Below are 72,089 nucleotides of genomic sequence, written 5' to 3'. Positions count from 1 at the left end.
GCCAGTGCAGAGAAGCTAATACAGGAGAAATATGATCCATTTTCTTAGTTCTTGTCAGAACACATGCTGCAGCATTCTGGATCAACTGGAGAATCTTAATTAGCAATAGGCTGCTCCGGCATTTCTGAGGGCCTTCATATGTTTTCAGACCGTCTTGTCAGTCTAAATGAGATTCTTCCAGATTGGTGGAATGCCATTTACTTTCAAGTTTTCGCAAGGTTTGTTTTAATTTGCCGGTTTGGGAGTTATACCAAGGTGAAAATTTCCTTTGTTTCATCACCTTTTTATGGTCTGTAGCGAGGCCACAGCACCGTCTATAAAATGATCAATTTGGGAGGGACTAAAGTTAACACAGGAATCCTGTTATATTAAGGCATTGCATTGAATTGAATTAACTTGGAATTACTTCCATAAATTTAGCTTTAGCACTATCAGATAGAGATCTAGTGTAGAAACGTTTAATGGCGTATAGCTGGGTAAGAATTCTAAAGATACTAAAGAATGTTCTGATAATATAAGATTCTTTGGAAATACTATTAAATCTTCAATTTCGATGCCATATGCCAGCACAAGGTCGAGGGTATGAGTGAGTGGGTTTATGTACACTGACGGAAACCAATTGAATCTAGACGTGAGATGAAGGCAATATTTAGGCTGTCGTTGTCAACGTCCACGTGGATATTACAATCCCCTAAAATTACTTTGTCTGATTTAAGGCCTAAACTTGAGAAATTAAAACCGAATTCAGATTAAAATTCAGAATACGGCCCTAGAGGGCGGTACACAAAAAAAATAAAAAATTGGCTGTAATGGTTTCCAAGTTGGATGTGAAACATTAAGAACAAGGCTTTCAAATTGGTTATAATTTAGTTTAGGATTAATTAATAGGCTTGAGTCAAAGATGGCTGCAATTCCCCCTCAGCCAGCGTCTCAAGGAATATGAGTATTAAGACTGGGAGGAGTGGATTCATTTAGATTAACATTCTTCATAACACAAGTTTCGGTAAGACAGTAGATAAATAGGTTATCGGATATCAGATTGTTTACTAGTACTGCTTTAGAAGACAGATCTGATATTTAAAAGTCCACATTTAATTGACCTATTATGATCTATTGCAGTGGTGGTTTACATATTAGGTTTTTGAGTACAACTCCTCTTTTGTGTACTTTTGATTTAATTGATTTGAGTCGGGTGACCGACACCGTGGTTATGGAGCTATGAGTATGTAACTGCTCCAATGGAAGTGCAGAGAAGCGTGTAGCATTGCACCTCCGATTCCTGGTTTGAACTCTGGGTTGTCATGGTTTAGGACTGGTAATAGATTCGGTGATATGAGAGTGGCTCTGTCCAAAGTGGGATGAACGCCGTCTCTCCTAATCAGACCAGGTTTCCCCCAGAATTCCTGCCAGTTATCCATGTAGCCCACATCATTAGCTGGGCACCACCCTGACAACCAGCGGTGGATTGATGACATGTGGCTGTACATGTCATCACTGATCAAGTTTGGCAGGGGTCCAACATAGTCTTTGCATATGCACATATTGACTCAACATTAATTTTAGTAATCTCATTTGCGTAATGGGTATAATTACCGCTGGTGTGAAGAATAATCATACTGTATTTACAATTATCTTTAGCTAGCAGTTTTAGGTAGGCTCTGGCCCCAGGGACGCACAAGACTGTCCACTGTAGCCGCTAACTTCACGTTTCTCAGTATGGAGCTCCCAATAACCAGAGTTGGCTTCTCAGCGAGTGTGTCACTGAGTGGGGAGAAACTATTAGAAAGGTGAAGAGGTCAGTGGTTAGCCATAGGCTCCGGTTTAGAGTGGCCGCTGCCATATGCACTCCCTGGTGTAGAGCTACGCTTCCTTTGGACAGTCACCCACTTGCTCGGATGCTCGGGGACTGCTAGCAGAAGCTACAGTATGTTGGCCTGCACCAGTGACGGAGCACTGGCTATCTATGCAAGCATACAAGTTAGAATCCATGGTGTGGCGCTGTGCCTCAAACTCACTAAGCTTTGCTTCCAGAGCCACAAATGAACTACATTTATTGCATGTATCATTATCACTAAAGGAGGCAGAGAACATTTGACACACCGAGCAAAGAGAGCAGAAGGCAATTAGCCTCTAATTAAACAATAAGTGGAGTTGAATAAGTTTAGCTGGAGCAGCAAACTAGCATTCGTGACAGGGAAGCACTGGAAATAAAACAAAATGTTTATCGTAAACGCCAGCCCTTACGGTGTTAAATCATGACCATCATATCAGATATTAAGGAAACATGCTGTTATGTACTTGTTGGTAATTAATCGCCCCCTACTGGTGAACGGGGTATTACCTGGAAAAGTACCGTATGTGTAGTTCAGTGAGCGTTACATAAAATAACCTAACCTGCATACGGTCTCCATTTCTTCATTATTATAATGTCACGGATAAAACAGTGGCAGGATGGGATATATTGACAACCGAAAGAAAACGGCCCATGTCTAGCGATAGAGGAACATTCAGAAGAAAAAAAAGCCACGGACGAAAATAACCAGGTGAAGTGAAGTTAGCAGTGCTAGCATCATGGTGTTTTTCCAAATTGTAAGCATTGGGGAATATAAGGAATCAAATGAAGATTTTGAATCATATCTCGAACGCTTTGAACAGTGGATAATTGCAAATGCTGTGCTGCAGACAAAAAGGTCAGTGCATTTTTATCCATGATTGGGGCAGAAGCATATCGTTTATTGAAGAACCTAACGTCCGACCAAACCTAGCACGATGTCATACAAACTGCTCAGTAAAGCACTGACTGACCACTAAGCCACAAACCAAAGCCAATTTGATTGCGGAGCGATTCCGATTTCAACGGAGACACCAGCAAGACAGAGTGTGGCTGAATACATTGTTGCACTTAAACAGCTTTCTACATACTGCGAGTTTTCTGGATATTTGGATAAAGCTCTAAAGCCATTCAGAGAAGTCTTGACAGAGCATGATTTAACTTAAGGCTGCTTGTGACATTGCAAGCTCAATGGAAATGGCATCTAACAGTGGAATTCTCAGAAAAGCCAAACAAGGCATCAGAGGTGCATAAAGTGTACAGCCAGAAAACAAGGTGTGAGCAAACCAGACGTACCAATCCAAGCCAGCAGGATGGATCACTGGCGGACATGAGTACATGGCCATGTTATTGATGCGGGGGCAAACATGCTGCTAATGCCTTTAAATTTAAGATAGAAAAATGCCATCATTGTTCAAAACTGGGACCTATTGCACACATGTGCAGGAACAAGTAAAATGATGAGAACCCAATATGTTGAACAAGAACACAAACCGGAAGATGAGGCTAGTGATTGTGAGAATAAACTGTTTGGCATTTATTCAGTGTACACTGCTACAGATGGGAGTGATGGCATTGGAATAGTGTTGAACATTGAAGGCAGCTCAATTCAAATGCAGCTAGATACTGGAGCTACGGTGATACTAGTTTCAGAAAATGCATACAAAGAGGCCTTGACACATCTGCCACTGCGACAATGCAATTTGACATTAACCACTTTCACTGGAGATGCCATTCCTTTGATGGGCCTTAAAAGAGACGGTGGAAAGAGAACTGCACAGACTGAAGGAATGGGCATAATATCTAAGGTGGACCGCAGTGATTGGGCCTTGCCTTTAGTCGTAGTCCCAAAAGCAGACAAAAGTATTCAAATCTGCGGGGATTATAAAGTCACCATGAACCAGAGTGTGGAAGAGGAGTCCTACCCACTACTTAATACAGAAGACCTGTTCGCCACACTGGCAGGTGGTAGATGTTTTCAAAGCTGATCTTTTGCATGTGTGGCAAGGCAGGTGGCGCTAGGGGAGGAGTCACCACCCGAGTCTAATTAACTGACAATGCCATCTGGGGACTTCCACCCCAAGAAATATTTATTTCTACTTCAACAAGCTCCCCAGTTATACAAATGGCTACACAGGTTCACTAAATTAAGACAGATGTGGGTACAAAAGAAATATTAATTTATTAATGGATAATTTATGACTGAAGTGCCTGTAAAGAGGATGGTTTGAAATGAAGATGTTTAAATCAAATTGAATAGAAAATGTAGAAAAGGCTTTATTACAATATATATTTAGCAATCACGTTAATTCTTTTAAAACAGATACACTCCCAGTTACGGCTTAAATTATCAAAGAAAAGGGGGGAAGTGGGCAGAGGCCAGCTGTGGAGAGACCATCTACTAAGGGTGTGTTCTAGGGGTGCACCAACTTACCCACCGCATGTGCCCACTGCAATTGATAGTCACTGCAAACCGGTTCACTGCAAATCGTGTCACCGTGCTGTTATCACTACAATCTGTGAAGGGAACCACACCAATGTGCCTAGCCTCCACCACAAGCTGACTACTAGCGCCACTGGAAAGCAAAATAATTTAACAAAATCAAGAAAACAAACCTAAATAACCTAAACCTAACCTAATAACCTAAAATACATGCAAACCAAACCAAACAGGGAGTGTGTCCTGGGGAACTAACAAAGATGTACTAAAATGATTAAAATCCCCCCCAAAAAAAAACTAAACTAAAGCAAAACGCAGCTGACAACCTACAATTCAGACAGATTACAAGTTTAAAAGCAACGGTCAATGTGTGATAACAGGTAGTGACTTCGGGTCACATTGACCCATTTTAAATTTTTGTTTATCAGAAAACATTGGACGTAGAAATAAGCGCTGAAAATGTGTAGAGGAAAAACTTAAAATTTAAAACGTTGCAAAGCAAAAGCAAAAAACAATTGTGAAAAAAAAAAAAGGCATCACAAATGTCAGAAAAAAGTGTTTTTTTCAAGGTTGAAGGGAAGACAACACAAGGGTTAAGTTACTCATACCTTCACTCAAATGTACTCAGTAGGCTAATGGAGAGTTTATCACACCACCCCAGGTAGGCAGCAGACTGCTGCAAATTATACAACTCAGTATTTAAAAACACCTTGAAAGCATAAACAGACTTAACACAATTACGTACCTAAAAGTCAGAGAGATGGTCCAATGCAGCAACCAACAGGCAGAGACAAAGCCAGGAGGCAGGCATGATGATACAGGTGCTTTATATAAGCTCAGCTAACGAGGGGGTTTGGTCTGGGTGGAGCTAATTTGGTCTGGTTGAGGTGCGTTCAAGAACCAACAGGGTGCAAAGCTTACTGCACACACCACTACACATGCATACCAGCAATTGGAGCTGAGTCCAGAGTCAGAGAAGTATATGACAGTCAGTACTCACCAGGGATTGTATCGGTACCACTGCCTATCATATGGAGTCTCCAGTGCGCCTTCAATCTTCCAGGGGGTGATGGATCAGGTGCTACAGGGACTGGATGGAGTCACCTGTTTTTTGGATGACATCCTGATAACGGCAAGCTCAAAACAAACTCACTTGAAGAGGCTGGAAGAAGTATTGAGCAGGCTGGAGAAATTTGGAGTGAGAGCAAAGCGAACAAAGTGCCAGTTCATGACAAGCAAGGTTGAGTACCTAGGGCATCTCATTGATGGAGAGGGGCTGCATCCCACAGAAGAAAAAGTGGCAGCCAAAGTGAATTCTCCTATTGACTGAGCTGTCATCCTATTTAGGTCTCTTAAATTACTATGGATGCTTCCTAAAAGACTTAGCCACACTGCCCCAACGACTTCATGCTTTATTAAAGAAATATGTTCCGTGGGAGTGGACACCTGCCTGTGAGGCTGCTTTCAAACAGGGCAAGGAGCAGCTATTAGGGAGTACAGCATTAGAGCATTATGACACAAGAAAACGGGTAAGGCTGGCTTACGATGCATCCCCGTACAGAGTGGGGGCTGTGATTTCACATGTGAATGGGGAAGAAAGGCCAATTGTTTTCACCTCCTGCACCCTGACGGAGGCAGAAAAGAAATATGCTCAAATAGAGAAGGAAACACTAGTGATTCACTGATTCTTGAAACTTTGGCAAAAACATGTCCCACTAAGAAAAGTGCTAATTCTGTTGGCAATTAATAACGTTTTCATGAATAAAAAGAATCAAGGTTATAATCAGGGGGTCCTTTGCACATATGCAATGTTCTTCTATAGGTTTATTTTGAATTTGTATTAATTTAATGATTATATGCTGGCCCATTGCCTACAAAATCAGTTGTCCTCGGATAATAGATAATCATTTCATCTTGATTAAAAAAAACAAAAAGTAATAATTGAATTGAATAATATCTTTACCACATGAAAGAGTGTTCTAAAATCTACAAACAGTGAGTTTTTAACAATGTTTACTATTATTTTGTGGTTGCTCAAAATGTGTCCCACATCACCACCGTCAGATATTTATAAAAAGCAATAAAATCAGGAAACTACAAGGTCAACTACTCCTGAGGATCCCATTTTCAAACCTTAAGCTCTACTGCATGCTTCAAGATCACTCAAGCTCCCTTAAATTTGCTATTTACTCTTAAACTTGTTCATATTTTTGAACACTGCTACTGTCACCACCATAACATGTCAATACCGTCTCTTTTGTATAAAAAATATTAGATTAGATTATGACATAAATGTATACTTTTTAAGAAGAGGTCTGAAGTAGCTAGCAACAGAGGGGAAACAAGATGGCTAATGTGCACACCACCGTCAGGTTTTAGTGGATATCCTCACGGCTGTGGTTCGGCCTCGAGGCTGCAGCCAAACCACAGCCGTGAGCCCGTATTTATTGTGATCACCAATTATGTTCTAGCCTCCGTTGAGGACCGTTTGGAGGTTTTTGTCACCACCATCAGACTGTACGTCATCACCGTCAGACAGAAAACCTGACGGTGGTGACAAAAACCTACTCTTCACATGAGATGCATGTTCAGGATTGTTATTTTTTGGACCCAATACTTGTTAAAGCAAGAACCCATTGACTTGTGTGGTATACATTTTGGAATTGTATATTGTTATGAGGCCACTGTCACCAGATTAGTGTCACCACCCTCAGTTCTAAAGTCACCATTGTCAGAGGGAGTTTTATTTGTTTTAAATTAATATGCTTACAATATGTTTCTTCAGTGCTGTTGAGTTATTAAAGTAATAGTCTCTTTTAATACAAAAATATGTGTGTTAAATAAAAAAACATTACTTTTTCTATTTAGGCTTAAAGTAAACCCTCTCTTTAGGGAACCATCACCTTATCGTGGTGGAGAGGTTTGAACCTGAGGGCTGTGTTGTCTGGAGCTTTGTGCTCCTGGTAGGGTCTCCCAAGGCAAAGTGGTCTCAGGTGAGGGCCAGACAAAGAATGGTTCAAAAACCCTATGAGTGACCGAGGAAGAGATGGAGTGACCCTGCCCGGAGGAAGCCAGGCCCAGATGGAGGGCTCATCAGCGAGCGTCTGGTGGCCGGGTTTGCCACGGAGCCCGGCCGGGCACAGCCCGAAAAAGCTACGTGGCATCCATCTCTCCATCCCATGGGCCCACCACCTGTGGGAGGAACCGCTGGGATCGGGTGCGCTGCCACACGGGTGGCAGTGAAGGTCAGGGGCCTCAACGGACCAGACCCGGGCAGCAGACACTGGCTCTGAGGACATGGAATGTCACCTCTCTGTGGGGGAAGGACCCGGAACTTGCGCGGGAGGTGGAGCGCTACCGGTTAGATCTGGTGGGGCTTACCTCTATGCACAGTCTCGGTTCTGGAACCATACTCCTGGATAGGGGTTGGACTCTTTTCTTCTCCGGAATTGCCTAGGGTGTGAGGCGCTGGGCGGGTGTGGGGATACTCACAAGCCCCCGGCTGAGCGCCGCTACGTTGGAGTTTACCCCGGTGGACGAGAGGGTCACTTCCCTACGCCTGCGGGTTGTGGGGGGGAAAACTCTGACTGTTGTTTGTGCATATGCACCAAACAAGAATTCGGAGTATTTGGCCTTCTTGGAGACCTTGAGTGGAGTCCTGCATGGGGCTCCAGAGGGGGACTCCATAGTTCTGCTGGGGGACTTCAACGCGCACGTGGGCAATGATGGGGACACATGGAGAGGCGTGATTGGGAGGAACGGCATCCCTGATCTAAACCAGAGTGGTTGTTTGTTGTTGGACTTCTGTGCTAGTCATGGATTGTCTATGACGAACACCATGTTCGAACATAGGGATGCTCATAAGTGTACGTGGTACCAGAGTACCCTAGGCCAAAGGTCAGTGATCGATTTTATAATCGTTTCATCTGATCTGAGGCCGTATGTTTTGGACACTCGGGTGAAGAGAGAGGCGGAGCTGTCAACCAATCACCATCTGGTGGTGAGTTGGGTCAGGGGGTGGGGGAAGACTCTGGACAGACCTGGTAAGCCTAAACGGGTAGTGCGGGTAAATTGGGAATGTCTGGAGGAGGCCCCTGTCCGACAGACTTTCAACTCACACCTCCGTCGGAGCTTTTTGTGCATCCCTGTGGAGGCTGGGGGCATTGAACCCGAGTGGACAATGTTCAAAGTTTCCATTGCTGAAGCTGCGGCGAGGAGCTGTGGTCTTAGGGTCTTAGGTGCCTCAAGGGGCGGTAACCCACGAACACCGTGGTGGACACCGGTGGTCAGGGAAGCCGTCCGTACGTTTTTTGGTTGTCCGTAACTTCTGCATACGTTCAGCGATTACAACCATTCAACTTTTGAAATGTTCGGCTCTTTCAGCTAATGATGGGACTTCTTCAACTTTTTTTCTACTATTTATACTTTTTTAAATATTAAGCTTTTAAACATTTTATTTTAACATTAAACTCAATGAGAGCATGCTTCAAATCCTTCAAATCCTCTTCCACTCCCAAAGTTTTCAGCTCTTTCATATTTTCACCTACAGACGTGATTCAAACTTTAAACCATTCACAAAAACTTCCGGTATTAGGCTATATATTTTCAGTTTGATAGCTTTTACAGTTTTTGTGATAAAGCTGTTTAAGTTTAGTGATCATTTCAGGAAATTTTATCAATTAAACAGAGTGTGTATTGCGTGAGCTAGAGTGGATGATGTCATCGCCAGATCACAGAGCCTTAACATTTTTTTCTTTGTCCCTTCTCTATAAATTGCTCTCACATCCACAATATTTACTTGTCATGCATAATTTATACATTAGAACGTAGGTATTTTTGTCTAGTTTCAGCCGATTTGCTCAGTTATGTGATATTACTTATACTTTTGGATACTTATTCTTTTCAAGAGTTCCACATCTTCCTCCATTCGCTGCCCTGTTTAAAGGGGTGATTAAGTGATTATATAGGGTATTTTACACTGTTCCTTAAGGTCTCCTAATAGGGTATGTAACATTGGTTGGGCTGAAAATTGCCCATTAGGCCCTTAACTACCCTGTGAATATGGCTCATATATGGAATATTTGGAACAAGAGCTTTTCTTCCAAATATGGTATGCTCATGAATATTTAGATGAGCTGCGCGCTGATTCGTTTGAGCGAACCCCATAGAAATACATTGGAGACGAGACAGCAGGTCTCATATTTCAGACACTGTAAAGTTATACATTGTTTGTCGGGCTATTTCGTTATTAACTTCACTTCTGAGACGTTTTTAAGCGAGAAATCAACTATATAAAGCTCAAATATGGGCCGTTTTACGAAAATGTATGGCTAATTGTAAATTTGGTAAGACGTGTCGGACCTTAGCTAGGAGCTCCACACAGTCTGACGAGAAAGCGGCAACCTCCATACCCAGTGAAAGTCACCATTTCCCTGGGTACTGGACTACTGGAATACTCTGGGCTCCATGGAGCTCTGCGGCGCTAGCTGGCTGCCAGCTGCAGGCATAACTAGAGTAGCTATATTTAGCTATGTTTGAATTTCGTCACGTCACTTATATAACATGTACCCCAAGGTCTTATAAAGCTAACACTGGTGTCCGATTTCAATTTAATGCATTTTTGTGAATATTAGGGGTTTCGTTAGCTGCTACTGTCCCTTCAATCCTATGTGTACAGATCGCGGCTAGTTAGCTTCATTTTTGGCGTAGAGTATATTTACAGTTTGAATTTTGTCATGCCACTTATATAACATCTACCCCAAGGCCTTATAAATTTTTGTGAATTTCAGAGGAATTTTAATTTATTTCCCCGATTGTTTGTTAATATTAATGTTAATATTTCACCAGGTCCGAGGGCTTAGAGGGATGTGTTAAGTGGCAGAAGATTAGACTATACAATGTTCTAAGTTGGAGACCCAATGTAAGTTCTGGATGTAACAAAATTAAGCTAGCTCCATTAAAGCATACTTGATATTTTTCCCGTCACATGTTCACATCCATTCTTTACTGTAGTGCCCACATTTTATTTCAGAAAAAAACCCATGATAGAAACGTTTAGTTTCTTTAGTTTAGAGTTTACAGTTATGAAATTGAAACAGAGTTCTTAATTTGTGTTTCTTCAGATGGCATTGCAGTAGACCCCATAAAGTTATCCTACAACTGATTTTAAACCTGTATTATATGGATGGTAGCTACAGGACATGCTTTGAATTCATAAGATTTAACAATACAACGTTAGGGACAGATCAGATGGCCAGAGACTTGAGACTTGACTTGGACTCGTGGCAAAAGACTTGAGACTTGACTTGAACTTTCCCCTCAGAGACTTGAAACTTGACTTGGACTTGAGCTCAAAGACTTGAGACTCGACTTGGACTTCCAAAAAATGACTTGTGAACATCTCTGGTGGTCCCCTAATACTGTATCTGAAGTCTCTTACCTGAAATTCTGCCTTGGTGCAGAATTACAGCCACTATGAGCCAGTCCCACAATGAGGTGGGGCAAGATGGAGGGTGGGGGTGTGGCCTTGACCAGTTTGTGGCCATGGTTGTAGCTCTATTTCCTCATGGGCGGGCCAAATTCTCTGGGCAGCTGTATTCTCTTATTCTAAATGATTTTCTATCCAAGCAAAACATTTAACGCAACTATAGTACCTAATAGTAGTAATACTAACTCAGTAATACAGTTGGTATACAGCATCGTAAAGAAAAGCAGGTGTGGTAAAAACACTGTCCAACCGCTAGAATCAACACAAACTGAAAGTTACAAATAGCCACTTTAACCCAAATATAACAAGGTTTTTAAACTGCATGTAAACACTCTGACTACTGCCTTTGCCGTCTCCTAGTACCCGGCTGCTCTAATTAATGTGGCTGCCATCCTCCACCTAAATGGGAAACTTCTCAAAGCAGAGGCTTGAACCTTGAGCCTAGTCTCGCTTTGCCAGAACTTCCTCCACAGCGCTGTGGAGGAGGGTCTGTCTATTCCACACAGCATGGGAGAAAAACATGCTCACAGGATGGGAGATTTCCTTTGACACACTGATCCCCTCTCTCTTTCCATCCGCGTGCATTCATGTACCAGAAATGCTTGTTACTAACTTATCTCCGGGAATTTATTACCCGGAGTCCTTATGTTTTCTGGCCTCACAGTTTTCCTTGGATTGGGGTGGCACCCAAATTATGGTTGCAGCTGCCATGGTCTTGCTCGACACCCTTCTGTGCCCTACTACGCTTTGCAACGCCCCGCTACACCCTGCTATGCCCTACTATGCCCGCAACTCCCTGCTACACCCCTCAATGCCCTGCTACGCCCCCATCAGCCCGCTACACCCTAAACTGCTAGAACTACTATTTCTATTCATACTTCCACTAACTTGTTACTATAACTTCCACTGTTCACTTCATTCGAACTCATAGAATTATTATGAATCATATTTCTCTACATCTCTATATCCGTATCAGTGTCTGTGTCCATGAATTTAATTGAAAATTGACTCATCTTTGCTAAAACAATGGAATGAGCAAGACAATACTGGAGAGAGGTCCTCAAAAGGGCTGTGGCGGTGATCAAGTTTTTCAGGGAGAGAGGACTTGCCTTCAGAGGTGATAATGATTTGCTGGTGTCACCTCCAAATGGAAATTACCTCAGGATTTTAGAACTGATAGCTCAGTTCAACCCATTCTTAGCTGGATATATTGACAAGTTTGGCCAGAAGGGCCGCGGTGGCAATATTCTATTGTGTCGACAACTTGTGAGGAAATTATTGATGTAATGTGAAGTGATGGGAGAGAAAACTAGGCAGACTGTTGCAGAAGAAATTTGGGAAGCAAAATACTTCTGTGTAGTTGTCGACCAACCACAGACCCGTCCCATGTTGATCAACTTACTTTCTTTTTAAAATGTTCCAACAAGAAAGAGAAAACCTTTGGAGATAAAGGGAGTAGGCCTAAGATCTGAGCAACCTACATGATAGGTGGAAGAAATTTCAAATGGACACGCTTTATGTAATCATATTCAAACTGGTTAGCTGTCTTGATGGTCGCATGTTGGCCTACACAGAAATATTTTGGGTTTTATTCATGCCAGAAACAACGAGCAACAGTGAGATCACTAAACATGCCAATGCACTACTCATGCATAGCCATCAAACAGCAGCTTCACCAATGAGCTCATAAAGTTCAGATTATTCATGTGTGAACAAGACAATTCGCCATCAAAGATGTTGGAACTTGGCCTGCTACCCGTCTTCCCTAATGTGTATGTAGCCTTGAGGATGTTTATCATTTTGCTGGTGACAAACTCCGAAGGGGCATGTTCATTTTCCCATATGGCGAGAATTAAAAATGAACTGAGAACAAAGATGAGTCAACAACGCTTGAAATCAAAGTACAATGTCAAAGACATGTTTCCCAAAGATGGTTTCTGGTATTTTAGGTAGTTCTTATCAAGCTGTTTGTTCAGTGTTCATTTTCCTGATAAGTTTGGTTTTTATTAGTTATTTGATGCTATTAAAACGAACTGAAACCTCATGATTGACAGCTCGGATGGACTCACGATTGGCTAGGTTGTATGGGCGGGCCTTTGATACTGCGGCTCCACTGCCGATCACTATTGTGCAGACTCTGGCTCCAAAATTATAAGATGGCAGCGCCCATTTTCAGGAGATTTTGGCTTCACTTTTGACATTGGGAGGAAGTGGAGACATCGTCCATCTATTTTTACAGACTTTGGTATTCACCCTGCGTCTGAAAAGCTCAGTTTTAGCTCCTGTCTCTTTAGGCTCCCCTCCTGAAAAAGCGTAATCTGCTCTGATTGGTCAGTGTTTCCGGGTCTTCTGCATCTTTGCTCCCAGCTTCATTGCAGCTGGGAATGACTTTAACAGCACTGTAGGGGCACTTTTTACCTATAAATAATTGTGACAGCCCCTGCTTCATCTGCGTCTGCTTTGTCTCATTCTCAGCCATAATTGTTTTTAGTGTGCCAGTGGAGCTGATGCAACCTGATTTGGAGCACCTGGGTGTATGCTCCACAGTAGAGCTGTAATCGGGCCTTAAAAGTACGGCCCGAAAAGGCCCGAGCCCGACAAGTACATTTTGATTGACAGCTTTTTAAAAGCCCGAACCTGTTTACAGCCCGACTGTACAAAAGGCCGTCTATCAGCAGTGATCAGAGTGTCGGAGAGTAGCGCGAACACGCGCTTCACACCGCGAGCGGGCACAAGCACCACTCGGCGGAAAAGGGAGAGAAAGAAAAAAGAGGCTGCACCGCACGCCCACAGCTCCTTTGTCTTTCGTAAAAAATTAGTCATTTATACATTTTTTAACATCATTTATTCATGACTAACGGAGGCTATAGGCCACTTGGAAGTTGGAACAAAGAAATTAATTAAGTCCTTCAGAGACCAGACTCTGTTTCACCTCCTCAGGATCCATTTTCACGCTAATCGAAACGCATCACCTGACCGCTCATTTACCATGTAACCCGAAGCGCAAGCCCGAGCCCGGCCCGAGCCCGGCCCGAGCCCGGCCCGAACCCGTGTAAAATAATAGAAATTAAGACCAAACCCGACCGACAGGATATAAAAGTCCTGGCATCCTGGACTTTTGGGTCTGTCTCCTCCCTGCCGACACCAGAAGCCCTGTTGCTGGGCTGTTTGTTTAGTTGCAACTTTTTAACACCTTACACCCATTTCACACACATTCACATGAACACTTTTGATGTTATGGATGTTCACACCTCATACCTGTATTTAGTTCAAATTTATATTGCTTTTAATTTATTGGCATTTTATGTCTCTTTCCAATTTTTGTCATGACCTAGAGCCAGGTTTATGACAAAATATATAGTTGTATGCTGTATGCATTTCTCTGTGGATTGAGCGTACTTTCACAGTATTTAGACCTGCTGTTTAATAAAAAGACATGAAAATCTCACTTTTTACAATATGGAAACTTTAGTGAAGTATCCAAATACCCTTTCGGAAAGAATATGTAATGGAGCAAAGATAGTCTCTTCACTCAGAGAACCAAGGTTACAATGTAACCAGATGATCTCACCTCTTGTGTCACCCTCACAGCATAATGTCAAAGTGACCGTCTGTTATGCATCTATTGTATGTGGGAAGTTAATCAATAAACTACTGTGAATGTGATAAATACACACATTAGTCAAATACAATCCCAAGGTGTTTATTTGAAATCATATTTACAAGCAGCACCCCTCCCATCCCTCCTTCACATCTTTATTCAATCACAATTTTGAAAAGGCCCAAAGGCTACATTATCCAGTGCATTCAGCCAAGCCATATGAAACACATTCAGTGACTGGGCACCCAGACATGGTGAGATGACTTTATGGCTCTTCAATGAATACTAAAGACATTAAGAAAACATCCAGACATCATTTGACGGCTTCGAAAGCATTTCCAACTTGGACTAGTGGACTAGTACAGACTGAAGCAGCTGTGTGAAGCTCATAATTTCTGAGTGAAAAACATCGGGCTTTACATCCAGGTTTAGACCAATTTTGTTTTGAAACGATAATTTAGCACTGTAGCTGACAGCAAACCCAGACATTTAAGATTTGATTTATAAAGTATTAAAATGATTGTAGGGCCAGATGTGGATGACGCTGACCAGACCAGAGCTGAGATTTGTCGGCCCCAATATCAGCACACTAGTATATTGGTCTTAACCAAATTTAAATTTTTAGTTTAATTTTAAAGTTTGTACTAACAAAGATCATGTAAGCAATAATAATAATGACAGCTAATAGCATACAAAGTGAAATTCAGGGTGTAAATTTTTTGACATTTGTGATATTTTGCTTTCCAGTGTTCATAGAAAATGTTTCCTTCCAAATTAACATAAAGTAAATGACATGAGAAGAGAAAGAACTATGAAGCAAGTTACATTTACCTGAGAAAATAAAGCACATGAATCAAGAATTGTATCATTCAACCACTTGCAAAATATAACATGTAATACGGAAGTAACACAAACAGGTTTTGGTTGTCCAGACCCTTAAAATATTGAAGCTTGTGAGTTTCTTTGGATCTCCTACCCAGAGTTACTGGGTGACAGAGAACCTTCCAATTAAACTTGCAACCTGGTTCGCGCAATGATTTTGGCATTTTTAAAACATTTATTTAGTCTCCTTTTGTTTTTTGCACGAGTGTATGAAAAACACATCCCTGCTGATCAGAAAACAACCTGTTGATACCCAAAGCATCAGTCAACCTTTTGAGTATTAAACTGTTGACAGCAAACAGCTCAGAGCAAATCAACCAAAAAATAAAGGTAAAAACAAAAGACAGAAATCATAAGCACTTGATGTCCATCTTTGACATGTTGAACAGACCTGTCCCAGTCCTGTAAACTGCAGTAAACCAGACAGGTTTCATCAGAGCTGATAGATGCTGACAGGATTACACTAAGAAGGATATATGACACTGTTATCTGTACTCTGATACCTTTGGTGACTAACTCTTTAATCTCTTGCAGCCACAGGCAATTCATATCAACCTACCAGCCTAAAAGTAGCTGCAATAAACCCAATAAACACTGGACAAAAGCATTTTTGTTGTTATTTACAGAAATATAACAATGCAGGCACAACAAATGTAAACAAAGAATGAAATAATCCCTTCATCTATCCAATTTTACTTCCCTCAAAATGAGACATAAAAAACAGAAAACGTAAACATTCATTTGGACCGCTGACATAATTCAATAGCTTGCTATAATTACAGCTGAGACAAAAACACAAACAAGCAAACAGACATTAGCAGGAGCTTGAAATCAACAATAAAAGGTTCTTCAGTGCTTCAGTGACTCTTATTCTGTGTTCACACTGTGAGCAACAAGACCGCTTGATTTAATATGGGGATTTGTACACACTACTTTGTGGCTACAGTAAGTTTATGTAGCCATCCAATTTTCATTTCAAAACCGTTCCAAGACATATCATGGTTCTCTAGGACAATTGCCAGTGTCGAAGAGCTTTTCCAAGACTGAAACGCTGCATTATGAAATTTACCGTTTTTTCAGGATGTTGGAAACAGTGACAATACAATAACGACGGTACATACATACCAAACAGTAAAAAATGCATGAGGAGCTGTTTAAATATTTTCGATGCAGACCTTCACAACGCTTCACACCGGTCAGAATACAGAGACTTATCAGTCAAGTTGCTCTCAGAGTGAACAGGCAGACACCTATCACATGTAAGACTGTACTGTATGTACACCAGTTATACACTTCATTGTTTCTATGAATAATTTACACCTGTTTGTGATGCGTCAGCCACAGAAGTGATGGTCCCCATAAGGCATGGTTTGACTGACCAGTACACAAATACACAACCACCTTCAACACATCCAGACTTTTTAAAGACCCTCTTTTTTTTTCTAATTATTAAAAAAAAAAAAAAATTAACCCCCACCTTTCTCTAACACCCATCCAATCCCTGCGGTGCTACAACCCTCCCAGAATACTGGAACCCACCCGACCCAAAACACAGGCTGAGACACAGGACAGCTTTATTTTCAAGCTGTTCAAATCAAAAGGTCCACAGATGGCTGAGATCACAGGCCCGACAACGACACAAGAGTTAGAAGAACCAAGCCAGTGAGGAGGTGGAAAGGGGGCGTGGACAGTGTGGAGGAAGCCTCGTTCTGCACCATCATACCCGTTCCTGTATGAGAGACACCAAGTAACAAGTCAATTTAACAAGATGTAGAGTTCCTGGATTTAACAAATATTCCCAGCCACACTTTGAATCTGTCAGATTTGGTTCAAGGTTAAAGTTCTTGTAGAGCTGCTTGTGTTTGGATAAAATTTGAAAACTTGATAACACTTTATTTGAAGGGGTGTGCATAAGACTGACATGACACCGTCATTATTATGACATGACACCTGTCATGAAAATGAAGGAGTCATTATGAGTAGTCATTATGTGTTATTCGGTAAATTATGACACTTAAAGCAAAGTCAGCATTGACCGAGATGTCTTTGTCATGACAACTTGACTTTAACGAAGACAACAATCTCTGTGTTATGAAAACTTGACATTAAACTAGACAATACAACCTGTCGATGTATTTGTAATGACAACTTGACATTAACCTAGACAACATAACCTTCATAAATATGTCATGACAGCCCCAATTATCATACTTTAATAAACTATTTAGCTTTACGTGTTAACATTACATTAAACTATCATTAAGAGGTTGGTTTTTAAATTGGCTGTCATGAGAGCATTATAATTGTGTCATGAATATTTAGCTTGACCAGTGGCAGATGCAGAACGTGACAGATGGGTGGGCCTGGATTAAGTTGAGGTGGGCCTGAAAAACTGTTCACAGGGCTTAAAGGAGAAAAAGGGAATTCATTATAGATGGGTTATCATTTTCGTTGTTCAAGATACTGCTCGTTCAACTTCCAATTACAATTAACTATCTCATATTTTTGACTAGGCTAAATAAGCCAACATTTCAACAAACTATCTTCTATTTTCATCATACTAGGTCATAGTTTTGAGCTTAAGCAAAACATTTTATCTCATGTATTGTTTTCTTGTCCCTGTAGAAATGTGTTTATGTTGAACATTGGATGCATCTGAGCAGAAGAGGACCGTAAAGTGCTCTGATATTGGCGTATTTGCATTTCTAGGATGGCGAAGGAATGTCCCGCCCTTATCCACCTCTGAATGGCTAGTACCCACTGCCTTCGTTTGTTGGATTGGTTAGGTTTAGCATGAGGAAGGAGATTGGTTAATGTTAGAGTGAGAATACCAGAGTAAGCCAATCAGAAGCAGGGTAGGGTGGGACATAGCTTTGCCCTCCTAGGAAACATAAATTCGCCTCTGTTTGTGCGTCTTCTTCTGGACTGGTTTAAACCGACAGAAAGCTGCCGGATCTTCTGCTTCTGACCTGCGGGGAGAAACACAGATTTCACCCTGCACACAGTGAGAGTTTACACACACCCAGCTGCAGACATTCACTTCCAGTACTATGTCCAGTTTCTGTGTGCTGAGCCTCAGCAAAAATGAGTGAGTGCAACTTGTTTAGCCATACTAAAGCAAAATCAAGATACCATGGACTGACAGCGAACGTTACCATTGTTTGTAAAGTGAAAATATTTGAACCTGTTATGAAGTTTGATTTCATCATCAAATGCTTATATGACGGTGTCATGAATAATATCCTTGAAGTGAAAGTGTAGTGAAACAATTTTTCAGTCATTAAGATGTCTTAAAATTTCTAAGACCAGTTTGACGACAGTGAATGCAGTACCGAGGTGATTTAATGAATTTTGAACAGATAACGTTAGCTTTAAAAAAAAAATTCATGACACGTGAATTATAATGCTCTCATGACAGCCAATGTAAAAAAAACAACCTCTTAATGACAGTGCCCCCCACTGTCATTAAGAGGTTGTTTTAATGACAGTGGCAAGATGGCGTCGTCGTGGCTGAACGTGTATATGTCAGCTTACCCTTTTTTTTCTTTTCTTTTTTTACTTTCTTAAAAAGTATCGGTTCAGGCACCGTTAATTATGTATGTGATTAATTTCGATTAATTAATCACAGAGTATGTAATTAATTAGATTACATTTTTTAATCGATTGATAGCCCTAGTAAATATACATTTAGTTGAGTGAAAGAGTGGAACATTTATGAGAAAGGGAAAAATAAATCAAAGAAGCAGAAGATGCAGCAGATGCAACAGGATTCACAAGTCGAGCTAACAGCTAGTGCTAGCTCCAGTGCATATCACTGTCCTGTGGAATCTGGTGAAGAAGACGGTAAAACTTGGATGGATTCAAGCCCATCGTTTGAAGTAGGTAACATTACTGTAGTTACCGAGCCAGACACACCTACCATGCCCTTGAGTAAGAAAACTAAACGTGAAACCGCAATGAGTGCTATGGCTAGTGACAGTGAAAGTAATGTGGACATCCTAGCTGCTATCTGCGAGTTCTTTGTCATGCGTGATGCAACGTTCCAAAAGATTTCCACAATTGAGAAGACAACACAGGCTACTTCCAAAGAGATAGAAAACCTTTTGGCTACTGTTAAACAACTTGTGGTTGATGTCGGTGAAAACAAGAAAGAACAAACCGAATGCAAAGCAAGGTTCAAGCCTTGAAAATGGAAAACAACACTCTAAAATCTACTGTAGATGAGTCCTGCCATTATAGCTGGAAATGGTTTTTGAAACTTCATGGCTTGAAAGAAGTTGATGGAGAAGACCTGAGAAAACGTGTCATAGACGTCCTTCAACATGTTGCACCCGACGTCAGTGACAATATGAATGCAGGAGTCGACATTGCACATCGCCTTGGACCTAAACAAGCGGAGAAGAATAGATCTATCATCATACTCTTCACAGCACGACGAGTACGAAATGCGTTTTGGCATTTTACCAGGAAGAGCAAGTATCTTCGGGATAAGCATCTGACCATCACGGAGCCTCTGCCTGCCGAGGACAGAGCTGCGAGGGACAGACTCTGGCCCTTAGTTAAGAAGGCACAAGAGGAGGTTAAGAAAGCGTTCTTTAAGAACTGCTATGCCCTCATTGACGGGAAGAAAGACCTCTTCTAAGAAGTCAGATGACGGGAAAAAATGCTTGCTAAAATTCATTCTTAAGCTATTTGATTAGGGGTTAATGTGGATTTTCTTTTTTAACAACAAGCCCATAGGTGTTAATGTTGACTTCTCCACCTATTGCAATTTCTAGGATCTCTTTATAAGGATTCAATTTAGGTTAATTTTAATGGTCTATATGCCTAAATTACAATACAATACTTTGTTTTCCCATATTCTTTTATACATGCTCTAAGTAGGCTACTACTTAAGGAAAGTTATGAGTAAAGTAGTCAAAATCTATACTAGGGACATAGCTTCCAAAATTATTGTATTTTATATTAGCATTTTCAGAGTTTTTTGTTTTTTTGTCTCACACATGTTTTGATGAATGATGGTTGTTATCCACCTCTCCTTTGTAGCTAGGCGTGTTAGAAAGCTTTCAATGTTCTGATTAAGTGTTAACTGTAGTTGTTCATTGTTATGGATTTTTCTTTCAAGTCTTTGTTTATTTTGTCTTTAAATGTAAGAGGAAAGCCTTATTTTTATTTTGTAAAAGAAGAGAAGCAGATGTAATGCTCCAAGAGACTCACTCAACTGAACTGGATGCCAAATTTTGGAGATCACAGTGGGGGAGTACTCTACAGCCATGGAAGTAATAATTCAGCAGGGGTTGCTATACTTTTTCACAAATTCAAAGGAGAAGTTTTAGAAACCATGAAGTCCTCTGAAGGAAGATGAGTGATGATTGTCATAAAGCAGGAAAATGTCATTTTTATTATATGCAATGTTTATGGTTATAACTCACATTCTTCCAACAAAAGTTTATTTGCCCAGATATCAAACAATGCCAAACTATTTCTGGACAAATATATTGACTCCTATATTATCTTTGGGGGTGACTTCAATGAATTGATGATTCCATTGTTAGATTGATAGATAGATAGATTTCCCCCCAAATTGAGTCAGGGTCCTATTGCCAATAATTTGGTTCTATCCTTGTGTTCTGATCTTTCCTTGGTAGACACTTGGCGATTTTTTAACCCTGACCAAATGGACTTCACCTGGTCAAACAAAAACTCACTTAAATCTAGGATCAACCTTTTTTTTGATATCTCAATCTGCTATTAATTTTGTTAAGAATATATTACATTCAGTTGCTCCGTTCTCTGATCATAAGCTAATAACAATTAAACTGTGCGACCAGCAGGTTACTACATCGCTAAAAGGTTATTGGAAGATGAATAATGCCTTATATAAAGATGAAAGTTTCAACAACAGTATTAAATACCTTATAACTGAATTCATTTCCAACTTCACTGAGGGATGTAAACAAAAACGGGAGTTCAAGACCAGATGTATTGCCATTAAGAGATGTAAAGTGCTAAAAGCTAATCAAAATCACATGGAAACTAAATTACTTGATAGATTAAATGAGTTATCTAAAGATAAAATGAATGAAAAAGAAAAAATAGAAATGAAAAGGCTTAGCTGCAACTTGATGAGTTCTATTTTGATTTGGCCAGAGGGGCCTTTATAAGATCAAGGGCCAAATGGCTAGAAGAAGGTGAGAAGTTATTTTTTTGAGAAAAGAAATGGTCAAAGAAAAGCTTTAACTTCTCCTAATATAATATATATATGGTACCAAATCTACTGACCCTTTTTCAATTTCAGAATTTGTCACAGCCGTTTATAAAGATTTGTACTCTTCCAAGTTTAATTGTCAGTAACTGCAACATGTTTATTGAAGAAATAAGAAAATACATCCCGAACATTAATACTTACAAAGCACTTTGTGATTCTAATATAACAGCTGCTGAAATAATGAAAGCTATCCATTCCATGAAAAAAGGAAAGGCTCCCGGTATAGACGGGCTTTCTGTAGAATTTTTTGTGCATTTTTGGGAATATATTCACGAGCCGCTGCTTTGTATGTATAAAGAATGTTTGGAGCAGAAAGAGATGACCACCACTATGAAACAAGGAATTATTTCACTCATCCCTAAACCGGGTAAGGACGCACAGTTTGTTGACAATTGGCGTCCAATTTCACTATTAACTACTGATTATAAAATAATAGCCTTAGTTTATGCCAATTGACTTAAAATTGCCTTGGTGATATCGTACCTGAAACACAGTCTGGCTTTATGAAAAATCGTCACATAACAAATAATTTAAGGCTGGTGCATGATTTACTGGACTACGCTGATGCAGTCACAGGCTCTTGTTCTTTTTTTAGATTTCTACAAGGCCTATGATACTATTGAGCATACATTTATTTTGAAAACTCTTAAGTTATTTGGATTTGGTGATGCTTTTATTAATGTTATTGAGATGCTTTATAAAGACATAGTTCTGTGATAATTAACCACAATACAACTAATAGATTTGAGATAAAACGTGGAATTTGGCAGGGATGTCCAGTTTCCCCCTTCTTATTTCTGCTGTTTACAGAACTGCTAGCGTTAAGTGTAATTAATAATCTTAAAAGGTATAACTTGGTTGAACAATTGTCCAGGGCCTCAGGTCTAAAGCTGAATGTTTCCAAGTGTGAGATATTACCCTAACAGTGTGATGTCATTGTTCTGAATGATATTCCAGTAAAGCACACTTTAAATATTTAGGAATTCACATAACCAAGAACATTACAACTTTACATCAAAAATGGCCAAAACAAAAGGTATTCTTAACTCTTGGTTGCAAAAACATTTAAGTATGTTTGGTAGAAGTTGGTTGTATTGTCTTGTTTAATGTCAAGTTGTCATGACAAAGACATCTCGGACAATGCTAACTTTGCATTAAAAGTATCATAATTTACCAAATGACACTTAATGACAACATTCATGAACTCTCAAAATGATTCCTTTATCTGTCATGTCAGTCTTATGCACACCCCTTCAAATAAAGTGTTACCGAAAACTTAAATAAAAAAAAGTGTTCTGTAAGGAAGAGATAAAAAAAAAGGTCCTTTCGACCTTTCCATTATAACCAAAGGACCTTGCATGTCTAACCATATAAAACCCATACTGGCCCATATTTGTTTTAGATACCGCTGACATGTTTATGGTCAACAATAGATATTACAATGTTCCTATCTCTACGATAACACTGACTTTGATAAATAATTGGCTTCAGTCTCTGAAGAGAGGCTCTTAAAGCACCGCCTATAACCTGAAACTAAAAGTCGTATTAGATGGAAAACGCTACATAATTATGTCAGACTTTTACATTCCAATGTGCAGATTAAATAGAGTCTGTAAGAAATGTCATTGTTGTTTTTTGTTCATTACGGAGATAGAGAATTTTATCTATACTGCCCAATCCTATATCCATGTACAGCGTGACCATAATGTAATACATCCATGGGTAAAATCACTGAATGTCAGTCATTATAGGGCCAGGAACACATAACACATTTTGGAGCTTCAACGTTGAATCATTCCTGCTGTAATTGTACAGTATGTATTTGTCTAACACTCCTATTTGGTGATTTTAATAAACATTTGTGTTTTGTAGTTTCTCACCGGAGTCCCGGGACACAATAATCTCGTGTGCTGGCCCGTCCCCGCCCTCTCCCCACGACCGAATCTCCAACACAACGTAACCGTTGTCTTTTGGCAGCGGTAGGCTCATGGATGTCTTGGTGTGGTCCAGAACCTTCAGTGCTGTCTGGCCCTCGTGTTTGTACAGAACCTGACACACAGAACACAGCAGGTCTAAAGTTTCAGAGCTCAACATTACAACAGAAAAAACATTTTTACAGTTAGCATCAGCTCAAAAAACACCCGAATACACTGCCTGTGGTTTTTAGTGATTTCCATTCTGCAATGTCATTGTTTGTGTTGAAATGAAAGGACCGTTGTTCCAGTGGTTATCTTTTGCTGGTCATGTTTTCCTCATGCATATCGCTGGAACAAGGCTGATAAACCAGATCGTTCGTTTTGTTATACAGCCTTCTTATTGCTTCTCATATCTCACATGTAGAGAAGATTACACATATCATGATCTGACATATCAAAAGCAAAACATCAGCCAGCAAATACATGTACTTCTGTCAAACTACATGAGGGTTATTATTCTTAACATGATCATCACGTAATCTTGACATTTGTGTGTATTAGGGTTTAATCCCGGGAATCCTGTTTTCCCGGGAAAACACATCCAAACTATTTCCTGTTTCCCGAGTCAGCAGCCCTCTGAACGCTAACAGAATATGGAATCTGTCTCAGCCTAATAGATTGACTTTGGCAACACATTTTGTCTGTTTATAAAATGAAAAATGGTCAAATGTGACTTCCATGAGGTTGTTCTCAGCAGACAGATCTCATGAACTCGCAAGTTTAGAGCAGAGATCTTCAACAGGGGGTCCTCAGAGTCACTTTTTTTTTAAAGATTTTTTTTGTGGCCGTTTTTGGCCTTTATTTTGATAGGACATGAAAGGGTAGAAAGAGGGGGAATGACATGACATGCAGCAAAGGGCCACAGGTCGGAGTCAGTCGAACCCGGATCCGCTGCATTGAGGAGTAAACCTCTATATATGGGCGCGGCTCTACCATTATTGTAAATCTTTGTACGTTTTTTCAAAAATGTAAATGTCTTAACATAATTCCAACATATTATTGCCAAATATAAATCCCCACTGATAAAAGCCTACTGGCCTATATTGTAGGTAAGGTAGTAACTAAGGTAGCCATCCACATATACAGTAAATTGTAAAGATTCACTGTGCCACATGTATGTGTAACATTAAAAGATGATTTATAAAATCATGCCAACAATTATTATTTTAATAATTGCAAAAAAGGTATGAAGGCTTTAGGCCGCCCTACATGTTATTTTAGGTCCAGTTTAATATGCAACTTAATTTCATACAGTATATGTAGTAAATGGTCCCTGCTCCGTCTCTCTTTCAGTTAAGGGGTCCTTGGCTTAAAAAACACTGAAGACCATTGGTTTAGAGTTTAGAGAGGAGGACTCACTCTAAATATAAAATGATTGGTCCTATTTCTAAATAATGAGGCATAGAGCCTTTATTAATAATTATCCTATGTATAAATAAATCAGAGTTGACCAATACAAAGATGTTACAATCATGCATTGCAAGTTGTTATCGGGGTACATTTTTAATCGAGGCAATAGCATTGTCAACTTTAATGCCGGTGCACTGATGCAAACACACGCACGCTTGCACACAGACATACACACAGAGACACAGACACATACACACACACACACACGGGCGCACACACACACACACACACACACACACACACACACACACACACACACACACACACACACACACACACACTGACTTTTTTTACAACACTCACTTTGTAGCCCAGTACAGCTGACTCATTGTGCATGGCCTTCACAACATCCCACCTCACTGTTACCCATGAGCCATCAGTTCTCCATGACACGTTGCCCGGACGACGATTAGGAGCTGTAATGGAAACACAAACATGTAAGCATCTATTTATCTCTTATGGTTTCACTTATTTACCAGAAATTTGCTTTTTAATGTATTTATTCAGTTATATTTCATCTATGCACAGTATGTCAATATACTGTCTGTCTGTGTGTGTGTGTGTGTGTGTGTGTGTGTGTGTGTGTGTGTGTGTGCGCCCATGTGTGTGGGTCTACATTTATTGATTTATGTCCACTGTCTTAATGTTTGAGCATGCCATTATAAATGGCTGACAGTGGCAGAGACGTGTAGCTTTTGTATTTTTTTGTTGAACTGTCTCAGCCACTGCTACAAATGACCTTTATGGGCACTATAACACTTTTACACACTGCGTGCTAATTTCTCAACTTTTTTTAACATAATTACAGCACTTTAACACACTGTACTGTTTTAACTGTTTTTAAATGTTTTTTATCTGGTTTTATATATTTTAGTCTCTGTTTTATTACGTACGTCTGTATTGTTGTCTTTTCCTGTTGCACTGCAAGTGGCTGGTGGACGACAGTTTTTTCATTTTCTTTATGTATGTAAGTACACAAGGAACTATGACAAATACATTAATCTGAATCTACTAGCAAGAGTACATAGATACATTTAATTTATGTAAGAATACTACATAAAGACACACACATATCACAATAATGTAGTATAGAGATACGTGGGGTATGTTTTGCCAGGCCGATTTATGTTTTCCTTGGGTGCTCACGAGCGCACGCCCTTTAAAAAAAAAAAAGTAGTCAAAAAATGTTTGCATTTCAGAACGATAGGCAATGGACAGCAGCCGACACGAACACACACACCTATTAACTCGATAATAAAGCCGTAAGGTAGGCTATCTGTCAACTCAGGACAGCGCCACTTCTCACAAATACAGATAGGACTGGAGATGAGAAGTTTAACTGACACGTAACCGTGATCAGCTTCGTGGGAAATTAAGAATCAATGCCACCGACATAACCAATCACACTATGATAGACGCTCCACTTAGCACCAACTAACTAGCGATATTTAATTTTAAATAAATGTAGCCTACTGGCAGTCTGGCACTCGTGGGTGCTCACTATTTTCCGTGGGTGCTCGAGCTCTGGACCACCCACGGTATTGGCGCCTATGTCTATGTGTACATGCTGACATGGCTCCAGGCAGAGGAGTGACTGCTGCTCTAAAACAGAGATCATGTGTAATGTTCTAGTTGAGGCCCTCAACTAGAACCCTCAAAGTGTTAGACAGAAAACACAATACTTATGACCATTGTAAAATTCTTAACAGATATGCCATTCTTAGTTGGGAAAATGTAATCAAATACAATGACACCTGCCTAATGTTCAAGATCCTGAATGGCAAAGCTCTTCCACCTGTGTAAGAATTTCTCCCATCTAGCGGTGGAATTGTATATGACAACCAACTGAATATTACTTTCTAGCCCTCCGTCCTACGGTGGCCGAACCTGAAATTAGCTCTTCTAGCCACTCCAATATTAACTTTGGTCTTGTTGCTTTGCCTGTCGCGTTGTCGTTTTAATTCTCTTTTTCGCTTCCCTGGCAAGTAATCTCCCCCTTGCATTCGTCATGGTGCCAATAGGTGATAAGAGGGTGAAATGCGGAGGTATGTCCCTCTTTGGCTAATGTATTTTAAAGATGGAGGCGCTACATGGCTGCCGTCATTCGAGCGAGTCGCTCGTATGTATTCTGAATGATTCTGAATGGCAGATTCTACGCTGACGAGAATACTTTGATTAGTTGGTGGAAGTAATTACACATGAATGAGCACATATTTGTGAAAGAACAAAGGGTTTTTTGCTAAGAATCAACAACAAAAAATTACACAATGTAGGTTTAAGCAAATAACTTCTAACAATAGATCCACAAGGTCTGTTCTGAGAGGGTACTGTGTAAGTCCTTACAGGTCCAGCTCCTTTAGTCAATCATGCTTTTCGGTTAGAACACTCTACCAAATGAAAAAAAAATGCACCACCTACCATAACTTCACACAAAGTCTCAAGGCCTGGCTCTTGGAAAGCCAGACTTGTGAAATTTTTTTATCTCCTGCTAATTTTATATTATTGTTGTTATCACTGCTGACCTGCTAACTAACATGTTTGATGTTTGATATCTTGCCCAGTGTCAAATATAGCCCACTCGGCATTCCTTGGGTATGTATGAAAGATAAACTTGTATTTTAACTATTTTACCATCTTATTAACCTGAACTGCAAGATGGGTCTGTGTTGCTTGCATGGCTTCCTGTACTGAATGTGGATACTGTTGATGTGTAGATGTACTAATGTCTTGCTGCTTCCTGTAGCTCTGCATGGCTTATTGAGAAAGCTTATTTGTTGCTCTAGCTGTCTTTATGGTGTCTTGTTGACTTCTGTCTGTAAAGTTTAACCTGTAATAATGTCTTGATGTTTCCTGTAGCTCTGGTCTAAAATCATCTGGCCAAAGGACTACAGTTGAAAATTAGCCGGCTGGCTAACACTGGCACATTTACAGAAATGTTAATTAATGTGTGTTGTCCTTTATAAAGACTACATGGATCATTTAGCAGAGATGTATTAGTCGTCCTTTACACGGGACATGGCTGAGGAGAGACTCCTGTGTGTGCCTGGGTGGGTTTGTACAACTATCTGTGGATATGCAAGTCAGATAATGATGAGTGTATAACAGAATAGTAAATGTTACATAGCGATCTATTGAGAAAAGAATCATGAGTGTAGTTAGTGTTTTAAGCCTCCAAGAAGAATTGTGTTCTAGAATGTAATTGATTTTGGCTTGCCCTTCAAATCTGCTGCTCTTTACTTCCCAGTACCCAAGCACTTTTTCTTAAGTACACTTTCAATGGTTCGGTTCATTTGGTCTCAACCAAGGGAAAAAATATACATCGCTTTCCTAATGACACATTGGCACACAGATTTAACAGTGGTTTAAGCTTTGGAGTTTGAGTTCAAAACATATCTACAGTCATAAAATCCAGTTGGAAGCAGACCAAGACTTTCAAGCAATCTCAGTATGGTTGTTTATGATTGAAAAGCCCCTTATTAAAATCAGATATAGGCACTTCCTGCTGTCTGTTTGGTTAGTGCTGTCTCAGGTTATCAAATGTTCAGACTCTTGCTATCATTGTTGCTGAAGGCTGAACTAAAAGAAAACCAAAACATTTTTTTCTGAGAATCTGTCCCTCCTTGTGACCCCAGAGCTTCACTTGCAGATGCATTTTGCTTACTGAGTAGTTTCCACATATTCAATTCAATTTTATTTATAGTGTCATATCATAACAGAAATTATCTCAGGACACTTTACAAATAGAGTAGGTCTAGACCACACTCTATAATTTGTGGTCTCTATAATATAATTTAATTTAGAAGAGACCCAACAATTCCCCCCCAAGAGCAAGCATTTGGTGCGACAGTGATGAGGAAAAGCTTATATACCATCCCTGACAATGTATGCATGTGTCATAACTGCAGCCCTACGTGGTTTCCTGGTGGTGACGGTGGTGCGTGGCGAGGGCGGCCCCGTGCCGGCGCTGTTGTACGCCAGAACGGCAATGTGATATCGAGTGCTGGGTCTGAGTCCAGACACTCTGGCTGTGGTTTCCAGTCCTGCTGTTCGCACTCGATCTGCTGCCGCTTCCCGTTCATGCTGCCGCCAGTACCGGATCTGAGGACACACCAAAAGCACATTCACAATGCAACCTGAAACACTGCATATGAACCTTGTAGTGCCAGTTAATTAAATACGGTTTTAAAGTTAAGTCTCACATTCATAGCAGCAGAAGCATGAAAAATATCAACATTTTTATATTTGCATTCTATGTGTCTGTGGTTCTAGTGGCTACAACATCTATCTTCACTAATAAGGGAAAATAAAATTGATTATCTCAACTTTACCAACAAGGACTGTGTTGAGCATGCTGATATCAGTCATCTCAGCACTAATAAACTGATGCATTTGTTAAGCTCTTGGCCATTGAAACAATCAAAGCTTATACATTGAGTTTGAACTTTGGCAGCTTGTGTAAGAGCTAATAAAATGATTAGAAGTCTAACGGCAGGGCAGAGGACTGTTCCGGCATAACAGGACAACCTTGTCAAAGAGACCAAAGTTTGAGATTGTTTGTTCCTTTGCCACCTCAGTAAAACATGGTAGCTGTAGATTTAGTGATAAACTCTGATCACAAACAGAGACAGGTCCAGCTGAAGGACACAATACATCAGCTTTTACAACCAAGGGAGCAAAATCTCCCTGATAACAATGTGTAACAGTTTAGCATTTATTAATCTTCTCTTATTTTATTAGTTAAATGTCAAATACTCACATAAAAAGGAAAACATATTTCAGTTATTTAGTGGTTCAGAAAGATGTTGTTGAGGGAGATCATATTGATTTAGCTGGACTATATTTACACTAGAAATTAAAATGCATGTCCTATAATCACTACACTTCTCTTTACATGACTTCATAAGGTAATGTTTAGCCCCTTTGAATTTTACCATATCACTTTTTCTATCCCATATTTGACAGTCAGTTACAATCTGCTGTGTTGGACAAACATCCAGATGTGCATTTATGCAGCTCATCACCTCGTATCCTCTGAGGATGCCGCTGAGCTGCTGGACTGGCTCCCATGAAACCTGGATCTCAAAGGCGCTCAGCGCTGTGGCGTTGATGGTTGACGGCCCCACTGTCGGCTCTGTGAGGAGGCAGTAACATACTTCATCATGTACACTGTACGATGTATATTTTGGGAACAGAGGTACAAACTGACAGTCATGTTCATTTTTATCAGTAATTCATAAGTGAGCTGACTTTGGTCAATCTAGGTTGAGTTTGCCCTCTAGTGGTTACAGCAAAGACTGCAGTTAGAGACAGAATGTCTGTTTCAAACATTTCATTACAAATGTTGCATAGTTGACCTTACTGCTAGCATTCTTCCTCACCTTCCTCTGCAGAGTAGACCACAGCGATCTGGCTGAATGGACCTTCTCCTCTGCGGTTGTAAGCCTTGATCTTCACCTCAAAGGGACTGTATGGCAGCAGGCTGTCATTGTAGTAAACATATCGGGATGACTCCACGTGAGGAATACGCACCACAGTCCAAGATGGCATGTCTTTCTTCTTGAATGCCAGAGTGTAGCCAAAGCCATCACCGTTCTGGTACTCTCTGGCCATGGGCTGAAAGGGTCAGCACAAAATGAAGATGTGAACCTCTACAAAGACAAATGGGCCCAACGTTCTAACACACATCTGCCACTCTGAACTGTCTGTGTGTGTGTCAGCAAGTAATTGAGGATATGTTTGAGCCCTTTATGCACACTTTTCTTGTAGGATAGGTTCACATTCTGTCTTAAAAAAATAGTCACGTGCCCAGGTGAACATTGAAATAGGTTTTGCTTGCTGTCAACATTCCTTCTGTTCATACTGGCTATTAATAGAACCCTTTCTACTGTAATGCGCTTCCAAAAGTGATTGAGGGGCAAAATCCACAGGCCTCAATCTGTGCAAAAATACATTTGTGCGGTCTGAGTTAGGCTAATCAAGTGGAAATCTTCTCAGCTCAACAAAAAAACACTGACTGGGGAAACAAAGTGAAGGAATTATGTGTTTAATCTTTGTAACTGTAATCTGCAGAAGCCGCTCATTATGTTCAGCTCAACTTTGAAATGCATTTTTTTTAATTGCCAGAAGGAGCTCTCTCGCTTCCATTGGAAATGCATCAGGAAAAGATCCATTAATGGCCAGTATGAACAGGAAGAATGATTAAAGCAAGCCAAAACATTTAAATGTACATACTGTATGGGCATGTGAGTATATTTTCAGAAAGACTTGAAGAAATGTTAACATATCCTTTACGTCCATAACCCTGCAGATATCCTATGACCCTATGTGCAGCATCTGTCTTTGGGGACTCCTAGTGGAAGTATATTAAAACACAGTGGTAGACAGCAATGCTGGACACCACGAATGACGCAGTGGTGGCCTAAAGATTAGAGAACCAGGAGGTCGTTGGTTCAATCCCCAGACCGACAGGATAAAATCTGGGTGGGGAAAGTGAGTGAGTCCCTCACTCATTACCACCACTGAGTTGCCCTTTAGCAAGGCCCTTAACCCGCTCAGAACCGCTCCAGTGCAGCTGCTCATTGGCCAGCAGATCAGACTGTGGTTGCAATGGGCAGCTTCCAGGTATGAATGTGTAACTGTGTGAATGTGATCAGGGTGTTCCTGCAAAAGAGAGGCTTCCTCTCAGTGAACCTTCCCTGAATAAATAAAGATAAAAAAAAAAAAAAAACACTAAAATGCTATCATCACATGAAGGTTCTACAGATTACTCAAATTGATGTTCTTTTTGGCCTAGCAAACTTTGTAGATTTTTCACATGCTGTTGCAACAACTAGTAAAGTTAGAAAAACTACAACACCACACCGGATCTAGCTAGACCGGAAACAAAACAACAACAACTTGTTTGGGCTTGCGAGCCGGCCAAAGAGTAGTACATACCTGCAATCGCCATTTTGAATGGGAACATGTCATCCACGTGAATCGTGTAGATCCGAAGAGTTGTTATTTGTGGGGGGGAGTCCGACACCGGGTGCTAATACGACACCGGTGCCTTAACGACCGTTATCTACCGGACCGAATAGCAACGCGGATTTCGGTGCCTTATTTAGGTGCCACCTAAATGCCTGCGCTTCTCTTTGATGCTCCGAAAACGGACGTTAGAGGGAACTGAAACATCGCCGCACGGGACGCTAGTCAACACTACACTTGGCAGCAGGTAACGTCAACCTACTGTTAGCTAGCAGCTGGAGTAAACACGGTTAAAATGCTGACAGCTAAACGGTGTAAAGTATGACTGTATTTCACTGTAGAGGATTCTAACACCAGACTGTAGCTGCCGTTGTCTGAAAAACACAGACTAAGGGTCTGTCCCATTTCTCCCCCCTTAAAACTTCCACTTGGTTTTGAGTGCCCTTGACAGTAAAGTCCCCTTGACGAGGGAAGTGGGGGTGAAGCTCTTTCCCTATGAAATGGGACACCACTATATGCAAATTAGCGTAGCGAACTAGACTTCCACGCAATGTTGAAGAGGCGTGTCAACCAAGACAACCCCTCCACACCCAGAGCCTTAAGCATTTCTGGACGGATCTCATCAATTCCTGGGGCTTTGCCACTGTGGAGTTGTTTAACTACCTCAGCAACCTCCACCAGGAAAACTGACGACAATCCCCCATCATCCTCCAGCTCTGCCTCTACCATAGAGGGCGTATTAGTCGGATTTAGGAGTTCCTCAAAGTGCTCCTTCCACCGCCCTATTACCTCCTCAGTTGAGGTCAACAGCGTCCCATCCTTACTGTACACAGCTTGGATGGTTCCCTGCTTCCCCCTCCTGAGGTGGCGAACGGTTTTCCAGAAGCACCTTGGTGCCGACCGAAAGTCCTTCTCCATATCTTCTCCGAACTTTTCCCACATCCGCTGCTTTGCCTCTTTCACGGTAGAGGCTGCAGCCCTTCGGGCCCTTCGGTACCTTGCAACTGCCTCCGGAGTCCTCTGGGATAACATATCCCAGAAAGACTCCTTCTTCAGTCGGACGGCTTCCCTGACCACCGGTGTCCACCACGGTGTTCGTGAGTTACAGCCCTTGAGGCACCTAAGACCCTAAGACCACAGCTCCTCACCGCAGCTTCAGCAATGGAAACTTTGAACATTGTGCTACTCGGGGTTTCAATGCCCTCCCCAGCCTCCACGAGGATGCCACGAAAAGCTCCGCCCGTAGGGTGTGAGTTGAAAGTCTGTCGGACAGGGCCTCCTCCAGACGTTCCCAATTTACCCGCACTCACCCGTTTGGGCTTACCAGGTCTGTCCAGAGTCTTCCCCCCACCCCCTGACCCAACTCACCACCAGATGGTGATCGTTTGACAGCTCCGCCCCTCTCTTCACCCAAATGTCCAAAAACATACGGCCTCAGATCAGATGAAATGATTAGAAAATCGATCATTGACCTTTGGCCTAGGGTGCTCTGGTACCAAGTACACTTATGAGCATCCCTATGTTCGAACATGGTGTTGGTTATAGACAATCCATGACTAGCACAGAAGTCCAACAACAAACAACCACTCTGGTTTAGATCAGGGAGGCCGTTCCTCCCAATCACGCCTCTCCATGTGTCTCCATCATTGCCCACGTGCGCGTTGAAGTCCCCCAGCAGAACTATGGAGTCCCCGACTGGAGCCCCATGCAGGACTCCACTCAAGGTCTCCAAGAAGGCCGACTCTCCCGAACTCTTGTTGACAACAGTCAGAGTTTTCCCCCCCACAACCCGCAGGCGTAGGGAGGCGACCCTCTCGTCCACCGGGTTAAACTCCAACGTAGCGGTGCTCAGCCGGGGGCTTGTGAGTATCCCCACACCCGCCCGGCGCCTCACACCCTGGGCAACTTATGGCTGCAGATTTTAAATCTCCAGGTATTTGCATTCATTGTTATTATTGTAAATTATCCCAATCTACACTGACTGTGGAATGTGTTTTGATTAGGCTACTTGATCAAACTGATGTTGTTGGGCCATGACTTATGCAATAATGTTGGTTGTTGTTCATTGTTTTCCAGAGTGACCGTCCAGATATTGCAGGTTGAATATTGACATGCCCATCCTACGCCTGTGGTTTGATGTGGAGTTAGAGACCAAACAGGACTTCAGGTTAAGTAGGTGGGCCATGCATGCTCTGCAGCACCTGATGCAGAGAGAGCAGAACCATGGCTGGGGCAATGATTTTGAAGTCCAGTGTGCCCAAATCCACTGTTCACAGGATTATACACAAGGTGGCACAGTTCATTTGGGACAATCTCCACAGAGCCATCGCCTTTCCTAAGCCTGCAGACCTGGAGACTATGGCTGATGGATTTGCCAGGCGTTCTGGGACACCCGTCCTCAACAACACTGTTGGTGCTATTGATGCTTGTCATATTAGAATCAAGCCTCCATCAATTCATCGCCTGGACTATTTAAATTACAAAGGGTTTTACTCAATAAACATGCAAGCCATCTGTGACTCTACTGGAAAGTTCCTGGATGTTTTCGTAGCCTATCCAGGTTCCGTACACGACACACGCATCTTAAAAAACAGTTACTTTTATCTGGCCAGAAAGTATCCACCCAATGGATACTTTATCCTGGGAGATGGTAGATATATTTGTTTGGAGACACCAATCTGCCTCATCACTCCATACAGGGAACCTGTGAATGGTCGGGAGCAAAGAAAATTTAACTACCATCAATCAAGGGCACGTTCCATTGTGGAGAGAGCCTTTGGCATTATGATTTAAAAGTATTTATTTCTCGATAAAAGTAACACAATATGTGAGATTAAATGCCAAACATATCAGATATATACATAAATACGATGTCCTAAACCGTTTTCCGCCATCTTGAATTATTTTCTTCAACTCGAGCCACTGACATACGTCACGCTGCCCTCACGCTGCCTTTACTCCGATTGTCGCTTTGTCGCATCGCTCAGCATTTGCATAATATAGACTTCTTGTCTATTTTGGCCCCGCCTTGCTCGTGGCAACGGCAAGCTCGTCGCTTGTCGCTGGCAAACGGCCATTCCCATTGAAAATGAATGGCAGCCTGTTGCTTTGTCTCTGTCTCGTCAGCCTTGCCTCGCCAGCCTCGTGGTGCATTCAAAGTTAGTGTAAAATACCCTTTTCACATCCAGTGGTTGTTTTCGCCGTTTTGTGCTCCTTTTTTTTTTTTTAGATCAACTTTTTATTGTTTCATATTTTTGAACATACAGAACAGACAAATACAATTGAACAAGTTGCTTCGGCGCAACATTACTTTTCCCAGGGACAGATTTGACAGCGACACTGCCTTCTCAGCTGCGCGCTCACAAGCTCCACACGGGACGTGACAGAGGCTGGTAGCAGAGTAATCATGGCAAGCAAGAAGCAGCCAAAGCTAACTTTTGAGAGCGTTTTAAGCTTCGTGGCTTTTTGCTAGACGGCGCTCTGAGCCAGGCAGACACAAAGCTGACAACCTCACAGATGGATGCAGTGGAGATGGCCTCATACATACAGTTGTGGAAGGATTTCCAGAAAAGAGGCTGCATGTGTCTACGACAATGCACGGTCCATCGTGGCTGCGCGACCGGTACAAGTCGATACAGACATTACATACACTAACACTGTGTAACGCCGATGACCTGCTGATGTGCATTCAACCCGCGCTGGACTTGTTCCTAATGAATCAGCTGTCACTCTGTTAGTAGAGAATCCAGCCTGCAGACACTTCACTGATAAACCATAGATTGGCTTTATGGTCAAAGACAGTTTTTGTATAATTAACTTCAGTCTTTGCCAGAGACCCCTGCTTTTAAAAGTAACATAAAAGTAACGAGTAAAGTAAAAAGTTACTTTCCATAGGGGGTAACTAAGTAAAGTAACGGATTACTTTTTTAAGAAGTAACGAGCAAACACTACTTTTAAAAGTAACTTCCCCAACACTGTATATATATATATATATATATATATATATATATATATATATATATATATATATATATATATATATATATACACACAGTTGTGTTCAGAATAATAGCAGTGTGTTTAAAAAAGTGAATAATGCTCAAAATCCTTAGAATAGCTTTTAATTCCATAACATCAATGCATTGGGAACACTGCCCATTCAATTCCAAATCAAAACATGACCAAAATTGATCAAGTTTGTGTTATACCTTTACAGAAAGTGAAGAAAAAGGAATATTAGGCATTTTTCTTTACAAACTCAAACATTTACAGTATAAACTGAAAAATGTCTCAAGGGTTTGCTTTACTTTGAATCACTGCACTAATATTTAGTTGCATAACCATTATTTCTGAGAACTGCTTCACATCTGTGTTGCATGGAGTCGACCAACTTCTGGCACCTGTGAACAGGTATTCCAGCCCAGGACGATTGAACTACATTCCACAATTCCTCTGCATTACTGGGTTTTGCCTCAGAAACAGCATTTTGGATGTCACCCCACAAGTTTTCTATGGGATTGAGGTCTGGGGATTGGGCTGGCCACTCCATAACATCAATCTTGTTCATCTGGAACCAAGACTTTGCTCGCTTACTGGTGTGTTTTGGGTCATTGCCTTGTTGAAAGACCCATTTCAAAGGCATTTCCTCTTCAGCATAAGGCAACATGACCTCTTTTATTAGTATTTTGATGTATTGAAACTGATCCATGATCCCTGGTATGCGATAAATAGGCCCAACACCACAGTATGAGAAACATCCCCATAACATGATTTTTGCACCACCATGCTTTACTGTCTTCACAGTGTACTGTGGCTTGAATTCAGTGCATGGGGGTCGTCGGACAAACTGTCTGTGGGCCCTAGACCCAAAAAGAACAATTTTGCTCTCATCAGTCCACAGAATGTTGCGCCATTTCTCTTTTGACCAGTCAATGTGTCCTTTGGCAAATTACAATCTATTCAGTACGTGTCTTTTTTTCAGCTTTTTTTCTTGCTGATAGCTTTGCTTTACCTAGCCTTCTTCTAATCGTAACAGTACTCACAGGTAACTTTAAGTCTTCTTTGATTTTCCTGGAGCTGATCATTGGTTGAGCCTTTGCCATTTTGGCTATTCTTCGATCCGTTCGAATGGTAGTTGACCGTTTTTCCCAAGTCGTTCAGGCTTTTGAGCAGCCTATAATCTTCTGCACTTCTTTATATGTCTTCCCCTCTCCAATCAACTTTTTAATCAAAGTCTGCTGTTCCTCAGAGCAATGTCTGGAACGACCCATTTTGCTGAGTATTTCAGTGTGAAATGCACTATAACCAGCATGCATAACATTTGCTTCCTTCCTTCCTTAAATATGGGCCATAATTGATACCTGTGAAAGACTGTGAAATGATGAAAATGACTAGGCCCTATCAATATTGTCTGTGAAGCTTTCACAAACAACCACCAGGTCTTTGCCAGTTCCACAAAAGTAAACGCAAATATGAAAGACAAGGAAAAACCGCACTCTGATGGAAGACAAACAGAAAGTGCAAGCTAGGATTTTTTGGTTTAACTTTTGGTTAAATTTGGTGAATTATTTAGCCCCTAGCGAAATTAGATTAGGCAAACGTCGACACATTGTTAATAAGTACTTAAGTATTTAAATAGATTTTATTATGCTACAGCACTGTATGCTATACATGTACACGTACAATATACTATAAACACTTGTTATTTACGACACACAAACACAAACACACACATACACACACACACACACACACACACACACACACACACACACACACACACTGAGTTTACTCACCGTCCAGGTAACAATGAGTTCATTGCGGTCTCCTCCTCCACCTCCAAGACCACTGGGGGCCACTGTGGGAGCTGAGCACCAAATATACAAACATAGGATGATATAATCAGTGGATCAGGGTAGCATCAAAGTAGCATAGGTCAAGAGCAGTGATGGGAATAACAGCGTTATAAATAACGGCGTTACTTTTTTTCAGTAACGAGTAATCTAATTGATTACTCTTCCCATCTTAATAACGCCGTTACCGTTACTGCCAAAAACTGCGGCGCGTTGCTATATTTGAAGATGTTTTTTTCATCAGAACAACTAGATCTCTGAGTCTGAGCCGAGAGGCAAATACTTTTTTTTACTGTTCCTCCTTGGTTAATGGGCAGTGCATGACGCAAGCACATACATGCTGACGATTGGCTGAGGTTGAGTAAAATGTCATGGTAAGCCAATCAGAGGTAGAGTTGGGCGGGCGTTCGAAAGCATGCATAGTCGGACACACAAGAACAACACAAGCGAGTCAGTCAACGAGAGAGAGGCGTTATGAAATCAAGGAGAGGGTTAATTTTTCCTGCTACAGATTTTCCACCATGGTCAGAAAGAACAGGGGAGACACTTTGTGTCTCTTACTATATGACTCTAGAGTCGGTACTTGCTCGAAAGCTAATCGTCGTCACTCTCTCACTTCTCCCTCGCTCTATCACCTACTCCCCACACACACACACACACACACACACACACACACACACACACACACACACACCAGCGCACAAGTATAAACATTAGGCCACTTTTGCACTACAAAGAGTGTATATATTTGTTTTTTAATTTTGGTATAGTGCTTAACAAGCATAATTTAATTTTGCCCAGTTGTGGCCTGTTGCAGTGTTGTGTTATTTGTATCGATCCTCGAACTATTTACTTTCAGAATTTGTAACTGAATAACTAATTTAGTTACTTTTTGGAAGAAGTAACTAGTAACTGTAACTAATTACTTTTTAAAAGTAACTTGCCCAACACTGGTCAAGAGATTCTTTCCTTTCAATTCCTTCAACCACAAACTAAATCATCTTTGAAAGTGAAGGATACAAACTGTTTTTAAAAAATCTTACAACATGATTGGTTGAGTACATTTGGCAGACATTAGGTATTAACAGAATGACCTTAATGACATTTGAGTGTGTAGGAACTTGAATGTCAGCTTGAACTTTTGCTTCAACTTCTAATGTAGCCAGCTCATCATCTCGGCTTGAGTCTAAGGCTACATTACTACTAGCATAACACACCTGAATCAACTGTCAGCAATCAATGTGTGGAATAAAGAAGACAGTTCTGCTGCATTGATTTCAATGTTGTGCAATGCTAAGTAGAGTGCCTGTAAGCATCCATAATGAAATTATAGCAAAAATCTGCCAGTTGCAACAACTAGAAACTAGAAGAACTAGAAGAATGCACTGCCACTCGTTCAGCTGCAGGGTCATCAGCTGGAGCCACCATTCACTGATGATTACACAGTACATCTCCGAATGGGGGGGGGTCTCCCTGCCATCTGCCCTGCAGTTGACCCTATTGAGGTGTTGTACCCCACGCACCCTCTGTAGCCTCGCCCCAGTCATCTCCACTGCCTGCAGAAGCTGGGCCGCTAATTTCCCTACGAAGCCCCGACACCCAAACTTCAACTGGGTGGATGGTTGTAGCCCAGCCAGCCTCCCTGTACTCGGCTGCCAACTAAGTATGTGAGTTTGTTTGCTGCTGGTATCCCTTCCTCCCAAGGAACAGTGAGCATAATGGCAAGGCCCTTTTTGACTGCTGCAGGTGGAAACACTAACTTCTTCCCCAGGTGGACCCGCATTTCCCACGCATTTCCAGGATTAAGTAGAGGTGGGCAGGAAAGATTGTAGCCGATCCCTCTCACCCCGGACACAAACAGTTTGAACCCCTCTCCTCTGGCATTAACCTTCACCCCCCTCATCAGCCTGTATAGTCGTTGCAAATTCTGCACTCAACCCATTCAGCCTCTTTTTTTTTATGCAACAGTTATTTTGTATGTATGTACTGTATGTATTTGTTTTACTGTATTTTATTGTTTATTTTATATTAATGTTTTCTCTCCGGGAACCATCACCTTATCGTGGTGGAGAGGTTTGTGTGCCCCTATGAACAGCTGGCCTTGCGACCTACGACAGTCACATACCTACACACACACACACGCATACACGTGCGTTGAATAGCTAAACAGCTCGCCCATAGCGAAGTAGCTTATTGGTGTACCCCTCTTTTGTCTGTTCTTTTGTCTGCAACACGTGTTTCACACTAGCTAACAGCTAGCCCCTAGCCACACGTTAGTTTAGCAGCTAGTCTTGCTAGCTTTCCACAGTCACTCACAGACAAGCTAATCGGCTAGCACAAAGCCTATAGACCGTTTGCAAACATGTGACCACGACCACGTGACGACGCCATGATGGACGGTAAATCACTGGCAATAACAAGCTAAACTGTGTAGTAGACGAGCGGAAAGTTTCATAGTTTCAATCAGTTTGAAATACATAACACTAAATAAACTGTATTTATGGCTTCTTCTATTGAACAACAAGTTGTCGTGCCGTTATCGGTCGAGGTAGGCCATCTGGTAGGTGCTCACAAAGAGCAGTATTTGGAGAAGTTGGAGATAGCAGGATTGGATATCGACCCTTAATTCTTTCTCCCTCCGTTTTCACGGACCTCATTAAATCACAGAGTCTGCCCGACTTCAGTCCACAAGATCTGTACCACTATGTGGTAAACGGGGTATCCTTTGTAGCTGGCTGGGTTACAGGTAAGCGATGCTACGCTAATGGCGGGGGAAGGTACCTCATAATGGCAAAGATAAGACATCAATTTTAGTGTTTATTTTGTATTAACATCTATTCTTTACTTAAGTAAAGATTTATATAACACGTAGCCCATGTTTTTAGAGGACATGGTCAGTCGCGATGGTCAGCAGCTAGCTGCAGCTAGCTCATCAGCTAGCATAGATGTGTATATATCTATGGTAAGCTAGCCGGAGTAGGAGCTCTACAGACCCACATTTAACTAGTTTTTTTTTGGCCTTTTTTAAGCTAGTTTCGGGCTTCAAAATGTGCGGGCAACTGCGGCATGTCCGGGCAGAGACGGGGTGAGTGGACTTGGACTGGACGGAGCGTTGGCATATGGCAGGCAGAGAGCATTTATATATGTATCTCTGTCCTATTCTTCACATCAGTGAGGCTTTCTTCTCTTGTTTCAAACGAAGTGAATACATGACGAAGTGACTGGACCTATCCATCACCTCTTGCGTGTGGATTCTCAACGTCCTGGCTGCGGTTGCCCGGTCTTTGAGACACAGGTGTTGTCTGTTTTTTTTAATCACTACACACGGTTCACAACACGGTTAGTTAGCGTAGTTAAACACTACACACAGTGAAATTACGTGTCCTGTTTTTATTTCATGCATACTGTCTGCTTTGAGTGAGTGAAGCTATGGGCTGAGCTCTGTTATCTTAGAGCTGTTTGTTTTGGAGAAGAGTTGTCAGGCGAAGTGGAAGAGAGCGTGTCACGGAGGATAATGGGAGCAATGCGAGTAAAACTGTTACAGCACATTTTTTAAATAGTTTAATGAGCTTAAAATTGCACATTGAAACTGTTATGGTTATTTATTAATTATATATTATTATTTAAATGTAATATTTAGTGTAGTGTGTAGTCCATCTTCAATTCAATTCAATTCAATTCAAACTGAATTGAATTGAATAACCCCATGCCTGTAATGAGATGTATGACAATAATAGTAGTGGGAAGTCCAGGGCAAACTTTGCCTTTGGTTTTCTGGATGCGGCCTGTGGCCCCTCACCTGCTTGCTGTGTGCGGACGGTGTGTGAGGGCAGGCTGGCCTCTCCGCTTCCCAGGATGTTGCTGGCAATGACCTGGAATTCATAATCCATCCAGGGCATCAGTCCCATCACACGAGCTGACTCTGCATTCCCCTCGATGTTCACCGGCTCTGGTGTTCAGTGAGCAGACGTGTGTTTATTCACATGGAAAGATATGTGAAGCATTAATATTCAATACACATTTATTCCCAATTTATTTAATCTACAAACTATCCAAAATAATGACAAATTGTCCATAATACATTTTTCAAAGTACTTATTTAGTCTGACTAAGTGATCCCATTTAAAAAGCTATAACCAGTAAATGTTTGATGTTTGGTTTTAATAGTAATAATCGTTTTAATACTGTGGTGTTGAGTGTTTAATTTCCCTGTTTTTGATGATTGTTATGGTTGGTTGTATTTCTGTTTCTGTTTCCTGTATTTTCCATGGATTGTTTATGTATGTATGTATGTATGTATGTAGTTTGTATTCGATGTAACGATCTGACCATCATGGCCCCAGCAGAGAGGCGACTCTTCGAGGAGAAAGTGGCGGCATTTGAGCGCACTGTGGAGAGTCTTTTGAACTCGAGACCCGGTCAGTGTGCCCACGTTCTGGAGAGGATCTCTAAGCAACAGCAGTGGTTAAAAGAGAGACCCTGGGTGAGCCATTTTGTTCCGTACCTAGACATTGTTAAGGGGAGGTTGGATAGCTTTCTCAATGGCTGACCCACCAGCCTGCCTGTCTCTCAGCCAGCTAACACCGGGGCTATTGGGGAATTGTTTGTCGCTCCGCCTGCCTCTTTGCCTGCTTCTCCAAGTCAAGCAAACACTCCACACGGGGAGGAGCCAAAGACTTTCACATCCTTGTTCGAACAGTTTTCTATGTGGCTTAAACAAACTGAGAAAGCCGAAAGAGCCAGCCTCCAAGCTGCTAGTCAGAGGCCCAGTACTTCCACTAGCAGCTCCTCCGATGCAACCTAGTCAGCGTACGCCCCCGACCACCAGCAGTCCTATGAGGGTACCTGCCTGGCTATCTTCTCTGGGACCCGTGGAGGAGATGGGGAAAAGGACGTCATGGCTCCCATCTCCATGCCCCGCTTCTACCTCTCTTCACCCCAGAGGCTAAGCTGATCAGTGTCCCCAAGCTACCTGGTGTCCCCGAGCTCCCCAGTGTCCCCGAGCTCCCCAGTGTCCCCGAGCTCCCTAATGTCCCCGAGCTTTCCAGGGTCCCCAAGTTCTCCAGGGTCCCCGCACCGTCCAGTGTCCCCGAGCTGCCCAGTGTCCCCGAGTTGACCAGTGTCCCAGCACTGCCCAGTGTCCCCAAGCTGCCCAGTGTCTCCGAGTTGACCAGTGTCCCAGCGCTGCCCAGAGTCCCAGCTGGCTAGCAGCCCCCCAGAGTCCCGGCTGGCTAGCAGCCCCCCAGATCGCCGGCTGGCTAGCAGCCGCCCAGAGTCCCGGCTGGCTAACAGCCGCCGTAGGGGTTTCGTCTTCGCCGCCGGCCGCCTGGGGTTCCCCCTTCACTGCTGCCAGCAGTCCTGCTGGCCTAAGCAGTTCAGTCCCCTGTTCCCGAGTGCCCACTGTTCCCAGTGCCCGAGTGCTCACTGGTCCCCAGCGCCCTAGTGCCCACGGTCCCCAGTTCCCTAGTGGCCACTGTCCCCAGTTCCCAAGTGCCCACAGTCCCTTGAGCCCCACGTTCCACAACCCTTATTTCCCCAGGTTTCACGATCCTCAGTTTTCACCCCATTGACTCTCTCCGCCCTCGTTTGGTTGTTTTTGTTTCCTGGACACTTTTGGTTTTTTGATCTTTTTTGATGATTCCTCCTCCGGTCTCGCTCCGCCCTCCCTGGGTTGAGTTTTTGTTTTTTGGGACGTCTGGGATCCGTCCCTTGAAGGGGGGGAGGGGGGTTCTGTTGTGGTGTAGTGTTTTGTTTCCCTGTGTTTTGACGATTATTATGGTTGGTTGTATTTCTGTTTCTGTTTCCTGTATTTTCCATGGATTGTTTGTTTAGTTTTCCTGTTTGTATTGTGTATTCCTGTTCTTTGATGATTATTTCTGTTTCCTGTTTTATTTTGATAGTGTGGTTTTCTGTCTTGTCTTGTCTAGTTTTACTTCCTGTGTTTTCCCGCCTTTTTTGATTACTCTGCCTCTCCTAATGTGTTTCACCTGTTGTATCACCTGTTCCTTGTTTGCTCATTACCTCTTGTATTTAGCCTCTGTGTTCCCTTTGTCTCTTTGTTTTGTGTCCTTGCCCTGTCAGTTTGTGTGTTTCTGTTGATTCCTGTCATGTCTTCCAGCGTCAACTCAAGTCAGTTTCTGTGTTTGCTGTAGTTACCTGTTTTTGTACTTCCTTTGTTTTTTGGATTCCTTTTTACTACCTCCTGGAATTGTTTTTTTTTTGCCTGCGGCAGCTCTCAGGACTCCCTTGGTTGTTTTTTGTGTTTTGTCAAATAAATCCTCAACGCCAACTTTCTCCTGCCTGCCTGCCTCTCTCTGCGATTGGGTCCTATTATTCTCTGCTACCTAACAGTAAGTGTTCATATCTGATTTTGTATGGCATTCCTGTCTCTCATAACCACTCACACATAAACATACACAGGTCCACACATCCTCATTTTATCTATATTTTTGTAATTGTATGCCTTGGTTGTTTCATGTAGCCAACCTTATGCTTTAACCTATGTTTGATTCCAGGATCACTTGAGTTTAATTGGTAGATTTCAGATTATTTTTAATTCATCATGAAATCTAACCTTAGGTGAAATTCCGTCTATTCCTACACACGCACGCGCACACACCCCTACCTGTCATCATCTTCTTCCACCCTGCTGATAGCGAGGACCGGCCCATGATGACATATTTGCCAATGGGACTGTGGTTATCGTAGCCACGACTCCACCTGAGCTCCACCGATGCCTCAGCCACGTTCTTCACCAGTAATCCTCCAGGAGGTCCTGGGGGGCCTGGACACAACACAGACATGTTAGCGTTTGACGGAGTACATGAAGTAGCAGGAGTTTGAGCAGTACTCCATGATTCTGATGTCCACATTGCTGCAGCAAGCCCCACTAATTCAAAGAGACACATGTCGTCTGTCCTGATACCTCAAACTAACCAGAAAGCTCTGCAAGGCTCTCAGGTAGTACCTGTAGTTATCGCTGTGCATAATATAATATTTAGCTATCAATATACTGTATTTAAAAAAAAAAAAATGACAGGAAATAAGGAAATGGGACTGTTTTCACACTGACTTATGTTGATAATCTTTCTCCTTGTATTTTGCAGGACTGTATCCCTGAATTTAATAATTTCTTTGTCTTCAAGGCTTTTATTTCTCGTGTTTCTGTAATAGTAAATGCAGTGTTCTTGAGAAAATGACAGGCGAAGACAGCTTTGAGGCATCTTACCTCGAACCACTAGTTTGGCTGAAGCCGAAGCACTGTCCACCACAGTCTGAGCTGTGCACATGTATATCCCTGCTTGACTCAGCTGAGCATTCACAATCAGCAGGTCACCAATGTTTTCCTTCTGAAAGGGCACAGAAAGAGCAAGAGAGAACCGAGCAAATAAGTTCAACGCTGTTAGTCAGGAGTCTAACAGACGCAACATTACAGTGAACTCGCTGAGCTGAAGATTACAGGAGCTTATTTTCAGCATCACATCAACATTAATTAAAACTTTAGACATAAAGGAACGGGGACATGAAATGGATAGTTAATCTCATTTAGGAGTGTATTTCTGCCAGGCCCTGTGCTCAGGTACCGTGAAATGTTCAACTTGCCGTCCTGAAATTAACTAATTATTGTGGGGAAATATCTTGCACATAGTGGCGTGGTCAACTTAGTCGAACTGAAAATGCTGGGAAGCCTGTTGTCTATTTTGGTATGTTGGTCCAAACTTTGGCGTCAGTGTAACAGCATTTACTTTTGGCACCAGATCCTCACAATATAAATACAGGTGAAACAATATTAGCATATTATTGAATAACAGGTAAGACCAGGAGCCAGTTGAGGTGGTTCGGGCATCTGGTAAGGATGCCCCCTGGGCGCCTCCCCTAGGGGAGGTGTTCCAGGCACGTCCCAGCTGGGAGGAGGCCTCGGGGAGACCCAGGACTAGGTGGAGGGATTATATCTCTAACCTGGCCTGGGAACGCTCGGGATCCCCCAGTCGGAGCTGGTTAATGTGGCCCGAAAGGGAAGTTTGGGGTCCCCTGCTGGAGCTGCTACCCCCGCGACCCGACCCGGATAAGCGGATGAAGATGGATGGATGGAGGTAAGACCAGCAGTGATGAAGGCAGCCTCAACCACAGTTGTTCAGTAAACGATGGAATAAATCTTTAACAACGATCCTCAATCGTTAAAAAAATACCAAACCAACGTATGAATGTATTTGCTAACAAGTAGTTTGTGTGTGTCACAGCCTGATATATCTTCTTCCTCTGTGCCACAAAAACACATCAGTGATCCACCCTGTTGCACTGGCTGACATGTTTCGTCATCACCATGAACACACACTGTACTGCACCAATTCTGCATCCATTCTCAAATTTTACACTTTAAAGTTTCTTGCTACATTAAAGTCTCTATCCACTTCACAGCACTTAATGAAAACTCCCTTTTAATGATGATAGTTCTCCTGTTACTCTCATTATTTCCCTTTTTTTTTTTATTATACACTGATGTATGAAACTGCCAATTAGATTAATTTACTTATTAATTGAAGGTGCCAGAAGGCCGTTCTGGATGGTGCCGGCCCACTTTAAACCCTGACCGTCCTGCTGCCAAAAACATTCACTATAGAGCTCCAAATGTGGAAAAGAGCCCAAACAAATGGACTATTTCCTCCTATTGAGAGCCACAGACACTGTTGGGAAGTCAGAAAGCACTGAGAGATGGTCTTGTTAGTTTTTTCAGCGTTTTTTCCTCTTCAGTAAAACCAGAAGGAAAACCTTTGATCAAAGAGGCAGCATGTTCTTTCAATCTGTCTTTTCATGAGAATTACAAACACTAACAACCTCAAAGCTCAGGTGGATTCTGCTAATGGTCGACCATGGTCTTATCTGTTTGATGTTTTAAAGCCTGAAGGGGACTGCTGACTATCAGTCAGTACGTACATGCACACCAATATTCCACTATTATTCCGAAAAATTACAATATTCCCGAATTTGATACAGGTCATGTAAACAGAATATTCCAGTTGGATATTCCGAATAAGGCCTTTTTCCAAACACAGCATTTTCCAATTAAGACGTGGGATATTCCGGTATTATTCGGGTTTTAGAGGCATTCTTTGTACATGTATACAGCGCATTCGGAATATGCGTCTCAATCGGGGTTTTTACCGCAGGCTTATGGTCAGCTCTGTGCGTTGTTATGGTTTCTGTACACAAACCAACCAGCCAACAATTTGCAAGGCTGAAGACCTGATAAGGAGAAACACAGCTACATTTAAACATTATCTAAGACTTGGCTATCAAAAGGTTTTTGGATATGCGCACTGTAATGGAATTAGTTTAGTGGTTTCTTTTGTATGTCCTATTACACCCCTTACTGGTAAGTAGCTGCACTAAAATGTAAGTGAGGTAACAGTTAATGAGAATAGGAGGAGGAAGTAATGTTTAGAAAGTTCATTTTTCCCATGGCTTCATAGAGGGAGCATCACAGTGTACGTATATCTGCTTGATCCTGTGCCTTAAAGTCCACAAAACGGCTTCATCCGTAAGTTATCCACTATTTACAGTTATGGCTGTACAGGAACAGGACTCACCCCCTCCACCCGGTGGTATGGCCCGGCCGAGGCCTCCAGGTCCAGCAGGACCCTGTTGAGGGCCCAGGTGAAGGTCAGGTCCATGGTGGGATCGTGGGAGGCGTGACACTGCAGCGTCACATTCTCCCCCTGGTTGATGTCAGCGTTGGAAGGAGCCAGTGTGATTTTGGTGGCATCTGCATGGTTTGGGCAGAAAATTAAAGCTAATTCAGAGGAAAACTAGTGGCAGCGGTGTGAAAGTTTGTGGCTCTATGAGAACCACGTTTGAATATACAAAAACAAATCCTCTAAAATGAAGAGAAAGTTGATGTTCCTGATAGGCATGAGTTTTCACATCCCATCGATAGAGCTTTCTCACAGCTGACATTTGAGCATGTCCAAGTAGGTAAAGCACAGTTGGCTCACTGTCATGGCTTTCGGAGACTTGATAGAACTGAGGAATTTTGTTTCACCTGCTGTCAAAATGTCTGCTGAGAAAAAAGGTCCATTAGATAGAAAATACCAACTGGGGGACTTGCTCAGGTGAAAGACAGCAAAGCTTTTCAAGTAGTGTTCCATTTAAATAGGCCTGTGGTATGTGGGGAGAGTCCAGTTAATGTGAAAGTGACATAGTTATTCTTATTAGTCTATCTGCAGATTAGAAGTGCTTATATTAAGTATGAGAAAGATCAATTAATTACAATGTTTAATACCTCCTCCCTCTTTAACAATCATGAAAAGGCCTACTAAGAGACAAAACCTAACTAGCACATAAACTTGTGCTGTCATTGTTCTCATATAGTCTAAGATTTAAAAAGATTAAAAAAGTAAGTAAAAAACTTTACATAACACATCAAATCAACCATAATTTTTATTTATTTATTTGTGTTTTAAAGCATTGTGTCCACACTATGTACTGATCAGGACATTTGACAATTAAAAAATAAGCCAGTGCTCTCTGGTGAACAAACTAGTTTTAAACAAGTTTTTTTAAGTTTCTAAATTACTTAAAACATATCTTTGACATGTCTGTACTGCAATGTTTTGTTATTTATCTGCCATATATGCAAATAAGAATATATCTGTAATAAGCGAATAAGCCGATAAGCCTGGTTGATTTATTGGTTTAGTGCTAATTTGTGATGATTTTTTTTTCTCAATTACTTGGGATTTCAAGAAATAATAATGTGTTTTTATCATTAGAACTTCAGTTCAGGGTCAAAGATAAAAGTATGTATAGGCCTTACACTGCAAAAACAAACATACAGACAAACAAAAACATTGACAGAGCATCTGTAATGACACTCTTACAATATAAGATAATACATTAAGGACCGTTCGGTATTTATGGAATGGACCACCGGAGGAAAATAGGGGAGGGTCATGTCTTTTTATTCTTTGTTGATGGGAGGGTCATCCAATTATTTTTAGTCTAGGGGGGAGGGTCACCCAACTTTGCATCCTTAACCTAACAGCTAGCAGCTAGCAGCTAGCAGGGCGAGCTAACTACCGGCAGGATAGAGACAGGGTAGGTGAATTTAAACAATGTCTGAGTTGAAAATGCATCTTGTTGTCACGTAAGGGCCCTGTTCATGTTGCACAGACATTTTAATTGCATTTTGTGTCTGTTAAGAGGCACAAAGGCACTCTAAAACGTGCCCCGACAACTGCCGTTTTAGATAAGTGGAAGCTCGTAGACGTAGCTGCAGCTACTCCGTGTTGACCACACCGATTCGGCTCGTTTTTTTTCTATCGACTGTACTTGCGTATTTATAGCGATCAAGATTAACTTGGAATTCTCCTTTAAGGTAGCCTGTGGGTCACAGCTGACTCTGACAGTTGTAGTTTTCAGATCACAAGGCTACTGACATTGGATGATTTGCTTTAGTGTGTGTGTGTGTGTGTGTGTGTGTGTGTGTGTGTGTGTGTACCTCTGACAGACAGGTGTCCGGTGCTATTGGCTTTGCCCAGGTAGTTTTCAGCAAAGCAGGTGTATTTCCCTTCATCTGCCCTGCTAATGTTGTTGATCCATAAGACGCCATCTGGAGTTACTGTTACTCTGTGAAGACAAAAGAAGAAACCACGTGTGATCAGGACAAATTCACAATTTTTCGACCAATAATAAATAAGTCAAACATTTAAGTTGTTGCCTAAACGTGTTTAGAGCAACTGCGTCACCTTTGACCTGCAGTACTGTACTCACATAAAACACTTCTATTAGTATGTGACTACAGACCATGTGTTACTGATGTTTGTTGTCAACAGTCTGGTCTTGTCACTGCAGCATGGCAACTACACGCAGGTGTGCACCAAGAGAGAACAAACACACCCTACAATTTATGGGAAACCGGAATCAGAACCTGTTGTATTAAATTCAATACAACATTATTAAGAGCGCAACAACGTATCAGCTGCAACATTATCCCTGCCACGGATGTTTTACATCAATACTGAAGGCTTGCACATGGGTTATTATGGATCCCACACAACTTGTAGGCAAGTCCCGCCGTACGAAGCAGACCGATTAGTTGGGGTTAGGCATTTACCTAGTAGTTAAGGTTAGGATAGCCGACTTGTCAGGGGATAGGACCTGAACAAATCGGGGTACGTTACCTTGCGTAAGCATGGATGCCTGGCCAATAGTAGAGTGTGATGCTATTGAAGGGCGGGTCCTTCCTAGAAGTTGCGTGGGTTTCATTACAGATCCTAACGCTGGCTGGGCCAATCACAGCCGATGATCTCATATAGGCAGGTTTGACACCATGACAATTTGCGGAGCCATTGTGCTTCACGCATTGATGAAGAGCATAAACCTAGCTTAGTTATGGCATTTTGGAAAACAACCAAGATGACTAAAGCTGATGTGGAACTTTTTTTTTTTTTTAAGATATTTTGGGCTTTTATTGCCTTTATTGGACAGGACAACTTAAAGCCCATCTTGCAGGGTTTATTTTCTAACAAATTTGCGCAATTTGCTTGTCGGTAATAAACATTTAAACTGTTACCCAATAACATCAAATACAATGGATATCACAAAACGGAATAAAATACGAAAAAGTAGTACTATTTTACAGCAGTTTGGAATGATTCTCTTTTTCCCCACAATGCATTGCATTACGTCACGTTGGGGAAACGACAGACGAAAGCCCCGTCTCGGTTCACTGTCTATGGTCTCGGTCTGTGTCACTGGTCTTGCAAAATATGGCTTTTGGTCTCAACCGAGTCCATGTGTCTTTATTATGTGTATAATAATATTGGAGGGAAAGTGAAACAGCTTGGACGGGGATGCTGTTCGGCTTTTCACAAGTTTAGACAGCTAGCTACGCCGACGTTTGCTAACGTTAGCGCAACAGCGTTAGTCTAGACTGCTAGGTACATATTACGACTGCCTTCGGAGTTTCCTATATCTGCATCCACGTTGTCAACATAAGACCTGTGGCGTTAGTGCTCCTTTTGTACCATACTTTTATTGAATGAAATGTTAAGCTTTGCTCCTATGAGATGGGTGGGTTTTTGTTACGTTACACACAAAGCTAACTGGCTATAGTTAGCCTGTACGTATGCTAGCGGAATTAGCTAACGTTGCGTAGCCAGCCAGCAACTTCGGCAATCAGCAGTAGTTTCGGCGAGCTAACCACGACAGTATTGTCGCCCACAATCAACCTCTGCTGCTAAAAGCAGTCAACCTGCAGTGATGTTTGAAATGGAGACACATGTGGATGTGTTAGCTGGCATGGTTAGCTCGCCGAAACTACTGCCGAAGTTGCTGGCTGGCTACGTAACGTTATTTAATTTCGCTAGCATACGTACAGGCTAACTATAGCCAGTTAGCTTTGTGTGTAACGTAACAAAAACCTACCCATCTCGTAGGAGCGAAGCTTAACATTTCATTCAATAAAATGATGGTACAAAAGGAGCACTAACGCCACATGTCTTATGTTGACAATGTGGACGCAGATATAGGAACTCCAAAGGCAGTCGTAATATTTACCTAGCAGTCTAGGCTAACGCTGTTGTGCTAACGTTAGCAAAACATCGGTGTAGCGCTAGCTAGCTGTCTAAACTTGTGACCGAACAGCATCCCCGTCCAAGTAATAAATAAACACTAGGAAAATATGTTATTACTGGAGCTAGTAGGCTACCATCAAAACGTGAGATATCTAATCGAAAATGTGTTAACAACGTTGGGGGATTTCACAGGTGGGACTGGCAAGTTAGCCCATAGCTAGCATGATGCCTTCTATTTCTAGATCTAGATAAGTTTATCGGTACTTATCTGAACTAACGACATGATGACTTTCACTCGGTGCTATTCACTGACAGTAAAAACACCTCCTCCTCCTCATCCCAGTCAGTCACCATAGTTCTAGTACTAGGCTGAGGCACGTCTCCCCAACGTGACGTCATCACCAAATTGCGTTAAAAAAACCACTAATACCAAAAACTGGCCTTTAACACTATTTGGAGACATTTTTAACAATGATATACATATGTTGAGTGCTTTATGTACCCATTAATCAACAGTGGTGGTTAACCTGCAACATGGGCTTTAAGACAGGAAACTGAGAGAGAGAGAGAGAGAGAGAGAGAGAGAGAGAGAGAGAGAGAGACATATGCAGCAAAGGGCCACGGGTCGGAATCAAACCCTGGCCGTTGCAGTCAGGACTGAACGTTGGTACATCGGGCACACGCTCAACCAGGTGAGCTACCACGGCTGATCCTGTTGAAAAATTTTATTCAAAATCTGATGGCAAAAATATCAACACTTGTTCACAGACATGTTGATACATCACAGCTCATCTCTGCACGCTGTAGGCTGTTAACATACACATCATGTTTCTCAGCTCTGATTGGTTATAGGTCCATCCAGGGTCTAGAGGCATTTACAGCTGTTGATTAGCCTAGAAATCTAGACGCACCCTAGCGGCAGCAAAGCAAGCCAGGGTCAGTCTATCAACTCTCCGTTGGCTTGCGAGCTGGAAAAAAACTAATTCTGGTCAGGCCAATCACATTGTTACGGTGGCCGACAGAGGCAAACGCCCTGCAACTTAAGAAAACACACACAAATAGACAAAACACAAGCAAATTAAGAAAACAACTTCATTAATTTGACAACACATGTGCAGCATTCAGCAAACGCGTTGCAAATACACACAACACAACCAAATACATAAACGCACTGCAAATAAAAAACGATGCAAAAAGAAAAGCACGCAAACCCCGAAAAAAGAAGCGATGCAAAAAGAAAAACAACTTCATTAATTTGATAACACATGCGCAGCATTCAGCAAACGCACTGCAAATACACACAACACAACCAAATACATAAACGCACTGCAAATATGAAACGATGCAAAAAGGAAAGCACACAAACCCAGAAAACAAATGCAACAAAAAAATGCAGCATCCAGATTACACAGGGAGCAGCTAAGTGGAACAGCTTGATTTTCGACCCCATGGGGGGGGGGAGAGAGAGAGAGAGAGAGAGAGAGAGAGAGAGAGAGAGAGAGAGAGAGCGCAACTGCATAGACTGTAAATATTAAGTCTATGTTTGAGATATGTTTTCTCTCGTTTGGTGGGTGTGTCTCGGCTCAGGTCATAGGTGATACTCAATCAGCAGAGACGTCTGTAAACTCGTGGTAATAAAACATTTAAAACTGCATCAGCGTTTAATGTTGACGTTTGTTTAAGCCACATTACATGAGAGGGTTTAATTTCGAGGTCCGAAAGGCGCATTACTGAAGTATAGGCCTCCTCAAGTCTAATATTGTGATTATACAACAACGGTTACCAACAAAATAAGTGATCAATCTGTATTCATATTGTGGAGCAATTCGCTCTTGAAATACAAAAAACAGACAGGATTTATAGTCCCTCCCTGTTTAGTAAACAGCCAATTTACCGTGGGATTTATCAATCTGAATAAATCCCGCTCACACATATAAACACAAAACTGCTTTGCTAACTCCAACGTGTTGTAAGTAAAACATCTGCTGAAGATGTTATTGTATTCATTAGCATGATTGCCGTACTGTTTAGTTCACAAACATCCAACACACCAAAGTACAAACACATAGCGGACCAGACGCAAGCTTTGATTTTGAAAAGCCGAAGCTCAGGGACGGCACCAGCCGGGAGGGCATGAGATGGGAGCATAGACTGTATATTACTAATATATTATGTTAATAATAATAATAATAATAATATGAATTTAATATACAGTCTATGGAGTTCTCCAGGCTGCAGCCATACCCGACTCTAATAAAAAAGCAGAGCGCTCTCTCCCCGTGGGGTCGAAAATCAAGCTGTTCCACTAGCTGCTCCCTCTAGAGGTCTGGAGAACTTCCGTTGTATAATCTGAATGCTGCGTTTTTTTTGTTGCATTTGTTTTCTGGATTTGTGTGCTTTGTGTTTCTTTTTGCATCGTTTAATATTTGCAGTGCATTTATGTATTTGGTTGTGTTGTGTGCATTTGCAGCGCGTTTGCTGAATGCTGCGCATGTGTTGTCAAATTAATGAAGTTGTTTTCATAATTTGCTTGTGTTTTGTCTATTTGTGTGTGTTTTCTTAAGTTGCAGGGCATTTGCCCCTGTCGGCCACCGTACATTGTGTATAGAGTCGGTGGGCAGGCTTAACATAAGGACGGCAGATATGCACATAAGATGGCTGCTGCTGCTGGCATCTTATGTGCCGGTCTTTCGAATCGGCTTTTGAGTTTTGCCGAACCGGATACGGCAAAAGTTTAATCTATCAACTGGTGTTGCTCTGGTTGGCTATGAGTGCAGATGGAATTTGAAAGACAACCGTTTATCCCGCTCTCGGATTGAGCCCTGCCAATGGTGAATTCCCACACCCAACATCTTGATGTGGTTCTGGCTTGTCAGGCTAGCTGTTGATAATGCTCCTCAGAAACTGAAAATGAACTGAGAGGTTCCAGACTAACTCACATTTGCAATTCTGTCTGCAAATGTCATGCTAAGACTCAGGCTATCTGGCAGACATATCTCATATTCACTCTTACCTTTAAACTATGGAAAAAAAAGAAGTATTACTTACATTCTACAGACAGCTGTAAACAGCTCCTCATTTGTAGCTTGGTGGACACCCACACTACGGCTTTAGCATTGAATGTGACTGATGTGTTTGGACTAAAGGAGGATAGCATGGAGTGCTAGGCAATTAGATGTTGTCAATCACACACACTGATAATTAAAACTAAATGGGTTACTGACTAATTGCCTTTGAATAAGCAATTTAGTCCTCACTCAGACAACTGACATTTTGAGGCTTTGCCGACCACTTAACATTCAGACGGTGATGAATTCACAAGTAGAACAATATTAATATGAGGTGGACAAAGGACTGACAAACCTATGACTCATGGTTGTGTGTTTGGCCTTAAACCCCCTCTGAATCAATAGACCCACACCAACACTCAGGTAGTTACAGACTTCCCATGCATCTGTGACAGAATCTGATGAAATCTACAGCAATAAATCCTCTGATACATACGAGTGGTAAGTCACTTTTGATCTCACCTCCAAGTAGGCGTCTTGGGTTTTTCTTAATCTTTTCACAGTTGACATTTTTTATTTTTTTTAATGAGCTGCATCTCTTAGAGTGTACAGAAACTGAGGGCTTGCTCACCCTGCAGATGGTGACATTATTTATCGCTTGAATCTGAAGTTGCCAGAGTGGACATGCATCATTTTCATCATTTGCCTGGAGCAAGGTAACACTGCGGCAAAGATCTCACTATCAAGAGAATGTAGCGTCTACTGCTATATCAGTAAATTATACATATAGGAGACATACACTACAGTAATGTGTAATTTAATCAGAAACATTCTCGTCATAGTTTAATCACTGGTACATTCACCAGCTTTGAACATGTGCATACGTGTGTGTAATAATGATGACTTAAGCCTTCAGGTTCCCACCTGAGCTGGAGCTTAATTTGTATTACGTAAAAGAGATGTTTATTGTTTTGTTTTTTTTGGGGGGGGGGGCAGCACACCCATGCGGACACGTTTCGATTTTAGTAGTGGACTACATAAATGGTGAAGCACCATCTACAGACTGGAACTAAATACTTTGTGTTAAACTGATTTGTCTAATGTCTAAGATGTTTTAAGTCAATCACAGGATCAGTAGCTTCTCTGAGTAAGTTAATGGATGTTTTGTGGCTGTATAAAGATCCTGCATTGCTGGGCAACATGTAGCTAAACAGGAAGGGGTTTATATGTCAGAGTTTGGAGTTTTGTAACCAGGAAACAAAATTACAGGATAGTAAAAAAAAGTAGTCCTTTCTTTCCTTTGACCGTTCGTTGATTTGCTCATCCAGACTTCTGCATTCGCTTTGTGGCCCTCTATCGGCTATAACCGCACTATGCACTTTTGCCAGATCGGGTAGCGGATCTGTAGTTCGAGTGAGACATACGACAGCGGTAATGGACAATTCGGCTTCCAACCTGTAGGGGGACCGAAGAGGAAAAGTGCTTTGGTTTTGCTTTAACTTCACTCTGTATATTACGCTGAGATTCACAGTTTCTCTATTTCATGTATATTCCATATTGTGTGTTATTTATTTGTTTCACAATAGAGAACTCTAAACTCATTCTCTGAAATCACAGCACAAGTCTCCCTCAGGCAAATACCCACCAGAAGGAAATGAGGGATATAGAAATATTACAAAACGACCAGTATTTGTTTTACAAGGTTTTAAAATGTGAAGTGTGAAGAAATAATAAAAGTTAACATGTGCCTAAGGTCAACAAAACAAGTCACACCAAGGCCCTGAGTAAACAATCATGTATAATGACTTTCTACATCATATTATAATAATATAAACAATTAGTAATAATGACTTTCTGGATTATATGATCAATCAGTTTTAATAACTTTCTTTCTATATATTGGAATGTTTCAAATTGACTTCAGTGTACTCATAGTGCAGATAAAGGGTTAATACAGCGCAGAAGGAGATCATCCAATGAGAATTTTCAGAACCTGTTGCTAGGGTGTCTGATGGGAGGGTTTAATTTCAAGCACAGCCCTGAATGGAAAGTTACAAGAGATGATGCCATCTGAACTACTGAACTCAGCTATCCTTGTGCTGAACTCGCTGTGCGCCCAAGGCACTACAGGCTGGCATGTTGCCAGCCCTTTGTCCAGAGAGAGGATGTGCGCCTGGAAGAGGTGTGAAGATCAGGGATGCTTCAAGGAGAATCCCTCCTCTCAGGAGACGTCTGGAAAAGCCATTGGACGCACAAAATGACCTGACACCTGCTGGGACCAATAAGAGAAGAACGCGCCGGAGTAGAATAGTATTTAAACCGTTTAGACAAAGGAGTTGGGGCTCAGTCTGTGGAGTTTTCAGAACGAAGCAAACTGTTGCCCACAGCTGTGTATTCCTGTACCCTTTTCTGCCTTATTGCTTGGAAATAAATCTTGAACAGAAGAAGAGAAGTTGTGGACGTTTTATCTGAAGTTGGAGTGACTTTTTTACCTTCTTCTCAACAAACGAACACGCTGACAGAAGCAAATGTGCTGTACTATGTATGGAAATCAGATTGACTGAGTATTACCTGCTGCTGTTGGTGAGCAGCTCTGTCCCACGGCTCCAGAACAGGCTAGGCTTGGGGGCAGCTCGAGGGCGACACTCCATCTTCACCTGCCCCCCTCTGGCTGCTGGGATCAGTCTCCTTACTGGATTCAACCGGAAGTCTGGGGCCTGAACTGGAAGGACAGGAGGCAGGATGAAGTCCCAATCACAACACAGAGAGAGATGGATGAGATGCAGAAAGACGATGGAGATAGTGAGGAATAATGAAAGACAGGCAGAATGCTTTTAACTTGAGGCAAGAGAGTAGTACAGTATTAAACTTGATGTTATTATTGAGAAATATAATTTTGGGAATGAAAATCTTTTCAAGTTATAAATCAACAATATTAATTGTTTTGAATAAGGGAAACTAAAGACTGTGCTCCTTGGACCTTACCCTGGACTCTGAGCTCGGCAGTGGAGTAGATGGTGCCATGTTTGTTCTCAGCCACACACTGGTACATCCCAGAATCCTCCAGGGCCAGGTTACTGATCTTAAGACGAGCCCCGTTCACCTCTACCCGCTCCTGGGGGGGGGGGGGAATGTAGAAACAGTAGTAGGTGAGTGAAAAGCATGTGTGAGCCGGAAAATGAAGCATACGTGTCATATGTGAGCTGTGGTGTGTGGGAAGTAAAATGTCACAATAAATTCTACTTCACCCAGTAAGGGGGAGAACTCCTACTCACATTTACCCTCCACCTGTGTTTTATGTCGACTGAAACACAACTATAGAAGGTTTTTGAGCTTGCTAAACTTTGGGATTTTGCTCTTTGATTTGTTCTTACACTTCAGCGGCATCAACGGGTTGCTGTGCTTCGGTGGCCGTCATGTTGAATGTAAACAAAAAGCTGCTTGCCATGGCTGCGCTATCGTCATCATGTAAAGCCCACCTCAACGGTTGTGATTGGTGCCTCGATTTGGAAAAATTGGAAATGGGCTTGAATGTGCTCTTGGCCAGACTGACTTGCAGAGCAAATCTCAAATTTGCCGGAAGTTCGTCAGGATTTTCCCAGGCTAATTAAACAGGCCATGACACAGACAATTTACACCGGCTTAAGAATATTTGTAGTTATTACAAATCACATGGCGAGGTGATCCCAGAATGAGACTTCACACTGCTACAGTACATACGCAACAAGTTACTGGCAGGTAAATAATTTGTTTGTAGTCATTAACTACATTTATATTCATAATTGTGTAGTATGATAAGACTCTTACACTTTGCATTTTTACAACTTTGAGATGTTTTTCAACAGCATGTAAACCAATACCATAACAAACAATCCAAAACAAATGAGCCACATATTACAGAGAATGACAAAGATGATCTCTAGCTGCCAGTTTCATTTAATCATACTGTAAGTAATACTTTCCCTCTAACACTACCAGTTAGAAATGAGAAATGGTAGAAAATTAAATATAAGTGATTCCAGTTCGGATCAACATTGTTTGGTACCCAATCATTCACAGCAGCATCTATCCTATTCCAAGTTGAGAAGAGGTTGGCTTCCTGTGTGTAGATGTATCCACTCTAGTTTTATAAGAAATGGCAGAACGTGTGACCTTTTCTGGGTTTAATGTATTCTAAAGTACTTTCTATGGGTCGAAATAATCCATTTACAGAGATGTTTATAGAAGTAAAAGGACAACAAGAACATTAGACATTAACAATGATTAGTGACTGACCAACCACATAACTGCACATATTTTAAGTGTAATGGTTAATAGAAAAAAGAGCAGTGCTAGAGGGAGTATTTTATCATCCCTTTGTGTGTGGAGGTATACAGTACGGTAGAAAGTAACTGTGTGTGTTACCTGTGTGGTGAGTGGCTGTCCGTTGCGTAGCCAGCGTACGGAGGGTCGGGGTTTACCAGCAGCAACACAACTCCAGACAAGCTCGGAACTGATCTCCACCTCCGAGTCGCTCATCACCTGCAACCACTCCGGCTGAGCTGGAGGTCGGGAGAAGAAAGTTACGGAAAAGTAACAGAAATAAAATGGCACACATTGAACAGAAATGCATTTAGGGAGTGAACTCAAGACGTTTTGCCACTTTCAGACATCATTACAATGCTGGCTTAATCGGTATGTAAAGTGATGGTTTTTTGTCATTCAGACAGAGGAGACGTTTACATTAATTTTCCTAATAGCTTCATTCATGACACATGACACATGTGATAGCGAGGAAGATGTTCCGTTATCTCACAGGCTGCATCCCCGATGGATTTAAATCCTTAATGACCATCGTGGGTGCGAGGGACAAGCAGTGAAACTACTTCAACATCAGTGTAATCATTTAACTTTATCTGATAGCCACTTCTGCTGCCTGCTTCATATTATCTGATAGCGCACAAGGACGTTCAGTTAGGACTTGTTTTTTATTCCAGTTTGCTCACATACTGTATGTACTGGATATTAAATTATTTATCCATGCTGTTGGCATGAAGGTATATTGGAAATGCATTTAAAGACTGTTGATTAGATAATTATTGTTAGAGGTTATTTTTAAACTCTTTTACTCGATCACACTGCGGCGGAGGAAATAGTTTTTAGACTGTATATCTGTCATTTCTGATATGACAAGATTGATCTCTGACGTTCAGAGTCTCAGTTTATTATACTGATTTTGTGCATAAGAAACAGTGATTGAGATAAATGTATGACAGTGATCTCAGAAGGTAATACAAGTCATTTAAATGCCCTCTCTCCCTGCATGTTTTACCTTGTGCTGCTGCACCTTTAAATTCATACGAAAAGGCATTGGACTCGGACTTGTGCCGTGTTGAAAGTGATATGAAAATAATAATAATAATAATAATAATAATAATAACTGCAGTCAAAACTGTTGTGGTGTTTAGTGTTTAGTTTCCCTGTTTTTGACTATTATTATGGTTGGTTGTATTTCTGTTTCTGTTTCCTGTATTTTCCATGGATTGTTTGTTTAGTTTTCCTGTTTGTATTGTGTATTCCTGTTCTTTGATGATTATTTCTGTTTCCTGTTTTATTTCTGTTATTATATTTTGATGTCTGTTTTCTGTCTTGTCATGTCTAGTTTTGGTTCCTGTATTTTCCCGCCTGTGTGATTATCTAATGTGCTCCACCTGTTCCCCAGCCCTGGTGTCACCTGTCCCGTGTTTGCTCATTACCTAGTTTATTTAGCCTCTGTGTTTCCTTTGGCTCTTGTCAGATCGTTTTGTGTCCTTGCCCGGTTAGTTTGTGTGTGGTCATGTGCTTTCCCAGTGTAAGTTCTGTATTTCCCTGGTTTTTGTTCTCCCTTGGTTTTTTGGATACCTTTCTTCTTTTTTTTTTTTTAATTGGTTTTTGCCTGCTGCTTCCTTGGTTCATTTTTATGTTTCGATTAATAAATCCTCGAGTTCAAGCCTGCCTCTCCCTGCATTTGAGTCCTTTAATCCCTGGAAACGTAACAAAAACATCCCTGATTAAGCTGATACAGTGTGCTGCTTTGCTGCAATACAAACAGATGCACACACTATCTTTTCTTCACCTTGCACATTGATGCGTCCCTGGTATGTGTCACTTCCCTCTGAGTTGTAGGCTTCACATTCGTAAACACCCTCGTCATCGAAGGAGAGTTCTGGCAGAATGAGGGTGGGGCCCTCAGCACTGGAGCCCGCCTTGGACGGCATCAAACCGTCCACCTTCCTCCATCGCAGTTTTGGGACTGGACTATGAGACAAAAAATAGAGAGGAGTTGGATGAAAAGTAAAGGAAGAATGGTAATTTAAAATGGAAGAGCACAGAGACCATGATGGGGATGTTTGGAAGGAAGACATGCAAGTGTAAGGCTGGACAGGGCACAGCCAACCTAAAGTAACTTGCAGACGCATTATGCAAAGATTTCAGAGTGTTGAACTTACTTTCCATAGGCGAAGCACTCTAACTGAGCGGTGTGTCCTGCTAGGCCATAGGTCTCTGCAGGGAAGCGCACTTTGATGCTCGGAGCTGACTTCCTGGGATTGGCTGAAATAAAATACAATTATATAATATTCAGATTAAATCCCATTTAAATTCACCTTTTATCCAATGTAGGAACTGGATGGGTCTACTGTAATGTTTATCTAAATGTGCATACACAGAGAAATGTGCCTTGTTAGTGATGTTTTTTTTTCGTTCTGGAGCATCATACTTTGATAATTACTGGCCAGATAGCTGTGAGATTTGGTAGATATTTATGATCCCTATAAGATTACTACTGATTTACCTGATCACAGGCCCTTTCCTCTGCTTACCTTGAGTCACCCTATCTATGTTTTCCACTTGTTCCAACATCTGGTACTAATCAAAAAATGTAATAGTACCAATGACATCTAGTGAACACATTAAGTTCTCCAGATGATGAACCCTGTTCATTTTGAGCACTAATAAGCCCTAAGTATATTGTTCGATTTTATATTGAGGGGTCGGATAACCATTGTATTTAGTAGGCTCAACATTAAAGCAACATTATGATTTTTTTACCAGAAAATAACAGCTTCTATATCATCCTGACTTTTGGGTTGGGGCATATGAATGTTGGTGGGGACAGTGTCATGCCAAAAGTTAGAATAAAAGTTACCTATCAAAATGTGTTTCGTATGAAATGTTTTAAGTGTTTGTATTACATATTCAACATATGTATATTCACAAAAATAAAGTTTTAAAATAACAAACCTGAGGTGGACTATTGGAACTCAGTTGAACTCAGATACTCAGGCCTAATCAATAATAACCAGTAGGTTGCTAAATAGTTATCACTTTAAACATAAGCGCTCTCTGTCCTGTGTGTGCTCATATTGGTTCATCAGTTACACAGTTACACAGTTTGTGCTGATGTCCGTGGTGGTGTCGTACCGTCGGGCAGCACAGTGAGTGCGTTGGCCTTGCTGAAGGTGCTCTTGGTGCTGATGTCCATGTTAATGGTGGTGAAGCAGAAGTAGTTCCCTGTGTCGTTTGGCTCTGCTCTAGCCACGTACAAGTTACCTGTCACCTGCGACACAAACCAGCGGCTGTCGTCCTTCTTGATGAAGTTGGGAAACTCGTTGATCAACCAGCGATAGGATAGAGCTGGAGAGGAGACAGCAAGTCACATTACTGATTTCAATACGGAAACGGTCAGCAGAGGCAGTAAAAATTGTGCTTTATATTCACCCCTATCCCAAAAGAGGTTAATAATTCTGCTAATTTTAAACACTGTGACCTGTGAACCACAGGTTGTGACCCTTATCCGACCCTTATCAGCTGCAGGCTGCAGGTTTTCTGACAGCTAGATCTCAGTGAAAGAAAGCTGATGACATGAAAATAATAAAACAGCCCATTATTTTTTAATGGTATCTCACTGTCTCCTCATCTTTCAGGTGATTTAAAATACTGAATAACTAGTGTGTAATATTTCAGGTTTTCCAGGAGCCCTGAAGTAGAGTGGATACCTGGGTAATGTATAGGGGGCTGGCAGGCCAGGAAAGTTCCTACGCCTTCATATGCTGTCTGAGGACTCCTGCTGTCTGGAGGGAAGTCATGGAGGTCTGCAGAAACATGCAAAGTGTAGAGTAGAAAAAGAGAAGTAATGAAAAAAAAGATCACTGTCATATACTGTATACAGATCGTAAGAGAAACAGCAACAGTACACAGTTGAAAGTAACCAAAGTACATTTGTGGTACAAAGTAAATCCTCTGAATATCTTTTCTAATGCCTTCAATCTCTGCCACCACAGTGAGCCACTCAGGCAGCTAAGACAGGCTTGTTCTCACTCACAGCCAAATTTGAGGTTAGCTGCTCGGCTGATAATGGTGCCACAGCGGTTGATGGCCAGACACTGATAGGAGCCTGTGTCTCGAGTAGGCTCAGGGCTGCTGATCACAAGGTTGCCGGCCACCAGTGTGTAGCGCAGGTCCAAACCCAGCGGGACCTCTGTGCCATTCACAAGCCATCTGCAAGACAAAGAGTCAAGTTAAGTCAACTTTATTATAGCCCAATATCAAAAATCACAAATCTTAAAAGATGGGCTTAAAATCTGTACAGCATACGACACCCACTGTCCTTTGACCCTGGCATCGGATAAGGAAACGCTCCAACAAAAAAACTTTAACAGAGGAAAATAAAAGAAACATCAAGGAGAGAGCAGGGCAAAGTGATAAGAACACAACAAATACATGAATAAATAATAAACACAATTGACAAGAACAATGGCCAATGAATAATCCTTCGATCAATTAAAACCAATATACCTTTTTTTAAACTACAACAAAAAGCAAACAAGACATGTCTCTGTGTGGGTGCTGTGTATGTGTGTGTGTGTGTGTGTGTGTGTGTGTGTGTGTGTGTGTGTGTGTGTGTGTGTGAGAAAAAGGGGTGGGGGGGGGGTGGGGAGAGTGTCGATATGTAGTCTAGCCCAAAGACTACAAAAATGGCTGTGAGCTGCACAAAACTATAGACCTTTTTCACGGCAGACATGTTGATGTGTCATAGTAGGAGAAGCACAGGTGTATTCAAAACCATTAATGATGGCTGCATTCCACTTAGAAGAGGCCCTGGTACTGTGCATGCTGACTCACTGAAATAGCTTACTGGGACACTTGATGGAATTGAGCCATCGTTAAGGTTATCAATTTCAGCTGTGCTTTTCCTACTATGACAAGTCAAAATGTCTGCTGTGAAAAAGGTCCATTTAGCCTCACGAGGGCGGTAATGGTGCTAGGTGTAGCGCCGGGTGGCGAGGGTTAGCCGGTTAGCTTTCAGGCTAATGTCTTACAGAACAAAGAAACACACAAGATACTTCGCTATGTGCTAGCTGTGTAGCTATTCGACGCACGTGTGTGTGTGTGTGTGTGTGTGTGTGTGTGTGTGTGTGTGTGTGTGTGTGTGTGTGTGTGTGTGGGGAGAGAGAGAGAGAGAGAGAGAGAGAGAGAGAGAGAGAGAGAGAGAGAGAGAGAGAGAAATGGAGGGAAAACACACTTGGAATAAAGAAAAGGCACCTTGTGTCTTGAATTTCGAGGTTCTGACAATGATTAATGACTCTTATATCCAGGTTCGGGTCTAGAGGGGGTACACTCTAGACCCGTAAACTGTGTACAGCAAGGTTTTCTTTGTTAAAGTTTGAGGCAAATTTATTGTAAGTGTATTGCACTTTATCTTTATACGGTTCTGTGAAAAAAATTAATTGATTAATGTTTCCTTGATTATATATTGATCCAATTTGTTGTAAATAAAATCAAGTGAAATTAATAATGAATGTGATGTGTTTTATTTAGCAAAATTACATTGTTTTGTTCTATCGTATCCAATATTTCCTATATTTCTAAGCAGATTTCCTATGCTGTATTCTGATAAAATTCCCTGGGCCCCCCCTGACTGATTATTGGACCCCCCAGTGCCTAGAGCTGTAATCGGTAAGATAAGAAATACTTTTGTTTTATTGAAGAGCAATAATAAACGATAGTTTGGTTACATTTTCGGAAAAAGCAACATTTTTGTTGCCTACTTTGCTTACAATATCATCTCTCAAAAAACTAAACATATTAAGTGCATTTAAGTGCCATATTACATTGTAACATTTTTAAAGAAAACATTTTCTGAAATGACATCAACCTCACACTAAGGCATACATTAAACATACATAAACATTACCTTAAGTTGTGCAACTTAACTTTCAGAACTACAAGTTTCATCCTGAGACTGATCTGTATATAGGCCTATATGTAAATATATGTATATGTAAATATTAATTATACTCAATCTATTTTAATTTATATATTTGATTACAATGCTATGTAGCATTGTAATCGTTGATCAGCTGTTTCTCCGTAAAGAGAGAGAGTGAGAGAAAATGGTGCAGCTGTTTCTCCGACGGGATAGTCAACAAGTCGGCTCTTTAGATCAAATTGTGGTCACCACTACGTATTTTCTTGTCTTTGTTTTTGGTAGCTGGTGTGTTTAGTGTAGTTTCATCGTCCATACAACTCCGTGATTTACTTTTGTCGGGTCCACTTCGTGGAATGGATGAGAAATGTTTTCTGTTGAGATGCTGAAGCATTGACATCGTGCTATTATTGTGGTAAGCTAGTTCAGTTTTTCAGTAGACACACTGTACAGAGTTGTCTTAACTATGTTTGAACTGATTCCAAACTTTGGACACTTTCTGTCGTTTTCTCCAGCCTGTCTCTTCTCTTAGCCCCTCACTATTTACGCTCTGGCATGTGTCGCCAGCAGACTGAGCAGCGTCTGGTGTGCGACAGTAATAATGATCCGTGTGGAAACACCGTCCGTCAGCAATATAACATTGGTAACATTGATTTTCAGCCCTAATTTTGATTGACAGCTTTTTAAAAGCCCAAACGCATTTACAGCCCGACATTATTCAAATGTAAGCACGCACACAGCTGTTTTGCCTTTTGTCAAGGGACTGGCTCATTATTGTCATTATGCACATGGTCAAAATTTGTCCACACCTCAGGCTTTGCTTTCTTTGCCGGTCCAACCAAAACGTAATCGCCAGAGGCCAGCCTCCGTTTCACCTCCTCAGCATTCATTTTCGCACTAAACGCATCACCTGACCACTCAGACCACTCATACCGCGCAACCCGGAGCGCAAGCCCGAGCCCGGCCCGAGCCCGGCCCGAGCCCGGCCCGAGCCTGTGTAAAATGATAGAAAGTAAGACTGAACCTGACCAGCAAAGATCTCCAGCTCTACCTGTGCTAACTCACTTAAAGAATCCTGGAAACGCCCCTGCTTTTATCCCCCACTGTCTGGAGCTCCGTGCCTTGCGGTTGCCTGGAAAAAGCAGCCGACCGGTATACAATAACCTAATTTTAGTTTCATAAAACGTCTCAGAATCCACCAATATGTAGGATATTATTACAAACATTCCTGTCGCAACTCCTCAGTTTATTTATTAGTCTTGGATTGCCAGACATATCTTCTTCACAGCGTTGTCTGAAGTAAGCTGGCGAACTGAGTGGTTAAAGCAACAGCTGAAAAATGGTTTTATTTCCTATACATTCTTCACAATAAATGTCACCTGTTTTAAATGCTTTTATTATGAAGCAAAATCAGGAAATGTTTGTCTTCAGCAGCATTAACTAAACACAACTTCTACAGTATTTACGAACATGAATTGTAAAATAAAGCAGAAATAATATAGAAACTAAACTTCAAACCACAGATTCAGTTAGAAGCTACAAACATACTGAGACATCTTTCTCTCCTGCACAGGTCCCGGCTCTGCCAGTAGACATCCTTATGTCGGCACACAGACAGACTGTAGGCAGCGTTTGTTCATTAACCTTAGTCATAGTACATTTCTAATGATGATGAATATAATTTATGTGAGAGTAACTGACATTTATACACACACAACCAGCCTCTATGCAAATTATATATAATCAATGATATACGCACATAGAGCGGGGAAGTGAGATCCAATCACATATGGTCACTCACATTCTTAGAGGTGTCCACTTGTGATCGGATCACTCATGACGGATGTTAAAACCAGGTCAGAACAGGCCCTTAGAGTATGTGTCCATGTACGCGTTGTTTCACATAGGGGATTGCCCCGCTTCCCAGCATTTCACGCAAGTGGGCTTGCCACCAGTTTCTACTACTACTTCTAATACTGTGCACAATATATACTTACTGCATTCATGTCTGTGCAATATATTTACTTACCTGCCCTTGTTATATGATGAATGTTGCTATGCGATGTACAATATGGTTGACGTGTGTGTGTGTGTGTGTGTACAGTATGTGTGTGTATGTGTGTTTGTGTTTATGTTATATACAGATGTGTGCAACATAATATCTTTTTTTGTTATATTCATTGTAATATGACAATAAAGCCTTCTTCCTAGGTTATGTGTGTGTGTGTGTGTGTGTGTGTGTGTGTGTGTGTGTGACCTACCTGTAGGATGCGGTTGGACTGGCCCTGGCCTGACAACTTAGGGTCACTTTGCCTTCACTCAGGCCCTCTGGGTAGATTAAACTGCTTGGCTGTTCTTCAAACAATGGCCCACTGTCATGACCTGATACACACACGTCTCCCCCTGGAAACAACATGTTTAACAACACACTAATCAGACACTGAAACCTGTGCCACAAACTTCTTTTCTTAGTTTTAACCATATTTATCAAAGGTTTTTGCTGATTTAGTGACTGACCGACTTTGAAAAGCTTTGACAATTTTCCCTGGGTTTGTGCTGTTTTCTGTTACTCTGTTTCTATCAGATGAAGAGGAAAGGTAATCTCCTTTTAAAAAGGTACATTATACTGTATATAAAAAGTACAGTGTATAGCAACCATTGCAACAAACAAATTAGCTTACAATAAAAAGAGAGTAAATAAATATCTTTGCAACATTTAGGTTGCCAGAGATTAGAACAAAACTATGTGATGGTTCTAAATGGATTCATTCACAGAGCTGTGACTGTTGAAAGGGTTTGAATGTGAAAATTTGATTTCCAAATGTGAAAAGCTACAGAAAAGCTATCTTCATAATGTAAAGCTTTATGACCCCAATAAGGAATAAGCCTATTTTATTTAGTCTGGCTGGTCTAATGGATGAGTGTAGTCAGTCTGCAGTCTCTCTTTGAAGCCAGATGCAGACCGTATAATTGTCTGCAGGAGTAAAACTGCCCACTGACACTGTGGGGAGACTACAGCTTCATCATTAGACAATATGTCGGCTCAGCATAAACACTGAACCAGCTGCAGGTGTAGAACACAGACTCTAAGTTGTCCTTGTTTGAAAGTGGTAAAAGCAGACATAAATTAATAAATTAGATATTTACATTGTTGTAAAGGTTTTAGGTGCAACGTGAAGACTAATACATTCTGGACATGCTACTGCTTTGAGGCATCACTATAGTGCTACTGTAGTTGGTCTCATTTACTGTATGTACCCGAGTACAAGTAGGATAATCAGGGTAAAATCTGTGAATTTAGATAATTTAATTTAATTAATTAAATTTAACCGAAAGATGAGAGTCCCATACAGTGTGGGTGAGAAAATGATACATTCCAGTGGCATAACACGGCATCTTAGAAATACAGCTGGGACTGTCCAAGGCCAAGTAACAAGCAATGTTTATCCTGAGTTGTATTTCTGTTGAAGGGCGAGAGTAAATCTGTTCTCCAGGTAAGAGGCTCCATCCATCACAACTGTACAGGCTGCCCACACACGGCTCTGAGTTGTGACCCAGTGCATGGTGGTCTAATGATGTCAGTCCAACCAGGCTCCAAGGACTTTTTGACATCACACTTTGACATTCCTCCGACAATTCCCTTCAGCCCAGAGGAAAACAGTTCAAATATTTTTTTGGGAGTAGGAATAAAAACACTTTTCGTACGGAGGTTGTCATAAATTATGCATTAATGGATTTGAATACAAACGTACATGAAATAAATCATTTACATAATGTTTTCTTAAATCAGTTTTTAATGTTTGAGATTTGAGTGGCATTGTGGTTTCCTAGTGTCTTCTTCTTCCTTACTGATTTTTTGGGCACCTGACTGGAGCATTTGCAATGAACCAACTGCTAAATCTTCCATAACAGCAGTAGATGTAAACGTGCATTGATTTGCATTTTATTTTGCAGATTTTCTGGAATATTGCCCTAAATTTGAATAGAAACTTTCCCAGTGAGGCAGCAAAGGAACAACGTTAATTCTGAAATGTGTTTAAGAATCAGCACATGGGCTGTGTTTAAATTAATTCAAATGAATTATGCATTAGTATGAATTCCTTTATTTTTCTTCATTATTTCCGTTACATTAGCGTAAATGTTAGCCTTGCTTTTGTGTGTTGTAGTATAATACATGGCAATAATCACAGTTCCAAAAGAACCAGGTTATTTTGTTGCATTTTGACCAAACAATGTGTTGTTGTAACATATTTAGCTGCAAGGTGTCTTATTTTCCTTCCCGACCTAAATCCTAAACTACTCTTAACCTTAACTCCTGCCTGGGCTAAACCTAGTTCTAATGTTATCATCCACACCAACACTGATTATGTCTGAGAACCCACATGGACATGCATGTTTGTGAGTGTTAAAGTGGAACTTACCGACAGCCTCCTGCAGGGCTACTGAGCTGAGGACCAGCAGACACAGCAATTGCTCCATCATCTGGATCCAGCTGTATAACAACAGATCAGGATCAAAACCTGTTCACCTTATCTCACAGCAAGCAGAGGCGTTCAACCTGGGCCTGTGCAGGAAAAAGAAGAACAAGATTACTTACATGACAACTCCGATAGCTCTGAAGGAATTCAATTCTTTAAGCCAGAGATCTTCAACAGGGGGTCCGGGACCCTTAGGGGGGGTAAGGTAGCCTGTAGGTAAGGTAGTCATTAGGTAGCCATCCACAGATACAGTTGATCCTAAAGATTCACTGTGCCACATGTATGTTTAACATAAAAACATGATTTATAAAATCATGCCAACAATTATTCAAATTGCTTAGTATTCAGACGCTCAAGAACTTTTACACCTGCACCATAGAGAGCATTCTGTCTGGGAGCATCACCACCTGGATGGGCAGCAGCACCCAAAAAGACTACCTGGCCTTTAAGAGGGTGGTCCGCTCTGCAAGGCTAAGGCCACAAAGATTCTCAGGGAACCCAGTCATCCCAGCAACTCACTGTTCTCTCTGCTGCCATCAGGGAGGCGTTATCGCTGCCTGAGAACAAACTCAGAGAGGATGAGGAGCTTCTTCTCTCAGGCTGTCCGTTTGCTCAGTGAGAACTGTGGCTAGCCCCCCACCCACCACCTAATTTTCTTGTGTTGTATATTACTATTTTTATGGTTTTTGTTGTTATTGTTTTTATTGAGACGGAACAGATACACAGTGAATTTCACTGCACATTGTACTGTGTATTATTGTGTATGTGACAAATACATTTGATTTGATTTGACTTTGCACAAAAAAAGTATGTATAAAGGCTTTAGGCCATCCTACACATTATTGTAGGTCCAGTTTAATATGTAACTTAATTCTATATATTATATGTATAAGGGGGTCCCTGCTCCATCTCTCTTTCAGTTAAGGGCTCCTTGGATTCAAAGATTTTGAAGACCCCAGCATTAAGCATTGATTGTTTAAAGACATAGACAAGTTGACTTCCCATACATCACCAAAGGTCTTCTTTAGCAAGTAAATATGAAAATTAAAATTGTATCAGCATAACATATCTGGTTATATTGCTAGCCCTATAACCCAGGTAGATACAAACATAAGAACTTATCACATTAAGAGTGAAGCATGGCTGTGCTATTTAAGTAGTGTTCTTCCAGGACGGTCTGGCTGTAGATCATACTGTAGAGCAGCACAGTGTTTTTTTCTTGGCATGTCTCCCTTTGGAGGCCCAAAACAAAACAAACGCTACATGAGGTTTTGCTTCATGAATAAATCTTGATAATCCGTTTTTTTTGTTGTCAGCCATGCCAGCATCAGAGCACCAAACCCTTGTAACGTTATTGATCCCCAATACATATGATCCATTCAAGTTTTGTTTAACACCTTTTTTGAATGGTCAAGCTCTTTCGACCCCCCCCCCCGCAATACAAATTACTCTGAAAGTAAGTCATAGTTACACTAGTTTCCCTTTCAACCTAACAAAATATTAAGTATTTAGAACAGTAATAGTGGATTTGATGGCCATGCGCTCCATGTGGCATTATGGCTCATTGTGATACTTTATTGTTTCTATGAGTTATTGCTTCACTGGAATTTTATCATGGATATCAATCCAGGGTCTAAGAAACTATTAAGGGCAAAGCATTCTTAATAACTAAATAAATCTGTGATTGTTGAGTTCCTATTGGTTTGCCCCTCCTTTACCTAAACAAATGCACTGTCATCCCTTTCATTGCTCACAGCCAAACCTGATGGTCCTTCCCAGGACATAACCCTGCTCTATAGGCTTTGATTCACTCACTATAAGGAAGGATTACAATTAACTAAGTACATTTACTCAAGTACTGTACTTAAGTACAAATTTGAGGTACTTGAGTCTTTCTTATCATGCCACTCTCCCCCTCTACATTTCAGAACACATGCACACTTAACACAGTTTATTAAAATCTGATGTTTTATTATACTAATGAAACTATCCAACAATATAACTTCCTACAAGTCCAGCTGAAATGATTAGACCATTAAACACACAACAGTTTGGATCATTTTCAGTTTCTAAAATGGGAGGATTTTTCTGCATTGAGTACTTTTACTTTGAATACTTTAAGTTCATTTTCATAATGATATTTTCATACTTTTACGTCAGTAACATTTTCAACACAGGACTTTTACTTGTAACAGAGTATTTTTACAGTGTGGTATTAGTACTTTTACTTAAGTAAAGGATCTGAATACTTTTTTCCACCACTGCATTTCTCCATGCTTCACAAGGCCTGTCTGACTTCACTTCAGTCAAACACACACACATACACATCACTGTCTGTCTGAGCTCACACACAAACTGTTGAGAGCAAAGGGATGGGTACAGCACAGGAAGAATGAAACAGGAAAGAGATAACTGAGAAACAGGGAAATCGAATGTACAAGTGGAAAATCTAAGACTGGAAGAGAGAGTGCACAAGAGGAAGAGTAAAAGCAGGAGCGACAGAGATAGGCAGGAATAAGAGAACAGTTTAAGTCCAAATTACCCCTGACTGTTGATGCATCACAGCAGAGGACATTACATTCTGCTCAGTGCTTATCACAGGCAGAAAGCACATTCAATATTGTGCTCAAACTGTCTACCGACACTGCAGGTCTGCATGCTGAAGTTGGTCACTTACATCTGTTAAAATGAGCTGGCAGTGATGTTGGAGAGACACTTTTAAAATAACAACAAATCGAGTCTCTATCGAGGGACTCTATCTTGTACCCGACGCAAAACCCGACGCAAAGCCCGACGCAAAGCCCGACGCAAGTGTCTTTGCTAGTTTCAGACCGACACAGTTGCACAAATAATTAAAAATAAAAATATTATGGTGCAAATTCGCCATCATAATAGCAATGCGCCAAGGTACAAACGTGCCTGGCTTTTAAAGGGAATGGGAGATGACACTCTGATTGGTTTATTGCATATTACGCCCAAAACACACCTATGAATTAATGAAGACACTAACTACAACCCTTTTGAACCATGTGCACGAACCCTTTTTTCCACGGTCAAACTAGCAAAAGTGGATTTGGACACGCCCTAAACG

General features: G+C 41.4%; 1 protein-coding gene and 1 pseudogene across 1 annotated transcript; both read right to left on the bottom strand.

Moving 5' to 3' along the window:
• Nucleotides 1-1,208: 1,208 nt before the first annotated feature.
• Nucleotides 1,209-2,400, bottom strand: LOC144516121 (uncharacterized; annotated as a pseudogene).
• A 14,259-nt stretch (nucleotides 2,401-16,659) lies between these two features.
• cntn2 (contactin 2) lies at nucleotides 16,660-69,051 on the bottom strand. Its single transcript, XM_078249343.1, has 22 exons — nucleotides 68,942-69,051; nucleotides 66,782-66,923; nucleotides 62,637-62,812; nucleotides 62,311-62,406; nucleotides 61,736-61,948; nucleotides 60,763-60,865; nucleotides 60,390-60,571; nucleotides 58,700-58,836; nucleotides 57,281-57,410; nucleotides 56,867-57,017; nucleotides 49,211-49,338; nucleotides 47,301-47,476; nucleotides 44,942-45,062; nucleotides 44,339-44,497; nucleotides 41,513-41,662; nucleotides 37,657-37,727; nucleotides 30,274-30,508; nucleotides 29,917-30,026; nucleotides 28,807-28,993; nucleotides 25,199-25,311; nucleotides 23,390-23,558; nucleotides 16,660-16,970 (listed from the first exon to the last, which is right to left on the bottom strand). Exons 1-22 carry the CDS (start codon nucleotides 69,000-69,002, stop codon nucleotides 16,861-16,863), a joined length of 3,120 nt encoding a protein of 1,039 aa, XP_078105469.1. The 5' UTR covers nucleotides 69,003-69,051; the 3' UTR covers nucleotides 16,660-16,860.
• Nucleotides 69,052-72,089: the final 3,038 nt, after the last annotated feature.

Source organism: Sander vitreus, chromosome 4 (genome assembly GCF_031162955.1).
Source record: "Sander vitreus isolate 19-12246 chromosome 4, sanVit1, whole genome shotgun sequence".
Lineage (NCBI taxonomy): Eukaryota > Metazoa > Chordata > Actinopteri > Perciformes > Percidae > Sander > Sander vitreus.
The sequence above is the reverse complement of the archived record's forward strand: the minus strand, read 5'-3'. Positions and strand labels throughout refer to the sequence as shown.

Bases quoted from the DNA above. Each gene is read 5' to 3' on its own strand.
- cntn2 (XM_078249343.1), bottom strand. From the start codon at position 69,002: ATGATGGAGCAATTGCTGTGTCTGCTGGTCCTCAGCTCAGTAGCCCTG. The intron at 44,498-44,941 runs GTAAGATGCCTC...TGTTGTGTCCAG, and splicing joins AGCCAAACTAGTGGTTCGAG to GCCCCCCAGGACCTCCTGGA. The intron at 16,971-23,389 runs GTGAGAAACTAC...TCTCTCATACAG, and splicing joins TATTGTGTCCCGGGACTCCG to GAACGGGTATGATGGTGCAG.